The sequence below is a fragment of the Phoenix dactylifera genome, unplaced genomic scaffold (assembly GCF_009389715.1).
Source record: "Phoenix dactylifera cultivar Barhee BC4 unplaced genomic scaffold, palm_55x_up_171113_PBpolish2nd_filt_p 000089F, whole genome shotgun sequence".
Classification (NCBI taxonomy): domain Eukaryota; kingdom Viridiplantae; phylum Streptophyta; class Magnoliopsida; order Arecales; family Arecaceae; genus Phoenix; species Phoenix dactylifera.
Genome location: NW_024067678.1, coordinates 1,408,271 through 1,480,359, shown reverse-complemented (window position 1 = coordinate 1,480,359; position 72,089 = coordinate 1,408,271). Strand labels below are relative to the sequence as shown.

The window sequence follows — 72,089 nt, the reverse complement described above, 5'->3', positions numbered from 1 at the left end:
TTATGCTACTTCTAAAACTTTTTGATTAACTATGCTAAGTTGTATAGATGCACAGTGAAAGTTAAACTTAGCAAGGGTTTGATGTATAGACTTCGACTTGATTAAATATGCTTGCAACTAAAGGATGTGCGGATAAGAATTAAGCAAGCAATTTATCTAAGTAAGTAAGTGTGTTAGTTAGACAATAACTAGAGGCATTACAAACACAAAGGACATATAGTGGTTCGGTGCACCCCAGCACCTACATCCACTTTCCAAGACCTCTTGGGAATTTCACTATAATCCTACCGATTACAGCCGGTTGTTTTACAAGCTCACAACCCAACTTGTTGTTTTACGAGCGCACAACGAACTCGGTCGGTTTTCCCAGGCTCACCGACTAGAACCACTCCGATTGTTTTCCCGGGATCACAATCGAACCCTACTCGTTGGTTTTACCCTCGGCTCACGAACAAACCTAACACAGTTGGTTTTCCCTTTGGCTCACCAACAAACCTTACACAGTTGGTTTTCCCTTTGGCTCACCAACAAACCTTAACCCCTTGATTCAATCCCTTGATTGAATCAAGTTACAAGATATTAAAACAAAGTATAAAACAAAACAAAGCTTCTTAAACAAGCAAATATGACAATATAAACAAATAGAGTAAAGAGAAGCCCTCAAACGAGTTTTGAAGATGAAGGAGCTCGGCTTCTTCTTTACTTGACCCTCTTCTGATTTGGCACGAAGTAGAGGATCACCGAGGCAGCACACGGATGGAGAGGAAGCTTTGGGATTCACTTGGATGCTCTTCTTCTCTCTGTTTTACTTTGAATGGCCCTTTTGTGCTTATGGGAGATTTCCCTTGTAATCTCTTTGGAATCTCTTTCCTAAATGATCTCTCCCACTTCCATGCCTTCTCCCCTAGCTCTCCTCTTGTTTTTATAGCTTTTGATGGCGTGGAAACAAGAATCTAGCCGTTAGAGACAAAAATAGAGCCGTTGGACACAGTCTGCACTTCCTGACAATATTACCGTTGGGATCGGAGTCGACTCGCGCGATCAGGAGTCGACTCGCCTGTTGCAGGAGTCGACTCGTGCTTTACTGGAGACGACTCGGCCACTGTTCCACATTTGAATTATGGTGCATCCTCGACTGGGAGTCGACTCGTCTTAACCCGGAGTCGACTCGCCAACTTCTGGAGCTGACTTGGCAATTTCGGAGTCGGCTCATCCACTGAAGTTTGTGGATCCAATTTTGAATTTTGTCCTCTCGAGTCGACTCGACTGTCCTGGGAGTCGACTCGAATCTCAGAGCCCGAACTCCCGATCCTCTGTCTTTTGGCTCGTCCAGTCTTGGAGTCGACTCGAACTTCCTTGGAGTCGACTCGGCTCTCAGTTTGCGAAACTTGGTCTTCTGCCTTTTTGATGTGAAGCTGTCTTGGAGTCGACTCGAGCTGTCTGGGAGTCGACTCGAATCTCAGAGGCAGTAACTTGGTTTTCTGTCTGTTGATGGTCGCGGAGTCTCGGAGTCGACTCGTGCAATGCGGGAGTCGACTCGAATCTCAGAGTCCCAAAAATGCTCTCTGACTTTTTCTTTGTGTTCCGCTGAGAGTCGACTCTTGCTTTCTTTGGAGTCGACCTACCAACCATCGGAGTCGACTCGCGTTCCACTGGAGTCGACTCGAATCTCAGACCCGAAAACTGCTCTCTGTCTTTTCTGCCTATGACTCCTAGGAGTCGACTCATACTTCTCCGGAGTCGACTCATACTTCTCCGGAGTCGACTCGAATTCCACTGGAGTCGACTCGAAGACTGTTCTTTTGAATTTTTCTTTTGATTTTACTCCTCCAATTTGAATCCTTTGAACTTTAAACTTTGGGCCAATAAATTGTAGCTTTCTTTCAACTTGAGAGCTTTGGAGGCCTTCTTGTGTTCTTCCAACTTGCTATGTTCCTTGCAAAATAAATATCTTTCTCCTTGCAACATAAACATTAGTATCTATACTTCAAGGTTTTGTGATCATCAAAATCAATCTATGAATCAATCTTTGGGTCATCATAACCGGTCTCCTCGCAAACTTTGCAAGTTGTACTGAAGGGGAGGGAGGAGGAGGTGGCTCTACACGTGTCTCACCTTGTGGAGACACTGTAGATGGCTCCGTAGCTTCTCTTGTTGTTGCTTAAGCCATAGTACTTGAGCACAACAACTGCCAGCAGCTATATATTCAGCTTCAGCTGTTGACGGTGCCACTGAATTCTGCTTTTTGCTAAACCATGATACTAAGTTGTTTCCTAAGAATTGATATGTTCCACTAGTGCTCTTCCTATCTAATTTGCATCCAGCAAAATCAGCATCTGAGTATGCAAGCAAATCTAGACAGGAGTCTCTTGAGTACCATAATCCTATGTTTGTAGTTCCTCTTAAATATCTAAGGATTCTTTTAACAGCACTTAAATGTGACTCCTTAGGATCTGATTGGTATCTAGCACCTATTTCTATACTAAACACGATGTCTGGTCTACTAGCAGTAAGATAGAGCAAGGATCCAATTAATCCTCTATAAAGCTTAATATTAATACTCTTTCCTTTCTCATCTTTGTCTAGCTTACTAGTAGGATTCATTGGAGTGCCTACTTCCTTATGATTTTCATTCCCAAACTTCTTTAGTATTTCCTTTGTATACTTAGTTTGATGAATGAAGATACCTTCTTTAGTTTGTTTGATTTGTAATCCTAGAAAGAAACTTAATTCTCCCATCAAACTCATTTCGAATTCTCCGTGCATTAAATCAGCAAATTCTTTGCAAAGAGTATCATTTGTGGCACCAAAGATTATGCCATCTACATATATTTGTACCACTAATAGATTTTCGTCCTTTCTTTTGAGAAACAGTGTTTTATCTACATTTCCTCTACTAAAGTCATTTTTTAGTAGTTGCTTAATTGATCATACCAAGCCCTAGGTGCTTGTTTCAATCCATATAATGCCTTATGTAATCTAAACACATAATTTGGCAATTCATGACTCTCAAAACCAGGAGGTTGCTCTACATATACTTCTTCCTCTATAAAACCGTTTAAGAATACACTTTTTACATCCATTTGATACAATTTGAAATCCATGAAACATGCAAAAGCTAGAAGTAATCTAATAGCCTCTAATCTAGCTACAGGAGCAAATGTTTCATCAAAATCTATCCCTTCTTCTTGATTGTATCTCTTAGCTACAAGTCTAGCTTTATTTCTTATAACTAACCCATTTTCATCTAATTTATTTCTAAAGATCTATTTTATTCCAATTACAGAGTTATGCTTTGGTCTTTCAGTTAATGTCCATACATTACTTTTTTTGAATTGATTTAATTCTTCTTACATGGCATTTATCCAATTGGTATCTTTTTCAGCTTCTTCATAAGTCTTAGGTTCTAACTGTGAAACAAAAGCAAGATAATCATTTAAATTTCTAAGAGAGGATCGAGTTCTTACCCCTTGAGATGGATCACCAATGATTAAGTCTTTAGGGTGTCCATATGCATACCTCCATTCCTTTGGCAAGTTTTGAGATTGTGGTGGCACGCAATCATCTCCCTTATCTTGAATTGGCACGTCATCAATATTCAACTTTTCAAAGTTAATAATTCCTGTATCATCATCAAGAATATTTTCTTTCCTAGCAGATTTACTATCAGACTCATCAAATATGATATTAACTGACTCTTCGACTACAAGAGTTCTTTTATTGAATACTCTATATGCCCTGCTAGATGTGGAGTATCCTAAGAAGATACCTTCATCTGACTTGGCATCAAATTTACTTAGATCCTCCTTGCCATTGTTTAAAATGAAACATCTACATCCAAATACTCTAAGATATTTAGCAGTTGGTTTCTTATTCTTCCAAAGTTCATAAGGAGTTTTCTTGGTTATTGGTCGTATTAAAACCCGATTTAGAATATGGCAAGCAGTGCTTATAGCTTCAGCCCAAAAGTACTTTGGAAGATTTGACTCGCACAACATCGTGCGTGCCATTTCTGCCAATGTCCTGTTTTTCCTTTCAACAACCCCATTTTGTTGAGGCGTTCTAGGTGCTGAAAATTGATGTGAGATATCATTTTTATTACAAAATTCTTCAAAGTGTTGATTTTCAAATTCATTACCATGATCACTTCGAATTGCTACTAAGGTGAGCTTCTTTTCATTTATGATATTATTATAAAGTTTCAAGAATTCTGAAAATGCTTCATTCTTATGTGCCAAAAATGAAACTCATGTATATCTTGAAAAGTCATCTACAATAACTAGTCCATACTTCTTCCCTCCTAGACTCGCAGTTCTAGTAGGTCCAAATAAATCCATGTGTATGAGTTCAAAAGGCCTAGTTGTTGATACTATATTCTTTGATTTGAAAGATGATTTAGTTTGTTTTCCTAATGAGCATGGTCCACAGATTTTGTCCTTTTCAAAAATCAATTCTGGCACATCTTTTATTAATTCCTTCTTGACTAGTTTTGATATTAATTCCATACTAGCATGTCTTAGTCTATGATGCCAAAGCCAGCTTGTTTCATTTTTCTTTTCTTCATTAGTAATTAAACATAATCCATTTTTCTTGCCTAAATCATGAAGATCTACCATGTAAATATTTCTTTGCCTTTGTCCTACTAGTACAATGCTATTATCTTTAGGATTTGTGATTATGCATACTGATGCTTCAAATGTGACTTTAAACCCTTTATCACAAAATTGACTTATGCTAAGTAGGTTATGTTTCAAACCCTTAACTAATAAGACATTTTCTATGAAAGTAGATGGAGTAATGAAAATTTTACCCTTTCCAATGATATACCCTTTTCCATTGTCTCCATAGGTTACTACTCCACCCTTCTTAGATTCCAAGGTGACAAATTGATCTACGTCACCAGTCATGTGTCTTGAACAGCTGCTATCTAGATACCATCGTTTTTTCACTTTATTAGCTGCAAGACACCCCTGCAATAAAGATCAAGAAAGAGCTTTAGGTACCCAAACTATGTTGGGTCCTTTAGGGTTAGTACTTGATGTTCCTTTTGGAACCCAAACTTTCTTGAATTTGAGCTTATGATTATTACTCAATTTGTTTTGACTGGACTTTCTATAGTTACATTCATATGCTTTATGTCCTAATTTATTGCAGCAATGACAAGTAATATTTTCATTTTTAGCTTTTACAAAAATGTTCTTAAAGTATTTTTGTTTCCTATTTGTTTTATATCCTAATCCAGCCTTATTATATACAGCTTTTTGACTATCAAGAATCATATTTAATTTGGTAGAACTAAGTGTAAACTTATCTACTAAGGATTTATATTTTTCAGCATCTTCTTTTTACTTGACATTTTCAGTAATTAGATTCTTGGTTTCATTTGTGAGTTTCCTACTTAATGTTTCATAGTTATGAGATAGTTTTACCTTATCTTTGATAAGAGATTGATTTTCTTCTTTTAGAATTTTATTTTTATTGATTAGTTTTTTATGTTCTTCCATGAGTTCTAAAAATGCATCATGTAATTCATCAACAGTAAAATCACATTCAAGTTCAGAATCTACCTCATCGTTATTGGCCATATGACATATTTGGGCCGTCTCTTGATGATCTTCCTCTTCCAAACTTGACTCCTCACTTTCACTCCATTCAGCCATGAAGTTCTTCTTTTTCAGTTTTCTTGCCATCCACTTTAATTCCGGGCAATCTATCTTATAATGCCCGGGCTTGTTATACTCATAACAAATAGATGATTCTTTTTCCTTTTCTTTACCCTTTTCTTTGCTTGAGCTACCTTTGAAGAAGGGTTTCTTTTTATGAAATCTATTTTTACCTCTCATAAATTTTCTGAATTTTCTTCCAAGCATAGCCATTCCTTCTTCATCAAATTCATCATCATCATCTGAATCTTCCGACTCAGTTTGTTGTTTAGGGGTGGTAGACTTTAGGGCAATGGTCTTTCTTCTCTTGACCTCATCTTCTGAATTTTGCCTCATGGTCAACTCATAGGTCATGAGTGATCCTAGAAGTTCCTCTAATTGCAGTGTGTTGAGGTCCTTAGCTTCCTGAAATCCAGTTACCTTGGCCTCCCAAACTCTTGGTAGAGACCTGAGAATTTTTCGCACCAATTCAGAGTTAGTATAAGACTTTCCTAAACTCTTAAGCCCATTTATAATTTCAATAAAACGAGTAAACATATCAGTTATGGACTCAGTGGATTCCATTTTAAACAATTCATACTTATGTACTAATATGTTTATTTTTGACTCCTTAACTTGATTAGTCCCTTCATGAGTGACCTCAAGTTTGTCCCAAATTTCTTTTGCAGAGATGCATGTAGATATTCTATTAAATTCACTTACATCTAATGAACAGTAAAGTACATTAATTGCTTTTGCATTTAATTGTGCTAATCTTCTATCACTTTCATTCCAATCCATTTCTGGTTTGGGTATGATAGTGCCCTCTATATTAAGTGTGGGTGTGTGAGGTCCTCTAGTAATAATGTACCATAATTCATAGTCTAAAGCTTGAATGAATATCCTCATCCTAACTTTCCAGTATGTGTAATTTGTGCCATTAAATAGAGGAGGTCTATTTATGGATTGCCCCTCACTCATAGAACATCCCACTTGGGTTGTCATGATCTTTAACTCTTGATTGTGAGATCAATAAGTACTATTGGAGCACCTTGCTCTGATACCACTTGTTGCCCAAGGTGACAAGCCAAGAGGGGGGGGGTGAATTGGTTTCTCTTAATTTTAACTATCTTACTTATGTTAATTGATGAGTTAGTGGAATTAAAACAAATCACAATACAAACAACAAGAAGTATAGTGGTTCGGTGCTCTCCTAAGCACCTACGTCCACTCCCCAAGCGACCCCTTGGGAATTCACTATAATCCCGCGGATTACAGTTGGATTGTTTTCCGGACTCACAATCCAAAAACCTTTACACTTTGGTTTTCCGGGTTCACCAAAAACCTATGTTGTTTTTACGGGCTCACCAACGAACCTATGTTGGTTTTTCGGGCTCACCAACGAACCTTTACAATTGGTTTTACGGGTTCACCAATCAACCTACACCGTTGGTTTTGCGGGCTTACCAACTAACCTTTACAAGGAGTTTAATAAACGAAGTAAAAAGATTTAAGCTCCTATATGAGCAAATATAACAATATAATCTACAAAGAAGAGTTTAGAGAATAGTTATCGCTTGATGTGACTTCTCTCTTCTTTGTCAAGGATGCTTCACTCTTCAAGGGTGGATGGAGCTCTTAATAACTCTTGGAATCTGCTCAACCACTTTCTTTTGACTCTTGAATGAAGCACTTGGATGAAGAAGATTAGGGCACTTTGTCTTTCTTGTGTACTCTTTGATATTTTGTAAAAGCATGTTAATAGTTTTCTTCATCCATTGGACAAGCCCCAATGGTTAGAATTCAAAAACTAGCCGTTACTCACTATTGGAAGGACAAAAAGTACTTCTGCAGACTAGCCGTTATGCTTCTGCCCGTGCTTGGGTCGGCTCAACCTGTCCTTGGGTCGACCCAACTTTCACTTGGGTCGACTCAACCTTTTCTTGGGTCGACCCTCTCAGAACCACAGAAACTTGTAATTCAGCCTTCCTTCACTTGGGTCGACTCAACATTTTTTTGGGTCGACTCAAGGTTCAGTTGGGTCGACTCAACTTTCACTTGGGTCGGCCCTCTCAGGATTTTCAGAGAACCTATTCTGTCATGTATTCTGTCATTGCCTTTGGGTCGACCCTATCAGTGTTTGGGTCGACTCAAGCTTGGGTCGACTCAACTTCCTCTTGGGTCGCCCCTCTTAGTGTTTCCAGAGAACTGTTTTCTTGAGGCTTGAGAGGCTTGAGGTTTGGGTCGACTCATGCTTTCCTTGGGTCGACCCAACTACTGTTCATCCGTGCCATTTTTGCAGAAGTGTGCCAGATGCTTTCTTGATGTACCGGGGTCGACCAATCAACCTTGGGGTCGACTCAAACCACACTTTGCTGCAACTCAAGGTTAGATTCATCCATATAAACAATGGGATGCATCTTTATATAATTATACGAATATACTGAGAGTAACAGACTTATAAATGAAGTATCGAATTAACTTATAACATACTCTTGATTATTGCTTGTTAATCATCAAAATAATACTATCATCCTCACTTTGGCCACGGAAAGCTGGGAGGATGAGATCGCGGATGGTGCTGGGAGGCGCGTGAAATGGGAGGAAGAAGGGGATCTGGGACACGGAGGACGCTTCACGGACGGCTGGGACGCTTCACGGGAGGCTAGGATCGAATGAAGAAGAAGGTTGATGCGGAGTATCCAGACGCGGGAAGCTTGGACGCGGGTCCTGCTGAGGCCGCGGACTTGAACGGACGCATGAAGCTGGGGTTTGAATGATTGAAGGAATTTGGGATGCTCGGGAGAAGCAGAATGGGGCCCGAACAAGAGGCCGCTAATCCATTGCTATGAATGCGCTGGGACGCAGACGCGGAAGGAAATGAACGAATGCAGATCCGAAAGCATCGTGGACGGCTGGAATCGCGTAGGATCCTTTGACGCGGAGATGGAATGGCTGAAGAACTGGCAGCGGGATGGATTGCGTGAGAAGCGTGGGATCCTGAGCTCTGAGAGGTGATCGCAGGATGCTGGAGATGCACGTGGGAGAAGAAGCTCAGACGCCGTGGAGGTGACTCGTTGATCACGGGATGATCGCTGATGTGGCCACTTTCTTTCCTTTTGGAACTTCTCGGCTTGATAAATCTAAGCCCTCGGATGTCCCATTGCACGTTGCCTTAGGATGGCTGCCATATATCCCTCGAGTGGAAGTGTGCTTGATGAATGGTAGGTTCGATCAGACCATGACGAGGTTGGGCGTATGTGGTCTGAGTTATGCATTTGTCTAGGCCCAATTTATACTAAATGCGCATTGTAACTTTGATTTATGATCACTTGCACCCAATCAAAAATATAATATTAAATTAGTGATAATATCGTTATCTGTTGGCAATAATACTAATTTAAGTAGTATGTAGATCATACTTTTGTACTCTCATCATACCCCCCAACTAGCTTATTGCTAGTCTCTAGCAATCAACGAGCAAATAATAAAATGAGAGTGCAAAAGGGGTGGTTTAACCTATGACTTTTTATTAAAGCTAAAGACGTAAAACTAAAATATGTACCCACTTTCGTAGAAAATTACGATTGCACTTAGCATGTGCAACAAGCCGTTAAACCCCTAAGTTGCCCTAGTGGACGAGTGTTGTCTCGTGAGGGTTTGCAGAGATGTTACCCACAAACATCATGACATAAAAATGTGAAATAAATTCTAAGCTAATACACATGTAATTAATTAATATATATTTTCAAGCATGGAAACTATCAAAGCATGAAAAATATGAAAGTGTAGTGTGCATAAAATAGCATAACTTTCTTAAAGCACTAATACCTCCACCACAACATGGTACCACTTGAATTTTAGGTGCACTACTCAAGTTCACAAGTGTTTACTACAGTTTATTAGAGCCTGATTCATCAAATTTTCAGAATATCTCATGTTGTCTAAATTTGTCAAGAATGGTTCGCATATAAAGAAGGAGATATCAATCCCAACTAAACAACCTAGGTACACAAAGGTCCAATACAATGGAGTCAAACCAGCCATTACCACATGTCACTGAGTTCAGCCTGACCAACTCATTCATGCTTCTTTTTTTTTTTAATACATATGACGACTACAGCTGTCCAACCCCATTAGGCTCTAGTAAGGTCCATGTAGCGAGCTTTCAGTCAATGACCCTCGATCCAGTTGGCTCAAGACATTAGGTGAAACACCCCTCGAACTTAATTACTTAAACCAGACTACGCCACGAGGCTAGACTTATCATCATAAGGATTTTTTTTTTATAATAATTTTGCAAGAGAAGAGAAGGTAGACTGAACCATATTGATATTTTTATTATATACGTGACTGCATCGTGACTATAGGTCAACCAAGGTTGGATCGTAAGGTACTTAGGTGATCTAGTTAGGGTATTCAACCTCTATCTTTATGTGAAAACCAAATCGTGAACCTTATAGTACAGACAAGGATACTCGTATTTCTTTTACAGATACGGCTTAATAAAAATGCATTAAACAAATGTGAACTTCTAAGGTCTTCCTATAATCATTAAGTACATATGCGGGGATCTAATAATAGGTCTCTGATCAGTCATAGTATGCATGTGTTCCTTGCCTTAATAGTTGCACAAACTCAATATGAAAATACATGTGCATTTGCTTAGAAAAGAAAGTAATAGAATAAATCAAATGCAAAAACAAGTTTTTTTTTTTGGCAAAATATTTCCCTCCCACCAACTTAAACATTGCATTGTCCTCAACATAATAGATACAAGAAAACTATATATGAGAGACAGTAGAGAAAATAATATTGGAGAGAAGAGGAATACCTTGAGCTATTGATATCCAGAAAATAAGACCTGCAAAACTATAAAAAAATAATTCTAACTAATATACACATACCTTTGCCTTCATGCTCAGTCATAAGAAGGTTCCCCCAAGAAAAAGGAGTCCTCTTCATCTGCAAAATTCTTAAGAAAAGGTTTTAACCTGTGTCTATTTACCTTAAAAATTCTACCATCCCGTGGATTCTCAATCTCAACCGCCCCATGTGGAAAAACAGTTTTTATAATGTAAGGACCTGTCCATCTCGATCTCAACTTAGCAGAAAACAGATGTAAGCGGGAATCATATAAAAGAACTTTTTTCAAAGGTTCAAAAGATTTTTTTAAAATTGATTTATCATGTAAGATCTTCATTCGTTCTTTGCAAATTTTAGCATTGTCATAAGCATCTCTGCGAATCTCATTAAGCTCATTCAATTGTAATTTTCTAGCTAGACCGGCATCATGTAAATTAAAATTTAATTTTCTAATTGCCCAATACGATTTATGTTCTATTTCTACAGGCAGATGACATGCTTTTCCGCATACTAGCCGATAGGGAGACATGCCAAGAATGGTTTTGTATGCAGTACGATAAGCCCATAATGCATCTGATAGTTTCAAGGACCAATCCTTTCGTGATGGGTTCACCATTTTCTCTAAAATTCGTTTAATCTCCCGATTGGTTAACTCTACTTGGCCACTAGTCAGTGGATAATATGGGGTAGCAACTCTATGAAAGTGAATCCTAGGTTCTTCGGTGTTAAGCATGCTGATTTTTTTTTTAAAAACCATGGCTGAACCTGATCGGGTTGCCTACGTACCCCTTCATAAGAGGGATCAAGCCATACGTAGTTCTTTTTAAGTTTCAAAAATGCAGCGAAAAAATCGAATCAAACAATTTAATTCATGCATGCTTACAAGATCAAATCTAGAAATCAGCACCTTAAGAACACATAGGATTATGCCGGAATCGTTTAAACAATTATGCTAAAACTTTCATGCATGATTAACTATCAGATCTGAAACTTAAGAACTCTATTCCAATTAATCTCTGAATATCCATCGAATGGATTCTGGAGATATCTCCGTGAGGAGCCCCAAAAGAGGGTAAAATCTCGAGAAATCGGACCTAAATCTTGACACCATAATAAATGATTAATGTTAGATTAATACCTTTTATGATGGATGAAAGTTGTGGATCTGATTCTTGACTTCGCAGCCACGCACACGAATGGCCTCTACGAGAAGTACACGCGAAGTTTCTGAAGAGATCCAATCCTGCGGAAGTGCTAGCTTGCGTAGAATTTCTTGAGGCTGAAATTTGATCTTCCCAACGCTATCAACTTTTGAACCGCCTTCTTGGAAGAACTTGGAGGAAAGGTTTGGAGGGATTGAAGAGGACTTAGATCTGATCTAAAGACTCTTATCAGGGACCCCTAACACTAATGGTGTGATGGACTTAGAGGAGGAAGAAGTCGGCTAGATTGAATGCAGAATTTTTCCATGCATGAACAAGGGTTCCTCTCTTTTCTTTTCCCTTTTTTTTCTTTTTTTTCTCTCTTTTTTCCTTGAATTCGACCACCAGCTGATGGAGGTCCTTTTAATGTTGCTATCCCCTCTAACTTCATGCCAACCATCCCATATTTGTCGAGGATTTTGTGGGGTTTTGAATTTTGAATTCAAAATTCAAGTTCATGTGCCATTATATGATGAAGCTTGATCTAATCTAAACCATTCATCATGTTGCCACTTCCCTCTTTCAATTTCGAAATTCTCATGCCCCCAATCAGATTAGAGGGTCACGTGGTGATTTTGTGGTGATTAAATTCGAAATTCAACCTTAATTAGAAGTGAGATAAAGATAAGGATGACATATGCCATGAAGAGAGAATTTGATCTTATTCAATTCTTTTCATGAATTTATCTCTCCATTTCGACCCATCTAATGATGAAAGAGGTCTCTGATGTTGCCAAGTATCCCATGGCACCATTAAATAAATTAAATTAATTTTTAATCATATTAAAAATGAATTTATGGCACCATGCATGGATATGTGAAAAGTGGATTTCAAGATCCGAACAGTTTCAGATCAAACCCATTTAATTTAATTAAATCCTAACAATTAGAATGATCCAATTACCATGGATTGAACCTAATCCAATTAGGTCAATTCCTAATTAAGCACAAATTTAATCTAATTTAATTTGGTCAACCTAAGTCCTCTTGATTCAGACCTAATCCAATCAGATCAAAAATCCTGATTGAGCCCAGAATTGAATCTAATTCAATTTGGCTCATCCTTAGTCTAATTACTCAATTCAATTGAGTTCATTAGCAATCTAATTACTAATTAATCCTCCGATAATTACTTTAATTATTTTATAAGATAATTTTCCAATCAAATTGACCAAATTACCTCTGAATGATTCTTAATCATTCATCAGCCTTTTTGATCAATCAGGAATCTTCTATGCGTGTGACCTCATAGGTTCGAACCTAAGCTGGTAGTATAAGAACGACTTCTTACACTAATCGATGTGACCATCTAGCAATGGTACCCGACGTTCGGATAGGCCAAATATATGTGAAGCAAATATTCTGGAACCTTGAACTATGGTTACTGTATAATTCAATCCCTTTGACTCCTAATGCCAGGATGACTTAGAACTCACTGTCAACCCTATAATTAGTACATCCATTATGTGATTAACTTTAGATATCCCGTGACTCCTCGCTGGGAGTACCCTGGCCAAGGTTTTGCTAAATTAATCACAAGACATTATCTCCTGTTTTCAAGAGGGGTCAATTCCATCTCAACTCACAACTGACTATGCAAGTACTTGACTGCACCTAGTGACCTTCCGTTACTGAATTAGAAATTCAGGTAGTCCGGTATCAAAGTACAATGAGCTACTTGCTAGTCACAGGTTGTGATCTCAGGTCAGAGGGCCAAACTTATATCCATATCCACTCGGAACATCTCTTGACAGTAGAGCGTTTCGGAATTGGTCACGTTCAGTGAAATGTACTCCTACACTTCACCTGTGTGGCATACCAGTGTCTCTACACTCCTTGGTTAAGAGGACAACCAACGTATATGTCACACAACGACCTAATCTCGATAATACTGTCGTCCTAGTAAAAACATATCATTTGGTTGTGAACTAGTTTAAGGACTCGAAGATAAATCCTCCTTTATCATTAATAAGTCCTAAGGACTTCATCATATAAGAGTCCATTTGAAGATGTAAAATGATGAATAATGCCAAAAAATACTTTATTGATTTGTCAATTCATTTACAAAATTAAATCATCAACATGCTAACGTTTGACATTTATGATACAATTTCCAACACTCTATGGGTGACACCATACTTTTTCAATAAGATCTCGAAAGGCTCATTACAAAAGTGCTTTCCACCATCACTAATTATGACCTTAGGTATCCCAAATCGTGAAAAAATATTTTCTTTCAGAAATTTCAAAACAGGTTTGTGATCATTGGTTCTACAGGCGACAGCTTCTACCCATTTAGACACATACTCAACACCGACTAAAATGTACTCATATCCAAAAGACGGTGGGAATGGGCCCATGAAATCGATGCCCCATATGTCAAAAATTTCAATAGCAGTAATGGGCTGAAGAGGCATCATTTGCCTACGAGTTAGACCTCCAACACGTTGACATGGGTCACATGTCCTACAGAACTCGTGGGCATCTTTAAATAGTGTAGGCCAATAAAAACTACATTGGAACACCTTAGCTGCCGTTTTCTTAGAGGCAAAGTGTCCATCACAAGCATCAGTGTGACAGAAAAAAAAAGTACGCTTTGTATATCATGATCCGGTATGCATCGTCTAAAAATTTGGTCATTGCAATATTTAAATAAATAGGGTTCATCATAGTAATAATTTCTCACTTCGCGCAAAAAAAATTTTCTATCTGTCGACCCCCAATGTTCCGGAATCTGGTTTGTAACAAAAAAATTTACAATATCAGCGTACCATGGTATATTCGAAAGTGCAAACAACTGCTCTTCGGAGAACGTGTCCTCTTAAGATGCTTGTAATGCAATTTCATATTGTGCCTCCAATTTTTGTGAATATTGTAGCATTTTCTGTGGACAGCTTGCTGAGCTACTAGATTGCTATGATAATCATCCGAGATTTTGAACATGTCCTAAAAACATAAGTAAAATCATTATGTAGTATGATCAATGCAACTATTACAAGTACCTAAAAAAATATTATGCAATAAATAATTATAAGGACAGATTGTATGATAGCAGATGAGTAGCCTCGTCTACATGCCGCCACGTCGGTATGCCCTTAATTGGACACATTCTCCTAATATACACCCCCAACAGACTGGCTACCTTTGGGGCATTAATACCACATAAAGTATTCCACTCATCAAGTACTGGAACAGAAAGCTTTTCTCCACCATTCTGGGCAATGAGCTTATCAATTCCTTTCCCAACTATCTTACCCCGCACGCGCTTTGATGATAAACTTGCTAAAATACTGAAATACTTTAGGCCATAAGACAAACCTGCTAATGATAGACAAAGAGAACGCAAAAAAAAATACAAAACCACTGAAATGCCATCATTTTACCAAGAGTATCTTAGCAATAACAAGATTCAGAAAGATGAGTTTTCTCATCCACACTGTTGGCAATAATAGGTGGACTTGAAAGCTCGTGGGTTTGCTGGGTAGAAAAGGTGGGGAGCAGAGTAGGTTGGGCAGCCATCACAGGCACAAGTTCAGCATCTCCAGAAGAATTCAGTCCTTCATTATCAGATGGCAGATACTCTTCATCATCATCGCCATTGCTAATCTTGTTCGGTCCTTTATTACCATTCTGATTTGAACCAAACAATGCCTTGGACATACCCGGTATGCCAAGAGCCTCTAATCTCATTGAGTTCATTTCAATCCTTTTTTGCCTTTGCCTTTCGTATCCCGTCAGCTTCTGGGACAAGCACCCAGGCTTCACAAATTTTTTACCTACTTTGCGCATCTTTCATAATAAAAATTAGATAGATACATTACATTCAGCCATAAAGAAATATGGAGTAAAAAGTACATCACACTCTCCATAAAAAACAGAAGCATGTAAGATAAAAATGGATGATTTTCATTAACATATAAGACAGAAGCATGTAAGATAAAAATGGATGATTTTCATTAACATATAAAATAGAAGCATGTAAGATAAAAATGTTCAACTTTGCTATAGATAGATCATTAGAGAAATATATCATGGCTCTAAATCTACGAGTGTATCACTGTCACTATCAATGTCTTCTTCTTCATCGCTAGGCTCCTCCATTACTTCATCGACACTCCCCCCGGCTTGATCTCGCCCACGGAATTGCAAAATGACCTCCTTTTGAATAATTTCAGCATCAATATCATATCTACGCAAATCCATTGTAGTTGGCTCTTCAATGTAAATTGGTTCAACATCATTGGTTTCATCTTGTTGGAATGCATGATTGAGAACAATGGTTTCTTCAACATCATTGGGTTCTAAATCACTCATCTGTGGCACATCCCATATACCTCGATGCTTGAATCTTTGGACAACTTTCCAATTGCCACGTCTCTCTGCAGTGTCATTAATATAGAATACTTGCTGCACTTGACTCGGTAGTACAAAAGCATCATCTTTGTACCACCGACTTCTTGTATCAATGCTAGTGCAATGCGCATCAATGCAGAAAGTTTTTTTACTTCCAGTGTTGAACCATTCGTATTGGAACAAAATGACTTGTTGTCCGAACATATATGTTAATTCCCAAACTTTGCACAAGTAACCGTAGAAGTCAATCGGTTTTCCTTCGTGGTCCCTTCAACAACTAACCCACTATTTTGGCTTTTAAGGCGGTTGTCACGTTCGATGGTATGGAATCGGACACCGTTACAAAAGCACCCCGAATATATGTTGACTATCGGACGAGGACCGTTGGCCAATGACCATAATTCATCAGTAGCTTTCGGTGATCGCTGGTTTCGAAGTTGAGTCATCTATAACAAAAAAGTGACATAATATGTTACTTCACTTTCAAATGCAAGGATAACGGTCCTACATGTTAATTAATTTTGCTTACGCGATCTTTGAACCACTTGGGAAATTCTTTACGTTGTCTGTTTGTGATGTCAACTTCACTCTCACCTTGTATGTAGTTCTTGTGTTCCCTATTCGACATTCCGTAACGTATAAGTAACATATAAGTCTAAAACAACTAAATATACAATAGCTGAACCTTAATAAGCAAGTTAAAACCCCGTGCCACGATCACCACCGTCATCATTTCTTTCTTCTCTGTTAAACACTGTTTTGATTCCATCGAGGTACATTGAGCAAAATGTTATACTCTCTTTAGAAATATAAGCCTCAGCGATAGAACCTTCTGGGTGAGCTCGGTTGGCAACAAATCCTTTTAGAACTCCGAGTAACCTACGATAAATAATAGCTCAATGCTAATAGAAAAATTCTTACATGTACAATAATATATATGATTACTATTCCTACTATACGGTTGCAAACAATTACCTTTCAATTGGATACTTCCATCGATATTGCACTGGCCCTCCAAGAATAGCCTCGCGAGGCAAGTGAATAGCTAGATGAACCATGACATCAAAGAAGGCAGGAGAGAAAATCTTCTCAAGCTTGCAAAGAATAAGAACAATTTGGTCCTCTAATTTTTTCTAAATGTACTTCCACTAGAGGCATCATAAGTTTGCATGCCATCCTTCCAAAGCTCTTTCAACTCATCAATTAATGGCCTCAAGTAAACATCTATTTCTTTACCGGGAGCCGTTTTTCCGGAAATAAGCAATGACAGCATACAAAATTGCTCTTTCATATACTTCCAAGGTGGAAGATTATAAGGCATCACGATAATGGGCCACATACTGTACGATGTGCTCATATTTCCAAAAGGATTGAAACCATCGGTGGCTAGCCCTAACCTCACATTCCGCGGATCCTTGGAAAACTCAGGATGTTGCCGATCAAAGTTCTTCCATTCCTCCCCATCAGCCGGATGTCTTGATGTTTCGTCATCCACTCGCTTCTCCTTGTGCCATCTCATATCTACAGCTATTTTCGGGGACAAAAATAAGCGCTTCAATCTCGGTGTCAGGAAAAAGTACCGCAAAATTTTATGAGGGATCTTCTTACCGTTACCATCATTCAGCTTATATCTAGGCTCATCACATATAGGGCATTTCTCCAGGTTCGCATTCTCCTTCCAAAAAAGAGCACAATCATATTTGCATGCATGAATTAGCACATATCCCAAACCCAAATCTCGTAAAAATTTCTTGACTTCATAAAGGGTCCATGGAACAGACTTATCACACTCCGGTAGAATTTCCTTGTATACCTTCATGTTCATGTCAAAAGAGGAATTGCTCCGCTGGTTGTACACCTTAATATAAAGCATCTTAATAACGAATGATAATACTGTAAAAGTTTTGCAACCAGGATAAATGGGTCGTTGAGCATCATCGAACAACTTATCAAAATTCTGTACATCCTCCCTCCCCAAGTTATTAGGTAATTCGTCAATATCGTCATTCATAAAAGTGCCCATGTAAACATCTTCCAGCATATTAGACAATTCTTCCCTATCATCGATGCCATCCCCATCCATTCTATCCTCAACACCTCCACCATTGTCACAGTTAACATTATTTGAAACACAAGATTGATGCACGTGAACTGATTCTCCATGTTGCACCCAAGTCTTGTAAGAAGGCGAGATTCCTGTCAATATCAAAAGAATCTTGACAACTTGAATGCTTTGTTTTTTGTCATTCACACACTTGACACAAGGATACCAAATATCATTTGCTGAGCCTAAATTTGCCACCGCAAATTCAATAAAGGACTTCACCCCTTCTCTATACTCTTTACTCTTCATTCTATTTTTTATTGTCATCCAACTCTTGTCCATTTTGACTGACCTACAAAGTACTTCATCAAGTTAGATTGATTAGTTTATAGATTTATTTTTGTATCCTGCAAAAAAAGGTTGCAGCAGAAAACCAGGGGCGGCCCAATACATTTGGAGACCTAAGACAAATTCAGTGAATGAGACATTTTCTTTTTTTATTATTATAATAATAATAAATTTTAATAAGTACAAAATAGTTAAAAAAATGATATGAAAATAGATAGCTATCAAGTATACTATTTCAACAAAGATGCATGAATCTAACAAAGATAGACAAGAAGCCTCTTCAGTTTAATATAATTCTTGAATAGGAGCATGAAAAAATATTTAGTTTAAAAGAAATCCCATCTCCCATCTTCCATCTCCCATCTCCCCTTCGATACCACAGCACGGCAACCATTCAACCCAAATAGAAAGGGGAAGAAAAAATTAAAAAAATCTCCACCCTCTAAGAAGTCCATCTCCAATCCCCCTATCTTTCTTCCCGATGGCCCAGCTGGATCGGAGTAATGTGAGGGAAGGAAAACCAAGACCAAAACCAAAAAAGTGAAGTCCATCTCCAAGCCCCCTATCTTTCTCCCCTCTGTTTCTCTCCACCCAAAACAAAACCACCGTCCCCAAATCCCTCCTCGCTCTCTCTCCCTGCCGGCCCAAGAAAAGGACCTCGCCCCAAATCTCCTCCCCGGTGGCTGCGGCGGCGGCGAAGGAGGAGAAGCCCTCCGCAGTGGTTGTGGCGGCGGCGAAGGAGGAGAAGCCCCCCGCGGTGGCTGCGGCAGCGACGAAGGAGGAGAAGCCCTCGTCGGTTTCTTCTTCTCTCGCCTCGCCTCCAAATTTTCCGACAACCCCCGAGGACCCCCGGCCACCGCTCCCTCTCTCTCTCCCTCTCCCTCCCGGCCTCTGCTAAATAAATGGGTTTCTTCTTCTCCCGGCTTGCCTCCAAATTTTCCGACGACCCCCGGCCACCTCTCCCTCTCCCTTTCCCTCCCGGCCTCTGTTTCTCTCCCAGCTTATCAATTCCTCTCCCGGCTGGCCTCCAAATTTCCCGACGACCCTCGGCCACCTCTCCCTCTCCCTCTCCCTCTCCCTCCCGGCCTCTGCTAAATAAATGGGTTTCTTCTTCTCCCGGCTCGCCTCCAAATTTTCCGACAACCCCCAACGACCCCCGGCCACCTCTCCCTCTCCCTCTCCCTCTCCCTCCCGGCCTCTGCTAAATTAAAATCCAGAGAACGTACCTTGGGACGCCGATGCCGAAGGGATGAGCGAACAAGAGAACGGGCGAACGGGCGATGCCGACGTGCAGGTGAAGGCGACGTGCGAGTGAAGGCAAGGAGCTATAGAGGAATAGGGAATTAGGTTTTTTTTTATTTGGTTTCCCTGTATGCATACTTTTCGCGACTAAATTTTTTTAATCACTAGAGATGAACCTTTAGAGACCAAAATTTTGTCGCCAAAAATTTTACCTCCAGCCCGCGCGAAATACTGGACCCGCGCCAACTTGGTTTTGATTTTTCACGATCAAATATGCATTTAGTTGATGTAGAACAATCATTCAGTAACTAAAAAGGATGCGTGCAAATTTATTTCTAAGCGAATTTTCGATCCTGCCCGTAGGATGTCAAGAATTCTATATATTTTTAAGCGAATTTCCGTTCCCGCCACGTCCTCAAGCCGCATATCCTGTCGATCCGTATATTTATTTGATAAGGAGTCAAGCATCGAGCTCGAGCTTTTAAAATTATATTATAATAATAAAAATAAAAAAGAATTTAAGTATGAAGAAAAGTTGTGGAATTGAGATTTAGCCGAAGAGACGAGGATATGCATGCCTAAGTGAATTAAGGTGTCAAACGGCACCGTTTGAAAATAAGCATTTTTTTGTTTTTTTGAACTTAGAAATTAGCATCTTACAGGGGCTAGCACAACATCGTTCGGTTTTACGGGAACCTTCCACTACCAAAAGTTTGGTCACTAAAAAACTCAAACTTTCTGCCCAATTTTTTCATCGAAAAAAGGCGCCATTCGTAAAAGTTTTTCTGGACTAAATTTTTTTTAGTCGTTGGAGGTGAACTTTAAGGACCAAAATTTAGTCGCCAAAAGTTTTACCTCCAGCCCGCGCGAAATATTGGACTCGTGCCAACTTGGTTTTGATTTTTCGTGACCAAATATGGATTTAGTCAGTGTAGGATAATTATTCCGTAACTAACAAGGATGTTGGTTGCAGATAGCCTTAGTTTCAGCGACCAAACTTTAGTCGCCAAACATTTTACCTCCACCCCGCCAACTTGGTTTTGATTTACCGCAACCAAATATGTATTTAGTCGGTGTAGGATAATTATTCCGTAACTAACAAGGATATTGATCGCAAATAGCCTTATTTTCAGCGATCAAACGTTAGTCGCCAAAAGTTTTACCTCCACCCCGCCAACTTGGTTTTGTTTTTCCGCAACCAAATATACATTTCGTCGGTGTAGGACAATCATTTAGTAACTAACAAGGATGTTGGTCGCAAATAGCCTTATTTGCCGCGACCACGATTCATGTAGTCGCCGAAAGTGGTCGCTGAAAGTGAATTTTCTTGTAGTGTGTAAATGTCCTATTGTTTAAAGGTTTTATTTACATCTCATGCAAATAAATTTTGTTTAACTAATACATACATCTCATGCATACATTGTTTTAAACATATCTTAAACAAGTATAAACATTGTGATTACCACATGCATCTCATGTATATTTTCAGTTCTGAAACTTTAAACCTATTATGCTATTCTCTGAATTTCATATCATGCATTACTTGATTTAAAATATTGTAATCTAATTGAATTCTAAAATAATTTGCAAAATCATAGCAAATAAAAATCTGCATGCTGAAAATTTCAGCAACCTGAAATTTCAGCACGCAGAAAATCCAGCAAGCATAATTTCTTTAAAAATCAGATTAAAAATGTGGTAACCAATACTTAAGTCCTAATCATGCTCCCTATAACCATGGCTCTGATACCACTGCTGAGTTACGCCCTGTTCGATGCGACATTTGCAGCAGAATTCGAACGGAACGTCGTTCATCGTATGAATGCGCCTCGGATCGTAGAATTCAAAAAATTTTATGGATCCAAATCCAGAAGATCTTTGAACTCATTAGGGTGGAAAGATTAGGATCTGAGAAGGGTTGATTAAGATTTATAAAACTGAAACAAAAATCAGAAGTTTTAGATTTGAAGATCTCATCTTAAAAAATTCTGCAAGTGTAGAATACTGCAGCCTGATAATCTATTTTAGGTTCCTGTTTGAGCCGCACATGTGTCCGACCTCAATAGGTATCCACACGAGGATCTAATCATCTGAGATAAGGTCTTACCGGAGTGCTAGCTCCTTGCAAAGATCTCTCATGACTATCAAATAGATTGGAAGAAATCTGCAACATACTTTCTTGAAGAAGAACCCTTTCTTCTTTGATCTTACTCGCAACGGAGGAAAAGGAAGGAGGAACCTTTGCGAGTGGATCTTCCTTGCCTCGATGCCGTGGAAGAAGAGGATGTAGAGGACCCCCTTGCTGCCATGGAGAAGGAGGAAGAATGGGCTTGGGTGTGGAGGAAAGAACTCCTTTCCTTGGGCGAATTGATCTCTTCCTAGGTTCTTCTTCTTTCTTTCTTTCCAACACTTGGAAGAAGATGAACTTGATCTCCCTTGCTGCCGTGGGAAGAAGAGGGGAAGCCTCTTGCTACCGTGGGAAGGAAGAAGAAAAGAGAAACGGAGGCGTGCAGATTCATAATATCTCCCTTGCTACCCTTTTATAGATTTGGTTTAGGGCTTCTCCTAATCTTATTAGGGGTATGGGACTATAACCCACCCTTGGATTAATGCCAAGTGTCCAATTCTTGTGCTCATAGATGCGTGACATGTGTTCACTTAATCAATTGATTAATTTTCTAATCACATTAGGATTCCTAATCTCATTAGAAGAATTAATTGATTTGGGAGCATGCATTCTACGACGCCATGTGGACTTTAAGGTCCGCATAGTGTGAACATGACTTAAGTCATCCTACGACGACATGTGGTCTTTAAAATCCGCACAAATTTTGGTTTAATCAAATTGATCCAATCATGAACCCAAATCAATTTGGGTCGAACCCAATTTGATTTGGCTTATTAAATTAGCCCAATTGCAATCCAATTGCAATCAATTCCACTTAATTCTTCTTCCATTAACTCACTAACACTTAGTGGATTAATTTAATCACCAATCATATTGATAATTGACTTCAATTAAGATTCTAAATCATAATTAGGATAGTGTGACTAATTAAATCCTCTATGTGTGTGACCCTGTAGGTTCTATTCTGACTGGTAGTGAGATATATTGAGAGCTCCATCTTAATATCACTGAAACTTCTTTCAGTGGACTGAAATGATTTCAGTTCTACTCTCAGGGTTCACTGATCATCAAGTGAATGTCTTCGAGTCTCACAATCCACTAGTGACACCTAGCAGTATGTGGTGGCAACCCAGCAGAATGGAATGTTTGAACCTCTAGGTGTAGTTAGCGTATGATACAGCCCCTCTATCATGGATCCTGATGTGACGGAGGTTATGGATATCTCGTCAAACCCCATCATCCGTCATATGTCAAATTTATACGACTTCCAGTTCGAGATATGGAAACTCTTTTTCCAAAATATCTGGCTAGAAATTTATCGAATTCAGTCTCATAAATCACATAGGATCACTCCTAATCTATCAAAGTCAATAGATCCCATCTAGATGCAACCCTATTCCAAAATGAACCTGTTGCTGGTGGTCCAAACCGAGAACGATTGACACAGCGGTGTGGACGGGGTTCCGTCTGAGTTGTCTTGGTTGGTGTTGGTTACGCTCCACCTTCCACCGGGAAACCTGCGAGCAAGCCTCGCACCACCACTGGGGTAGTGGGGGCCCTCCGACGATCAAGTCAGAGGAGATTGGAGGAGGAGGAGAAATGATAATAGCAAGCAAGAGAGTGCTCTGGAAGATATTGCTTACCCCCCCTTCTCCCCCCAGCCGCATATATACCTGGCTGGGGGGTCTCTCAGGGGGGTTTGTCATCGTGGGGCGCGATGGAGTGGCCACTGACATGGCCGTTACAGGGCGTCGTGGAGCAGCGCTGGGTACGGCCATGACAGGGCGTAGTGGAGTTCCGCTTTGTACGGCTGATACAGGAGATCGTGGAACAGCATCGGATACAGCCATTGCAGGGAGTAATAGAGCAGGAGGCCTCGGCGTGCCTCTGGGAAGCAGCCTGTCGTTATCAAAAGATCTCCGACTCGGGGTCGGAGTGCTGGATCAGGGGGCAACCGACTCGAGGTCGGGCTGTGGAGCCGAAGATGTCCGACTCGGGGTCGGATTGCTGGATCAAAGGACAGCCGTAGTCTTCATGGGCGCGCGTGCCGGTCACGTGGAGCATGGCGGCTTAGTTCCCCCGTAACAGTAGCCCCCCACTTCCGAGCCTGGAACCAGAAGGGGAACGGGTGAAGGGAGTGATGCTTCAAGATTGCCGCCATCCCTCGGAGAGGCGCGCGCGCTTCGAGCTTCCCGCCTTCTTTATGGCGTATGGCGGTTGTTGCTGACCTGGCAGTCTGAGGATTTCGGCGGACATCCTTCCTTAATGGTGTCGATTCGCCTTTGGGGCGCGAGCGACCCTTCGGCGGCCAGACGTCCTCTGGCGTCATCGAGGCATCACCCGCCTTTCCGCCTATTTAACCGGGGCCCTCCCCCGTCCGTCTTCCTCTTCACAGACATTTTCGAGTTTCCCCTTTGCGCTGCCGTTGTTGCCGTCGGACTGTTCGCTTGCTTCTCCTTTGACGCTCTCGGAGTCGTTCTTCCTTCTCCTCCGGTGAGTTACCCCATTTTTCTACTTAGGGCTCTCCATACTTTCTCCTTTTGTACTAGTGTACCCCAGTCATCCCGGTCTTTCCCCCCTTCTTGTCCCCGTCCTGACCGTAGGTTTATTGGCCATTAGGAATGGGCGAAGTGAGAGCAGACCGCATTAAGTCGGAGCTGGTCGCCGAAGACTTAGACAAACTTGTGGCTCGGTACCACCTTCCCGAGGCCTGCAACGTTACGCTCCCGGGGCCTGAGGAGAGGATGTCCCATCCTCCTCCAGGGAAGATCGCCATCAATGAGGGCATTCTCCAGGCCGGGTTCCGCTTTCCCCCTTCGGACTTAGTCGTGCAGGTACTCCGGGGTTTAAGAGTTGCGCCAACGCAGCTGGTGCCGAACTCGTGGCGTGCCCTGACAGTCTTCCAGGTTCTCTGCCGCATGCACGAGATTCCCGCCACTCTGAATGTTTTTTGGGAGTTCTACAGCCTGAGTGGCCACCCCCAGGACAAAGGGTGGTGGTGCTTTGCGGCGCGGCGAGGGTGCGGCCTCGTCAAAGAGGCTCCTTCCTCCATTCACGGCTGGAAGGAGCGTTTCTTCTTCATCGATGTAGATCCCTCTTGGGAAATCAGGGCGACCTGGGAGACGCCGATGAAGTCCCCGATCGGCCTATCGAGACTGTCGAGGGAGGAATCCGATGGCTTGGCCGCCTTGAAGGGGTTGGTTGCCGAGGGCCAGCTTCCCCCGGTGGCCCGCCTTATTTCCGAGGATACCTTGGTGAATGTCGGTCTGAGCTCGGTCCCCACCGACCGTGAGCCCGCTACCATTTCTTTTTTGACTCTTTTCTCCTCTTTCGTCTCGTTCTTTCCTTCGGTTTCTCAGCCCTCGACCATCTCGTTCTTGTTGCAGAGATTGACGACGTCATGCGGTCGGACAAGGGACCGGCTGTTGGTAGGTCGTCCCTACTGGATGCGGTCCGGAGGAGGAAACGAGCTCCTCCGATCGGGGCCCCGCCGGCGAAGAAGTCCCGCAAGGAGGTGCCTCCGACGCCGACCGACGAGTCTGGGCCCACCGATCAGGGAGACGCCGTGGGCACGGACCGGCAGCTGACGCTGTATCAGCCCTCCGGTGGTGAGACTGCCGCTATTCCGGAGGTATCATCCGAGCCCGCTCAAGACGGACGGGTCGGACATGATCGGTCCCCGGCCCGGCCTTCGACTCAGCCGGCTCCTGATGATTCAAGGAGGGACGCGCCGAGGCCCCGGCCGAGCGGGGCCCTATCAATTCCTGGAGTGACCCCCGCCCCGAGCACAATCAGCAGGACTCTTCCCCAGGCGATGGATAAGGGTAAGGCTGCAGAACCACCATCCGGCTCCGGGGAGAAATCGGGGTCGGCCTTCACTACCGATGGCGCCCGAAGCCTCATCGAAACAGTGCTGCTGGAGAAGGACCGTCGGCGGGTCCGGGAGTTGGGGGTCTCTGACGTCGGGGCTGCCAGCTGCGTCTGTCTCATGTCGGTGAGTGTTCTTCTGGCCGCTTTTCACCATTTATTAGCTCTGTTGTTCTCCGCCTGACGCCCTCACTTTTCCTATCTCTTACCTCGCCCAGTACATGATCCGTCTAGAGGAGTGCTACAAGGAACAGGCGGGGCTTCTGGCGAAGGCCGAGGACCGACTGAAAGCAGTGGAAGAGGGAGGCCAGGCTGTGGCGGGCAGGACGACCGGGGACCTCGAGGCGAGGCTCCGGGAGGCCGAAGAGCGGGCACTCGGCTTCGCCGCCCTCGAGAAGCAACTGTTGGAAGCTCGGAAGCAACTCAAAGTCGCCTCGGGCCTCGAAAGCAGGGTTAAGAAGGTGGAGGAACGAGCTGAAAAGCAGTCCCGGAAGGTCGCGGACTATCGAGAGAGGTGGGAGAAGGCTCAGCGGTCTGCCGACAGCGCCCGCAACCGAACCCGGTCTCTTGAAGCCAAACTGGGCGAATTGGAGTCAGCCTTGGAGAGGTCCCGCGCGAACGACCAAGAGCTCCGTTCGCGCCTGGAGGAAGCTGAGGCCGCTCGCACTGCTGCCGAGGCGGAGCGTAAGGAGGCTCAGGCTAATCTGCTGAGGGTCTCCTCCGAGGCTGAAGACCGGATTGTGGCGAAGGTCTTGGAGGCTAAGGCTCAGATTACGGAGCGAGCAGAGGCGGCGCTGGCCGAGAAGAGTGCGGAGATCGGGCGCCAGGCGGTACAGGCTTATCGTCAGTCCGCCGAGTTCACCCGTGATATGTCGGAGGCGGTACGGGCCTATCGTCAGTCTGACGAGTTCGTCCGTGACGCGTCGGACGCGGGGTCCGAATCCTTCATCTTAGGCTTCGAGGAGGGCCTGGCAAGGGTGTCGGCTAAGTACCCCGAAGTTGACCTGAGTGGGATTTCCCTTCTCGACTCCTCTCCGGCGCCATCGCCTGCTGATTCTCCTACCGCCTCCCTACCCCCTGCGGACGAGCCCGACACTCCCGACCCGGGGGTTCCTCCAAGCTGACCTCTTGTACCTTTCGTTGTCCTCTTTTTTTGTATGTCGGCATTTTGCCAAATTGTATGGGTCTTGGCCCTGAAACAATGAAAATTAATACAAGTCGAATATTTCTTCATCTCGCTTTCGTCCTCCTCTTTTTTTTCTTTTTAACTCTTGGCGGCGTCTTGCCGACTCCTGACTCTCGAAGTTCTTCCGGCCCTAAGCCAGGCATCCGAGGGTTAGGCCTCAGGAAATTCTTCCGGCGCTAAGCCAGGCATCCGAGGGTTAGGCCTCAGGAAATTCTTCCGGCGCTAAGCCAGGCATCCGAGGGTTAGGCCTCAGGAAATTCTTCCGGCACTAAGCCAGGCATCCGAGGGTTAGGCCTCAGGAAATTCTTCCGGCACTAAGCCAGGCATCTGAGGGTTAGGCCTCAGGAAATTCTTCCGGCGCTAAGCCAGGCATCCGAGGGTTAGGCCTCAGGAAATTCTTCCGGCGCTAAGCCAGGCATCCGAGGGTTAGGCCTCAGGAAATTCTTCCGGCGCTAAGCCAGGCATCCGAGGGTTAGGCCTCAGGAAATTCTTCCGGCGCTAAGCCAGGCATCCGAGGGTTAGGCCTCAGAAAATTCTTCCGGTACTAAGCCAGGCATCCGAGGGTTGTCAGGCCTCAGGAAATTCCGCTCGTTGGTCGGCCAAGGCTGGCGCAAGCCGAGGCGACCGGTCGGGGCTTCAGGCTAGTCTGCTCCCGGGATGATCATCGGGTTAGCCTGGCATCCGAGGACCGAGCCTCGGGAGATTCCGCTCGTTGGTCGGCCAAGGCTGGCGCAAGCCGAGGCAACCGGTCGGGGCTTCAGGCTAGTCTGCTCCCGGGATGATCATCGGGTTAGCCTGGCATCCGAGGGCCGAGCCTCGGGAGATTTCGCTCGTTGGTCGGCCAAGGCTGGCGCAAGCCGAGGCGACCGGTCGGGGCTTCAGGCTAGTCTGCTCCCGGGTTGATCATCGGGTTAGCCTGGCATCCGAGGGTTGTCAGGCCTCAGGAAATTCCGCTCGTTGGTCGGCCAAGGCTGGCGCAAGCCGAGGCGACCGGTCGGGGCTTCAGGCTAGTCTGCTCCCGGGATGATCATCGGGTTAGCCTGGCATCCGAGGACCGAGCCTCGGGAGATTTCGCTCGTTGGTTGGCCAAGGCTGGCGCAAGCCGAGGCGACCGGTCGGAGCTTCAGGCTAGTCTGCTCCCGGGATGATCATCGGGTTAGCCTGGCATCCGAGGGCCGAGCCTCGGGAGATTCCGCTCGTTGGTCGGCCAAGGCTGGCGCAAGCCGAGGCGACCGGTCGGGGCTTCAGGCTAGTCTGCTCCCGGGTTGATCATCGGGTTAGCCTGGCATCCGAGGGTTGTCAGGCCTCAGGAAATTCCGCTCGTTGGTCGGCCAAGGCTGGCGCAAGCCGAGGCGACCGGTCGGGGCTTCAGGCTAGTCTGCTCCCGGGATGATCATCGGGTTAGCCTGGCATCCGAGGGTTGTCAGACCTCAAGAAATTCCGCTCGTTGGTCGGCCAAGGCTGGCGCAAGCCGAGGCGACCGGTCGGGGCTTCAGGCTAGTCTGCTCCCGGGATGATCATCGGGTTAGCCTGGCATCCGAGGGCCGTGCCTCGGGAGATTCCGCTCGTTGGTCGGCCAAGGCTGGCGCAAGCCGAGGCGACCGGTCGGGGCTTCAGGCTAGTCTGCTCCCGGGTTGATCATCGGGTTAGCCTGGCATCCGAGGGCCGAGCCTCGGGAAATTCCGCTCGCTGGTCGTGCGCCTGTCGCTTGCCGCCCGACGGGATTTCTCCGTGGCCAGCTGCGATCGTGTTTCTCCTCCTCTCCAAGCGTCACCTGGGGAACACCAGATGGGCATTAAATGCTAATTGAGGGGTTACCTGGGAAATCGGATCGCCAGTTGCTGCTTGCGAGGAGTGTCAGTTAAGCGGCCGCGATGCGCGCGTTCTTCGAGGCGGATGCGGCTTGGGCGCGGGCGGAGATACGTGGACCTAGGGGTACAGGGCACCCGGAGTGTCCTGCACAAAAAATGCGATTAAGGAGAATGACGCTTAGGAAATCGCGGGAAGATATGCCTTAAGAGCCGGATCGGCTCCGGATTCAATGCGCCCGCATTTATTGGAGCCACCCGTATCGGAACGACCGGGGGGCAGCAGTTTGGCTATAAATATAGGTGCAGGTGCGATGGAGCCTGCCAAGCCGGAGCTGTTCAAGTTGCCATGGATCGTGGACCTTCTCTCTGGCGCATGGCTGAGAGACTCCTGCCAAAGGAACGGGAGGCGCGCCCCTCGCGACTTCAGCCAACTAGCCGTTTCATCTGGGATCAGCAAGGAGGGTCTCCCCGGCGGAACTCCGCTCTAGGCGTTTCATCCGGGATCACATCTCCCCTCCTTGAAGTTCAGCCTCCCGATTGAGCTCTACACCAGACGCCTGATCCGGGACCGCGCCTCCATATGCTCTTCCCCCTCGTATTCCTTCTCTCCCCTAACACTGGAGAGGACCGGAATATCCCTTGGAGGTGGCGTTCCTCTGGAGGCAGCGGGAGCTTCGTCGGCGGCGGCTCCTCATCCTCTTCGTGGGGCGTGGATGGCGCCTCCGGTTGGAGGCAGTGTGGACTTCTCCTTCGTCCACTTCTTCTTCATCCGCGCCGGCTCTTCGTCTCTTTCGTGAGACGCCGATGGCGCCTCCGGTTGGAAGCACCCACTTCCGACGGGATTGCAACCGCTTCAGATGGAGGTTTCAGGATCCCAGATCTTCAGCTCCTCGGAGTCTCCACCTCTTCTTTACTTTCTTTACCTCCTAATTCCCCCCTGGGAATTCCTTGTAATCACACGAGCATGCCGTTGTAACCAGAAATTATTGAAATGCAAAGCGTTATACATTTTTGAACTGTCTTCCTGACATCGTCGTTCTACTGGTAATACATCCGCAGGTTAGCGGAATTCCAGCTCCTTAGAATTTCTCGACCATCTAGGGCCTCCAGCTGGTAGGAGCCAGGTCGGTTTACCCAGCGAACCTTATATGGGCCTTCCCAATTTGACGCCAGCTTTCCACCTTCCGCAGGTCGAGATGCTTTAGCTCGCCTTAGCACCAGATCTCCGATTCTGAAAAGCTTCGGTCGGACCTTGGAGTTGTAATATCGGGCCACCCTCCGCTGATACATCGCCATCCGAACCTGCGCCATTTCCCTCGCTTCTTCCAAGAGATCCAGGTTCCCTCGGAGTTGTTCCGAATTGGCCTCGGGTCGGTGCGCGGCCACCCAAGGTGAGGGGAGTCCGAGCTCCACGGGGACAACGGCTTCCGTGCCATAGGTTAGGCTGAAAGGCGTCTCCCCGGTAGGGGTCCGATGCGTGGTCCGATACGCCCAAAGGACATTCTCGAGTTCTTCGACCCAAGCTTGCCCCGTCCGACCGATTCGCGCTTTGATTCCTTGGAGGATTGTCCGATTTGTGACCTCGGCCTCGCCGTTGGTTTGGGGATGCGACACAGATGTGAACCGATGCTCGATCCCGAACTCCTCGCAGAAGTCACGGAAATGCTTGTTGTCGAACTGTCGCCCATTATCCGAGATGAGGACCCGAGGTACCCCAAATCGGACAATGATGTTCTTCTTCACGAACTTCCGGACTTGCACCTCCGTGATAGTGGCCAGCGGCTCTGCCTCCACCCACTTGGTGAAGTAGTCGATTGCAACAATCAAAAATTTCCGCTGAGCTGAAGCGACGGGGAATGGTCCGAGGATATCCATTCCCCACTGGGCGAAGGGCCAGGGTGCAGTGATTGGCGCCAGGGGGACAGAAGGGACTCTCTGGACGTTGGCGTGGCGCTGGCAGGCGTCGCATTTCCGCACATGATCCTTTGAGTCCTCCAACAAGGTAGGCCAATAATAGCCTTGCCTCATGATCTTATGCGCCAAGGACCTAGCCCCCAGGTGCGATCCGCAGATGCCTTCGTGGACTTCGCTGAGGGCGTAGGCCGCTTCCGCGGGGCGGAGGCACCTTAAGAGGGGGGCGGTGAACGAGGTCCGATACAGCCTCCCTTCATAGAGTACGTAGTGGGCGGACTTCATGACGAGTCGCCGAGCTTGATCTTCGTCCTCTGGGAGGATCCCTTCGGCGAGGTAGGCGACGAGCGGGTCCATCCAAGATGGCTCCGGATCAATCACCATCACCGCTCCGACCTCGCCGATGCTCGGGGCATCCAGGGTCTCCAGGTAGATTGCCCTCGACAAGTTGTGCGCGTCTGCGCCCACCAAGCGGGACAGCCTGTCGGCCCTGGCATTTTCGCTTCTCGGGACCTGCTGAATGTCAACACTGCCGAGGTCGGAAATGAGTGCTTGCACCTTCCAGACATAGCTCTGCATGGTCGGGCTCCGAGCCTCGAACTCCCCTCGGACCTGCCCGACCACCAGCTGGGAGTCGGTGAAGACCTTCAAACGCCGGATGCCGAGCTCCTTGGTGAGTTTGAGTCCTGTGACTAGGGCCTCGTATTCCGCCTCGTTGTTGGTCAATGGAAATCCGAACCTCAAGGCATACTCGGCTATCACTCCATCGGGACTGGTAAGGACCAACCCGGCTCCTCCACCTTCGGGGTTCGACGACCCATCAATGTGAAGCGTCCAGATTGGGAGGTCGAGGCTGGGTGTTTCCGGCGGCCTAGGTTCCGCCTCCTGCACAGTGCACTCAGCGAGGAAGTCCGCGAGCACCTGGGCCTTGATGGCGGGTCGGGGCTGGTAGCGGATGTCGAACTCACCAAGTTCTACTGCCCACTTCACCAGCCGTCCCGCATTCTCAGGATTGCTGAGGATCTGCCGCAGTGGTTGATCGGTCAAGAGGGTGACAGGATGAGCCTGGAAATAGGGGCGAAGCCTCCTGGCCGCAGTGAGCAGCGCGAAGGCGATCTTTTCCGCCTTCGCATACCGCGTCTCGGCATCCCGTAGGACCCGGCTGATGTAGTACACAGGCTTCTGGAGCTTTGCCTCTTCCCGAACCAGTACTGCGCTGACTGCGGTTGGGGAGACCGCCAGATAGAGGTAGAGCATCTCCCCCTCTTGCGGCTTGGACAGCAGGGGAGGAGACGCCAAGTACTCCTTGAGTTGGTCGAATGCCACTTGACATTCGGCCGTCCAAAGGAAGTCTTTCGGACGCTTCAACACCTTGAAGAACGGTTGGCAGCGTTCGGCCAATTTTGCCACAAATCGTCCGAGCGCGGCGACCCTTCCAGCGAGCTCCTGAACCTCCTTCACTTTGGTCGGAGGGGACATATCTTGGATGGCCTTGATTTTATCCGGGTTGGCCTCGATCCCCCGCTGGTTGACAATGAAACCGAGGAACCTCCCGGCCGAAGCGCCAAAGGCGCACTTCGCTGGGTTCAGCTTCATGCGAAACTTCCGCAGGGTGGCAAAAGTCTCCTCCAGATCCGCGATGTGCTGGTCGGCATGGCGGCTCTTCACCAGCATATCGTCCACGTACACCTCCATGTTCCGGCCGATTTGCCCTTTGAAGATTTTGTTGACGAGGCGCTGGTAAGTGGCGCCAGCATTCTTCAGACCAAAGGGCATTACCTTGTAACAGTACAGCCCCCGGTCTGTTATAAAGGCAGTTTTCTCCTCGTCCTGTGGAGCCATCATTATTTGGTTGTAGCCGGAGAAGGCGTCCATGAAAGACAGCAGCTGATAACCGGAAGTCGCGTCGACCAGTTGGTCTATCCGTGGAAGCGGAAAGCTATCCTTGGGGCACGCCTTGTTCAGGTCGGTGTAGTCGACGCACATCCTCCACTTCCCGCTCGCCTTCCGGACAAGTACGACGTTTGCCAGCCACTCGGGGTAGCTCACCTCCCTTATGAAGCCTGCATCCAAGAGTTTGTCTACCTCCTGGTCGACCACCCGGATCCGATCCGGGGCACAGTGTCTCTTCTTCTGCTTTACTGGTCGGTGGGTCGGGTCGACGTTGAGGGCGTGAGAAATGACCTCCGGGTCGATTCCGGGTACATCGGCCGCCGACCAGGCAAATACATCAGCATTGGCTCGGAGGAATTCCACTAACCTGAGCCGAGCTTCCGAGTCGAGGTTGGCACCGACCCGGACCGTACGGTCCGGGCGACCCTCTTCAAGGGGAACTTCGATCACACCCTCGGCCGGCTCCCCGTGCCGCAAAGCCACCTCGTCTCTGGCGTCAAGGGACTCGACGCTTAGGGCCTCCACGGGCTTCTTCCCTTTGAGAGTTGCTAGGAAACATTGCCGTGCGGTCGGTTGGTCACCTCGGACCTCTCCAATCCCGGCCGCCGTGGGGAACCGCATTAGCAAATGGTATGTAGAGACTACCGCGCGAAGGGCGTTCAGTCCGGGTCGTCCGAGGATAGCGTTGTAGGCCGAGGGAACACGGACGACCAAGAACCCGAGCCGCACCGTGGCTTCTGCGGGTGCAACGCCCGCAGTCACAGGCAGCTCAATGACACCTTCGGCCGAGATAGCGTCTCCAGTGAATCCTATGAGGGGGGTGGATGTTTTGTGCAACACTTGTCGGGACAAGCTCATCTTTTGGAAGGCCTCGTAAAACAAAATATCAGCTGAGCTTCCACTATCCACAAGAACACGCCTTACATCATAGTTCGCCATAGTGAGGGAGATCACCATGGCATCATCATGGGGGGTCTGAACCCCCTTTACATCCTCATCACAAAAGGTGATTACATTTCCGACCCGCTGCCTCTTCGCGTCGGCCACCCCTGATGCTTCCACTGAGCCCCCTGCGTTTCTCACGGGCCGAGAGCAGCCCCCAGTGATGGTGTGGATTACGCCCGCGACGGGTCGATTCTGCTCCCGAGGCTCCTGAGGGGCCGGGTCGGCCGGACGCGGGTCTGCGGGGGGACGTCGGTCGTTTACATATCGACCGAGACGCCCTCGGCGGATGAGAGCCTCGATCTCGTCCCGAAGCTGGAAGCAGTCTTCGGTATCGTGGCCGTGGTCTCGGTGGTACTCACAGTACGCCCGAGAGGGCCTCCTCCCAGGGATTTTCTTCATCTGCCTCGGGACCGGGAGGTTCTCCCGCCCCTTGACCTCCATAAGGATCTGGGCCCGGGGGGCCAGGAGTGGGGTGTACCGGTTGAAGCGTCGGTGCGGAGAACGAGGGCGTGGGACGCCGTGGTTCCTCGCCGGTGACGGGCTTCTGCGCCGATGTTGAGGCGTCGGGCTCCTCCTCTGGGGTGCCTCTTTTCGCCTTTTCTTCCCGAGCTTTAGAGGGGCCTCGGCGGCCGCCTTGTTCCGGTGGGCGGCTGCCTCCTCGGCGTCTGCATACTGGTTCGCCCGAGACAACAGCTCCTGGAAGCTCCGCGGCAGGCGTTTGTCCAGGGAGAAGGTGAGTCTGCCCTTCCGGAAGCCACGCTTCAGGGCTGAGAGAGCCACCTCCTGGCTCAGGTTCCGGACCTCCAATGTAGCCTTGTTGAAGCGGGTAAGGTAATCCCGCAGGCTTTCTCCCTCGTTTTGCCGGACATCAAAGAGGGAGTCGGAAACCAATCGCCGCCGGCTACTGACGGCGAAATGGCTGATGAAGAGGCGAGTGAACTGGTCAAAGGACTGGATAGAGTCAGCCTCCAGGCCGGCGAACCACGCCCTGGCTGGGCCACGGAGGGTCGCCGGGAAGGCCTTGCAGAGGAGGGGATCTGATGCTCCATGGAGGAGCATAAGAGTCCTGAAACTCTCCACGTGATCCCGTGGGTCCGCCGCCCCGTCATAGGGCTCGATCGCCGGCATTTTGAATCCCGGTGGATTTGGGGTCCGCAGGATCCTCGAGGCAAGCGCCGGTTGGGAGGAGATCTCCAAGTCGGCGAAGGGATCTTTAGAGTGGCCCTTCAGGACCTGGAGTTGTCGGTGGAGATCGTCCACCCGCCGGTCCAGGGAGCGCGACCGGTGGGTGGGAGACAAGGAGCACCGAGAGGGGGACCGACTGGGGCGCGGGTTCCTTGAGGACTGGGGGGTCTGGGAACGCGCCCGGGCCCGCCTCTTGTACCCCGCGCAGCTTCGATGGGACGGTCCCGGCAGAATGGACCGTGCTCGAGAATCTTCCTCGCGCCGGCGCTCCTCCCCATGGGAGAGGAAGGAGCGCGGGTTAAGGAGGACAGGTGAGCGCTCAGGGAGCAGCGGCTCCTGGGCCCGCTGCGGCGCCCGAGACATCACACCCTGCAGGTTCTGCACTGCCTCCGCGAGGGTGCGGACCTGCTGGGCTAACTGGTCGAACTGAGCGGCTTCGACCATCTGAATCGGGGGTGGAACGGTTGAGTGTTGCTGAGAATGTGTTGGAGACGCAGCGGCCTCCCGGCCGGAGGCGCGAGAGGCCCCGCGACCGGAGGCATTGGAAGCTCCACGACCACCTCGCCGTGCCATTACGATCGCTCTGAGATCAGGCCCTTCCTCTAGCGCCAACTGTTGCTGGTGGTCCAAACCGAGAACGATTGACACAGCGGTGTGGACGGGGTTCCGTCTGAGTTGTCTTGGTTGGTGTTGGTTACGCTCCACCTTCCACCGGGAAACCTGCGAGCAAGCCTCGCACCACCACTGGGGTAGTGGGGGCCCTCCGACGATCAAGTCAGAGGAGATTGGAGGAGGAGGAGAAATGATAATAGCAAGCAAGAGAGTGCTCTGGAAGATATTGCTTACCCCCCCCTTCTCCCCCCAGCCGCATATATACCTGGCTGGGGGGTCTCTCAGGGGGGTTTGTCATCGTGGGGCGCGATAGAGTGGCCACTGACATGGCCGTTACAGGGCGTCGTGGAGCAGCGCTGGGTACGGCCATGACAGGGCGTAGTGGAGTTCCGCTTTGTACGGCTGATACAGGAGATCGTGGAACAGCATCGGATACAGCCGTTGCAGGGAGTAGTGGAGCAGGAGGCCTCGGCGTGCCTCTGGGAAGCAGCCTGTCGTTATCAAAAGATCTCTGACTCGGGGTCGGAGTGCTGGATCAGGGGGCAACCGACTCGAGGTCGGGCTGTGGAGCCGAAGATGTCCGACTCGGGGTCGGATTGCTGGATCAAAGGACAGCCGTAGTCTTCATGGGCGCGCGTGCCGGTCACGTGGAGCATGGCGGCTTAGTTCCCCCGTAACAGAACCTACTGTAGCCAATCCGTACTACAAGGATCCGAATGGCTAGGGCCCAAGTTCACATGCTCGTCAAACTACAGTAACCTCACAGTGAATAGCTGAGGCATCGCAGGTCAAAGGACCAGTCATACAACTACAGCATAAGTAGTCACTAACGAGTGGATGGACATATATGTAACTACTATCTTTGGTCACGCTCAGTACCTTGTTCTCTAACAAGTACTTGCATAATCACTCTAGTGTCTCTACACCGTGGACTCGAGACTCGTCCATCTGACTAAGTGATCTGTGCACTAATCTCAGCGGATCGATCACCGTCCCTCGTGATGGATCCATCGATCAGGAGCATTAAGAAATTAATTCCTAATGACACATGCCTCAAATTCTCAACTTCTTGAGAATATGTGTCATCATCTATTAATTTCTTGGATGATTCATGGACACATACAAACATGAATGAAAAACAAATTGCCCAATCTTATTTATTAATAAGTGTCAAATTACAAATTTATGCCCCGGATTATAAATATGCGTCAGCCACGTTGGCTTCTAGGGCATACTTCTAACACGTAGGAGGCTGAAGAGCGCTGCGGGATACTCGGACACGGGATCCGAGAAGCTTGGATGCAACTGGAACAGGCGAAAGAGCTGCTGGGAGGAAGAAGAACAGTGAACATCAAAAAACATTTCCGTGACACTATTCATATGAAGAGTATTTTTACGTAACAGTATTCATATGAACAGTTTCATCTCAAACACTGTTCATATGAATAGTGTTTTCAGCCATGAACAGGGATAAATGTCATTATTAAGAATTAGTTTCATAGTTGTTGGGAATAGGCGAAATGAACATGAAAACAATTTGATTGGGTCATCATTTCTATTGTCACTTGAACAATTTTAGATTTGATCTGTAAATTAATCTGTACTCTCATCTCTTATCACCCCTACTTTTTTTTTTTACAGTTTAGAGTTTTTGTGGTGACTTCTAAAAATAACAATTTTGATATGATGGATGTCATTATGGTGCTTCATTTTTTCTTTGAAATCCAAGACATGCAGAACCTCTTGTGCTTTTGACGTAGCCAAGCACACCCTCAGAAAACAATAACATTAGTTGTATCTTTTCTTGTTAATTAATTGGTCGATCATCCCTTGTCATTTATTCTTGGGACTTTTAACAATCTTATTTTCTTTAACTTCTCCACTGTCTTAATCCAGTATGTAGAAATATTTTGCCTCTATGCATGTCTTACACCAAATCTCTTAGGTTCTTCTCAATTTATCGATAAAGGATTCTTGAGCATTTTCTTCTAGGTTTTTCCCAAGTCATCCATGCAACTTCAGCCATTATTAATGGGATTGGATGCTAAAAGGATCTTCCCTTTTGTGATGAAGTGAGAGTGGTGCAAAGAGAAGGGATCCATGGCTGAAATGTGCCTGATCGCAATTGGTTGAGATGAACTTCTGTCCATAACAATAGGGATGAATCATGATGATGCAGTGGAAAGATAGGGAGTGACCTAGGTTTTAGGTGGGTTTGACCCGGAAGGACCTTCAATTACAACAAGGAACCAAAATAAAGAAATACATCTTTTTAAGAGTTATATGCATGAAAACTTCAGAAAATTAGATACAAAAGAGTGCTAAAAATGTGCACAGATGTGCACTTAACAGCTATGTTATAGCAATCTAAGCTTCAAAAATGTATTTTTATTTCCACCACTAAAGCGAAGTATATAGTCATTATGGAAGGTTGCAAAGAAATGTTGTGGTTGAGAGGTTTTTTGTGGGAGTTGGACTTGGAGTTAGATGGGTATGTGGTCTATGGTAATAGTCAAAGTACTATTGATCTTAATAAGGTTGCAACCTATCATGCTAGAACCAAGCATATTGATGTTCACTATCATTGGATCAAAGTCTCTTGGAGAAACAATGGGTGAAAATTGTGAAGATCCCAATAGACCGCAATCTATGATATGATGATCAAGCCCCTTACAAAGGAGAAGCAAGAACTTTTTAGGGACTTGATGGGTATGGATACTTGGTGGGCATTGGCACTTGGGCATAGGATTCACTAACTAATGAGAACCTCGTCATGGGCCTAGAAGGAGAGATTGTTGGGCTTACTAGTTTTGGGTTAGCCCCATGTGTAGTGGCCCACACCATACTAATAGGTGTTGGCATGGACCTTACTAACAAGACGTATTTTTTTAAGTGGTAGTTTACACAATATGAGATAGAATACAAGTTAAAAGGAAGAAGGGGGAAGAGGTGCGCCTAAGGAATTTCTACACAAAACAAGGCTCTTATACAAGGTTCTTCTTGAATTGAAGTTCAAGAAACAAGTGACGTGTAATGCTTCCAGAAAGTTGGGGTTTTCTCTTCGAGGGTGTGTGCACTAATTTTTTAAGTTAGAAATTACTTGATATCTTTCTTGCAGAGGTTCTCTTGTATCCATACATTTTCTTGTTGTTGTGGACCTATTGTACACCTCATCTCATTGATTAGCGGATTCTTGTTTGGTGCCCCGTAGTTTTTTCTTTTCTTTTGAAGAATTTTCCACATAAATTGTTTGTGTTTATATTCTCTTGGTTGTTTGATTTTGCTACTTTCATAAAGTTGTTGGCTGTCCTTGTGCATTGAACTTATGAATATTATCTATAGCTTGCCTAAGAAGAGAATGGAGCACTTCTACCATCCTCCTATAATAACCTTTAGTCAAATGAAAGCATTTCCACCGAAAGCTAACCTCTTTTAGAAGCCTCCACTGCCATATTTAAATCCTTTTAGTCCTTCACTCCTAAACCTCCTTCGTCCTATGCCAAACACACCGAACTCTCTAGTTAGCCCGGCGGTGTCCCCCATTTAAAACATCTCTTCCCCTTCATAAAAATCTCCTCCCTCTATTCTCTTTCTGACTCAAACCAGCAGCAAGAAGGCTGACATAAAGTAAGCATTGCTGTTAAGGACCTCGCTTTCCATTCCACCCACCTAGTTTCTTCTCCACCCTTTCAACAAGCACCTCCCAGTCCTCTTTACAGGCCTTCGGTAAATGAAAAGGGAATCCCAAGTAATTTAGAGGAAACTGCTCTACTCAGCATCCAAATAAAAATGGCATGAGAATGTTATGGTACGAGAATAAGTAATCCACTTTCCCAGCACCCTCGGTTCTCCCTTGTAACAATTCTCAAACATGATGACCATAACCATGTCACCTTTGTCTTGTGGTAATGGTGTGCTGGAATCTTATCCAGTTTCATATAAGTTTTGGAAGAATAGAACTTGTTCGCTGAGCTATCACCGCTGGGCTACCAAAATGGCATGGAGCGTAGTCTACAGAGTCTAGGTTTGCTTGGCTAGCAAATGTTATTTGACGGTCCAAGTGATAAGCTCACTCAGGCAATTCCAAACCAGAGGAAGAAATGGGAGAGGACCACTTGCCCCTCCGGAATCTAAGGAGTCCAACGACGCATCCAATTCTGAGCCGATCGAGAAATTTCTCCGCTCCAAGCCAACCAAGTCCTATTTGCGGAGCACTTGTCAGATTTCTCCCAACTCTTTGCCAAAGCAAAAAAAGGATGGAGGGCTGTGACGGCTCATCTTACTCTTCTGCTTAGCTTCAGGATGGGTTAACTTCCAAAATAAAAAATGTGAGAATATTCCTACTCCACTTTGCGTTTTAAACCATTCCGGGATTGAATAGAATAGTTTGCTGGCATGAGGAGCCTCTGTAATGCATGGGCAGCACCATAGAGATACCTACTATCAGAAGATGGACGACCATCAAATAATATAATCCATGAGCATATACCATGTATCACATGGTGCACATTCTGTGATAACCGTCTATCTCTTGATGATGGTCATCGAGAACTACACAACATTTTTTGGTGCAGACTGCATGCTAGCTAGAGATTAAAAGGGGTTTTTTTTTGTATAACGGTAGCTCATACACGAGTGTAGTTTTCTGTTTTCTGATTTTGTTGACCACATCCATACTTATGTGTGAGTCGCTGTTGTATCAAAAAAAAAAAAAGAACCTAATACAATAGTTTGCTTGTACAGATTCTCTGTAGTGAGTGAGTAGCACCACAGAGATACCTACCATCAGAAGATGAATGACCATCAAATAATATGATCCACGAGCATATACCGTGTGAGGTGCACATTATGTAATGACTATCTATCTCTTGATGGTGGCCACTGAGAACTACACAATATTTTTGGTGCAGACTGCATGCTAGCTGGAGATTAAAAAGATTTTTTGTTTTGTATAACAGCAGCTCACACACAACGAGTGTAGTTTTCTATTTTTTGATTTTATTGACCGCATCCACACTTATTGTGTGTGCATCGCCGTTGTATCAAAAAAAAAAAAATAATCCTAAGGCAATAGTTTGCTTGTATAGATTTTCTGTAGTGAGCGGGCAGCACCACAGAGATACCTACCATCAAAAGATGGACAACCATCAAATAATATGATCCACGAGCATATATCGTGTGAGGTGCACATTATGTGATGACTGTCTATCTCTTGATGGTGGTCACTGAGAACTACACAATATTTTTGGTGCAGACTGCATGCTAGCTAGAGATTAAAAAGATTTTTTTTTTTTTTTTTGGTATAATGGCGGCTTACACACAACGATTATAGTTTTTTATTATCTGATTTTGTTGACTACTTCCATACTTGTTGTGTGTGAGTTGATGTTGTATCCAAAGAAAAAAAGAAAAAAATTGGACCTAACGCAGCCTAAAGCCTAAAGAATTCAAAAAAGGATTTAAACCCCAAATATATGAAGCCCGTCCCAACTAATGTCATGCTTGCGAAGAAAGGTCAGAGCTCGTTGGAAGGCAACCCAGCCCAACTACCAACCCAACCCGGCCCAACCCGTTGAAGAGATGAATGAAGATAAACAACTTCTCAGCTCTACAGTCTCGTGGGTCTCTCACCGCCACTGCTATTCTTTACTCATGGCTCTGCATCTGCCGGTCCCGTCCGCTGAGACGCCAGGCCTCCTCCACTTGCGGAGCTCCTCCAAACCTCCATCCAGACCGCAGCTTCCCCCTGCCGACGCCGTCCGTCCCTTCTCCCAAGTCCTCCGCCTCCGCCGTCACCTCGGCCCCCGCCTGGTGGTCTCCGTCGGCAAGGAAGAGACCGAGCTGCGCGTCTCCAGTGGCAAGGAGCAGCGGGACGCGAGCCCGGAGGATTTGGAATGCGTTCAGCAGATCCAAAGGGTCTTTTGGTCTCGCTCGTCTTCACTGAATTTGGCCATTTGTAAATTTGGGTCTCAATTTCTTTCTTCTTTTTTCTCTGGCAGGTTTTGGAGATTCTCACGAAGAAAAGAGACATGCTCTTCGGTGAGGTAAGATTATCTCTATTTTGCTTTGATGATTCTTTGATTTTACTATTCTGAATCTCCGGCATGAAGTCATTGTAAGTGAAAAATTGGGATTCTTTTGCCTTTTCACTATAGTCTGCCTATTGATATTCCATGGATGATGATGATGATGATGATGATGTGGGGAGTATGGTCGCTTTCAAAAGTGGAGCTGGCACACTGGACTACATGCCTAGGAACGTAGTGCCATGACCAAAATAAATAGGAAGAACAAATTCGAGATACAAACTGATCCAATCGGAGAGAAGACAAAATTTTCTATAATCTGCTCAACTTGAATCTCTCAGAATAAGATAACAAGAATAATATTAAGAATTTTCCGAAATGGGCTTTAAGACCATTACTTTTATTATGTTAATTAACTAACTGATCCTGAAAAAATTGCTCAACAAGGTATATCAGGCATAACAATTCCCCTCTTATGTGGACAAAGACACTGCATATGGAGGCATATTTGAGTTAAGGTAAAGATAACAAATAATTGGATGATTAAATAAATAATTGAACTAGAGGGGATTCAAACTCTTGACCTTCAGCAAAATTGAGTTTTGACACCATCTTAACTACCAGTTAATTCCAAAAAATTAAGTTGATAGGAAAAGTGTCAATAATATATCAACCTTAACACATTGAGGATGATGAAAGGTGTTACATAGATCCTCTTTTTATACTAAGGTCCATCCTTATGGAATCTGAGTTGAATTCCTCTTCTACTTAGAAAACTATAATTCCTCTAAAATAAGATATCGATTTCTATATCAACTTTTTCTTCTATTGCATCTAGAACTACAAATGAATTGGATCCATCTATGACTTGACCCAATCCTGGCTCAATTAAATTTGATCCTATTCATATTCGAAGACCTATAAATTGGGTTAGGTTTATAATTGAACCTGATCCAACCAACGGCCCATATATCATCTAGATCTAACCTGAGACAACAAGAAATTGGTCCAACACGACCAAGACTTGATCTGGCCCAACCTGAAAATCCAAATCATATAAAATCCCTTCTCCTTACCCTAAATATCTTTTCTAATTTTATCAAATGAACATTGATTTTAAAACTCTCCCTGTTCATCTCAACAATGACATTTCTTTTCACCTATTTTCCTTAATTATATTTAAAAATTCATTATTTGTTTTGGTGGATTCTTATTTATATTATTCTTAGGTATATCGATATATGTTTTTAAAAATTGTAATTTGTGACTTTGTACCTTAAGAATGATCAACTTTTTGATGAAATTAAAAGTATTTCTTGAATTAAACATTTATATTTAAATTATTTTTTAGTTTCATTTAAAAATTTTAGTAATTTTATATTTAATTATTAATTATTATATTTTTAGCTATAAAAGAATAGTTGAGTGCTTGACCTAGGCTACAGATATGATCCAACTAGACCTGCTTGACCAGCTAATGGATAGGTCTGGCTCCAAAATCAAGACCCAACATGAAAGTGGGTCGGGTTGGAGGCAAGCATACCCCAGTTTGACCCAAACTATTCACACTCATAGTTGCATTGCTCAATTTCTCCCACGTTAGAAGATAGACTGGTTAAAGTCATATCTAAAAAAAAATTAGTTTGTTGAGCCCGTTAAGAGGTCCAAATATCGCACAAACCTCAGCTGGATACGGCAAACCTATTGGGGTTGAAGCGTCATTATACTCATTGAGAGCTTGATTTTAATGCCTAACATGCTGAAAATAGACACCATATGAGAAAGTATGACCTCTGAAAATTGTAGTAAGTGATCGAGTTTTGGATGCCATGGATCTTCTTCCAAAATCCTATCCAAACCTACCACATCCTTGATGTAGCCAAAGTGAGCCACATGTCCGGTGTCCTTCTGAATCCCAAAGACTCAATATTTCATTAATCAAGCAAGATCACAAAGGGTTTGATTTGGGAATGCTCAACATACTATTTGCTCACTTGGTTGCAAGGGATGAACCTCCCATCAATATATATAGACCCTAGGGGCCCCTCTAGAGTGACTCTGGAGTAGTTGGACATCAATTATTTTAACTTTTCTAGAGCTGTTCATGGCCATCCGAATTTCCATGTAATTAAATCTAGAAAACATTCCATACTCTAACTAGAAAATTTATATGATTCTTCACTTACTCTACTTACATGACTCTTTGTTTGCCATAACTACACATTTTTTTTGGCAAAACAAAGTGGGAAGTCCCACAAAAACGAAATTCTTAAATACGAAACACCTAGCATATCAGCCAAGTTTCATGAGTTGTCTTCGTTAGGTCGCTCTCTGGCATGCTTATCTGCTGGATGATTTCCCTCTTTGAACAATGACTTGCATGGAAAAGCGATAAGTATTGCTTGAACTGCACAATATCCATAAGAAGTGGATGGCTTGGTGTCAGACAAGCGGTACTGTGGCATCCATTAATCCAACCTATGACTATTGATGAGTCACCTTCCAACCGGATCCTGGAGCACTGTAGCCTTTCAATAGCTGCTGTTATCCCTTCCCAAGCCGCTCTAAATTCCACTTCATGCATAATAGATGCATAAAATTATCTTGTAACGGCCAAAGAACATTACCACAGCCGTCCCAAATAATAAAACCTGCACCAGCCTTCCCATCCTTCCATGATGCATCAAAGTTCACCTTCACAACTCCACAGGGTAGGGGATCCAAGAAACCAAATGGATTGAAGTAGGTGAGCTCATTGAGCTGTCGGTACCCCAATGTCGTGGTTTACCCATTCCTGTGAACTGTTCATTGGCATGCAATACCTCAACAGCAAGTTGCCGAGTCAGAATGATTAGTTGTTCTGGCCTACTCCGTTTTCCTTGGAATTGTGGTTCATTTCTTTTTAACCACAGGATCAAGCCAGCATAACTCATCAGCATCCTCAACTCTATCTTCCTTCTATGATCCACTATGAATTCGACCAGGTTCTGCAGAGAGGTAAAATTAGGAATTGAGTCCTCAGTTCTGTCCAAACGATCTCAGCAAAGCTACACTGAACAAGGATATATTCAATGTCCTGGACAAAGGCATGGGTCATATTGACTGCTCTGTGATGGCAGAACACCCTTTCTGATTAATAGCTCCCTTCATGGAAGTCATCCCCACAGAAATTTCCACCAAAAACTTTTCACTCTAGGCATATCTATATGATTCCAAATCCAACTGATATTTGTAGTAAGGTGAGGCTGTAAGGTCCTCCTTATAATGTCGTAGACATCCTTTGCTTTCAGAGTGGATGAGCTTGTTGCTTTTAAACCAATCTATGATCATAATTGTGCTTGGGAATTAGGATAGACATTATCCTTTGAGCCAAGGTATCTAGAAATATATCATGTAGAAGATTCTGATTCCATGATCCACGAGTTGATTAACATTCCAAGCATCATAGCACAATGAAGAGTTGATGAATATTGGGAGTTGATTAATCGATTTAGGAAACAACCACAGGTCTTGTAAGACTCTGGCCCCGTTTGGTAGAGCTGTTGGCAGTAGAGCTTTTGAAAATAGAGCTTTTTGAACTAGAGCTTTTATAAAAAGCTATTTGATGTTTGGTAATTATATTTCTAAAATATTGTAAAATTTTAATATGTGTTTGGTAAATAAATTGAGAAAGTACTTTTGGTTTGACAAAATGACCATAAAGGCATTGCATAGTATTATACAATAGAGCATAATGAAATAGAATATGTATTAATACATAAATATATAATATAGTATAATATTACTGTAATATAGTATAATATTATTATAATATAGTAATATAATATTGTATACTGTGGCATAATAATGTAACATAATTGGATAGTATATAATATAACATATCATTGTATAATGATATAATGTAATATAATATTATATTTATAATATAATACAATAATAGAGGTATAAAATATTATAATTATCATTATATATTAAATTTTATTAATCTAATATTCTTAGGAATTAATTTTTGGGTTTTTTGTTTCTTTTGTTGGGACTCCTGCAGATTTCTATAATATAAAGGGACATTTTCTATAATTATAATATTTTATTATAGATATTTTGATCCAAAAAGAAAAAAATTTATAAATCAAAACAGCTTTCTGACGTATGCTAAAAGTGCTTTTCCGAAGAAGCTCCATTTTAGAGCTTCAAGAAGCTATTTTAGCTTTCTGACAAACTAAAATAACTTTTCAATTTTTTTACCAAAACACCTCTATTCTATCCAAAAGTACTTTTGGAGGGTCAGATAGTGCTTTCTGGCCCACCAAAAGCTCTGCCAAATGGATCCTCTGACACCTTCTCCATTACCAACCTGCCATGTGAACTCTCCTATTATCCATTTGACAGCGACACATATTGCTTGCCAAATTGTGATGAATTCCCCTTTAGCTTATAAATATTTCAATATGCAAATTTATACTTTGCTATCAAAACTCTAGTCGATACTGATTTATCATTTAGGACCAATCGGCCCGCTGCTCTGCCCATCGTGCCTCTTCTAATATCGATTGTTGCAATCCCAGACTTCCTTTGCTCTTGGTAGTGCATACAGTATCCTAAGCAATTAAATGAATTTTCCTTTGATCCACTTCATAACCCCATAGGAAGGCCTTGAAAATCATCCTCATCTTGGACAGTATGAACAGAGGTGCAACACATTTGGACACGAGGAATATGGGGGTTCAAGATAATACCAAGTAGAGGAGTGTCACCCTACCAGGCATCTTGAATTTTGGTTTCATTATCTGTACCCGATCCATCATCTCTGTTTATTCTGAAAATTCTGTTCTTTTGCCTTCCCAATATTGTTGATTTATGAAAGAAGGATGCATTAGAATCACCTTCCTTCAACCATCTCACACGAGATTTTTGACACCATAACATTTCTTACATTCTAACAATTTTTGTCATATTCTCTCAGCTTCTCTAGCAACAAAGCATCGCAATGTGGAGTAAGACCCTGGCAATTGACATCCTCTTCTTGTAATGGCTTTATCTGTTGCTCCAAAATTTGAGCCTTATTGAATAAATTCCCAACTAACTCCTTGTTCCATTTTAATAAAGCATGTTTTACATTATTTAACATTTTTTGTCTCTCTGATTCCTAGTGATACTCTCTCTACGTTTTCATGCTGTTTGAACAATCTCTAGGATCCTCTCAGAAGAAAGTCTAAACTTCTCAAATCTGAATGAAAAAGGCATTCGAGCTCTTTTGACCTGGGTATTTACTGGTAATGAATTGTAATCTAAGCCTATTCGAGTGAGATGGATGACCTTTGATTTTGGGAGTAATCTAATCCATTTTGTGGAAGCCATGGCCCTATCTGATCTCTCGCAAACTCTTGCTTTCCCCTGCCAATAATTGCACCATGTGAACGAACATCTAGTGTAGCCAAGATCAACCAAGCCACTATCCCTGATAAAGTTTTGAAATTCTACGTTATCCCTATTTTCTTTGAGTGCCTTGCCTCCTCTCTTCTCTGAGCTGGAAACAATACATCAAAATCCCTTTCGATTATTGTTGGCAATGTGATTGGTGCATGAAAATGTACCTTGTAATACTATCGCTTTAGGCTAAATTGTTAACACTTAAGCATGATTTAGGCATTTTTATGATATTTTCTAATCTGAGCTTTACTTCACAAAGTGTCCAAGTTTTAATTGATTTTGGTGATTTTATTGTAGGAATGGAGTTAAGGAGATTGAATGTTCCATTGCAGTCCGAATGAAATGAAACTTGTTGGAGATGAAGTAGACATGTTGAGATTTCATATGCATCAAGAATCAGGTCAATTGGAGCTCTGGAGAGAAAGTTATGAGGTTGCAAAGTTAGGTTTTCCTAAACTGCCAGCCTAGGCCCTGACAAATTGGACCTTTGTATAGTATTTTGATGATGTCGGGAGCTACAGAAGTCCAATTGAGCTGATTCAAATTTTGTTGGAAACTAGACGTCTAGGGCTTTCCAATGACTATAAGAACTTGAAATTTGGAAATCGGATGCGATCTGGGGATCCTCCCAAACATTATGTTGATGTTGATGCTCGAGGATAAAGTCGGAAAAACGCATGCAAGTGTCTAAGCTGTGTTTTCTAGGGTTTTTAGTTCCTAAACCATATATATACTTGGGGGAGCTCGCCGTTCTGAGAAAGAAAAGGCGGCATTACAAAGAAATCATAAAGAGGAGCCATAAATTCATGGAGAGCTAATTCTTTGGTGAAGCTAGGGATGAACTCGCTTGGATGATGGTAGTTTCAGTTATATTTGATCTATATAATAGATTCTCATGTTGATACAATTCTTGTTTATCATTTCTCATCAATAGATCTTTTCTTGTGTTGGGATAATCTTGAACTGATTTCTTTCATAGATTTAGCCATGCCTTTTTCTATAGAATTGTTGAGGTGCTTAATTATGTCCAGATTTGATTGTTTATCTAGTTAGTGTGATTCTCTGCTGAAATATTGTCATTGGGTATATTTTTGTCTTTGAATCTGTGTCTAATAGGATAACAATCCTTGATTTTAAAAGAGGAGAATGATTTTCTAGAATTAGTACTAAATATTTTGATTGCAATGCTATATCTTTCGATTAGAGAATCTAGTGCTATGATCTCTAATTGAGTTATCCAATGGATCAAATATGAATGGAATTACCTGATTCAAATGAGGGATTTCCGATGCTTTGCTTCCAGTAATTCTGATCACATCTTTTCACTACTATAATCTAATTGTCAATTTACTTTTAAATATTCACATCACGTTTTACTGTTTTGATATTTCTCCTTAGTTTTGTAGTTTCTTTTAGTGTTTCTGTCTTCTTCCTGTGGAATCGACACCCCAATCCATACTGCGATAGCCGCGTTATTCCTTGGGCGTAATCACAATCCTATGGACAATGCGTTCAACATCATGTCTCAAACCATGTGGTGCTGTCTTCCATGAGTACTAGAATATATGACACTAAGGATCCAAGGTGGAGAGTCTGGGGAGCATGCGACACCAAATTCAGCTTGTGTATCAATGCTATAAAAATCAAAATAGTCACAATCCTTTTGCCAGAGAATAATTATTCCTCCTGACAATCCTTCCACCAGGATAGACAAACACTTCTACTATTTGCCAACGCTTTCTTGCACTTTACCAAGTGCATGATGACCCGAACTTCTAGTTCTAAATACAACATACATCAGGATCATTCTTACTAATCAAGCACTTTAGATTTTTCTGAAAGGTGGGCTTTCTTGTGCTTCTGTAATTCCACGATAGCAGAATCATGGTTTTGCTGGGTTTGAGTATGTACCTTAACGACTTCTGTTACGGGGGTTCCCCGAATTTAGTCCCACATCGGCTAATCAGCGGGAAGGTCTATGCCATATAATGGGGAGCTCAATCACCCTTCCCTTAGAAGGCGCCTTTTGTGGGGCAAAACCGTGAGGCGCCGTGAGGAGGGCTCCGGGTACGCTCGACCCCCAAATCGGACCCAAAGCGGACAATACCTTCTGAGGGACACTCTCTCTTCCCCTGCTCGGCTGGTGTGTGGGCTCTGCTGGTGACGGGGTGCAAATCCCGCATCAGATGGCGCTAGAGGAAGGGCCTGAACCTCCGCCTATCCAGCAAGGAGCCGACCCGGGCACAGGACCTCCCCGCTGGGGGGGCTGTGTTACGGGGGGTTCCCCGAATTTAGTCCCACATCGGCTAATCAGCGGGAAGGTCTGTGCCATATAATGGGGGGCTCAATCACCCTTCCCTTAGGAGGCGCCTTTTGTGGGGCAAAACCGTGAGGCGCCGTGAGGAGGGCTCCGGGTACGCTCGACCCCCAAATCGGACCCAAAGCGGACAATACCTTCTGAGGGACACTCTCTCTTCCCCTGCTCGGCTGGTGTGTGGGCTCTGCTGGTGACGGGGTGCAAATCCCGCATCAACTTCGATTGCCCTTCCTTCTTTGTTTCTAGTGCATTTGTCTTCCTCTTTCCATGCCTCGGGTTCATGGCGACCTGTAGTGTCACCTTCAAGCGTTTTAGAAGATAAGTGGAAAGACGAGTCTCCCTTACTTTTGGACAACATCATCCCTCGGCACAAAACAACCATAGCGTTGTGGGCATTCTTCGATTTGGGGCTAAGATTGCTGGGTGCATGAGGATTCATTGATGGAGGGGAACTTCTCTATCATTTGAGTTAGGGTCATAACCATAAAAGGCGGTTAATGCTAGTTGTTTAGTCTTCACCGTTGCTCGGTCTCTCTGAGCACCCTCCTCAAGGATAAGAACTTTAGTATCCGATTGTGGAGGGGAACTTGAAGCGACCGCATCATTACTTCTTTGTGGAGATTTCTTCCACTACTCCTTTTTCCCATCCGTAGCCGCGTGGCAAGCATTAGTGATCTCCATTAGTTGACAAAATTCCTTCATTCGCTCCTTCAAATCCTCCCCAAGAGCCACAAATGGTGATTCCCCACGAATGGAAATCTCTTCATTGTGGATAGTAGGGTGGACGCTTGCCTTACATTGATTGGCCCATTCCTTAACCGCCAGCCAATTATGAGTCCTATTTGTTTGGTTTGCCGCTTTTGGGATAGATGAGCTTGGACTGGTTCGAAAGTTAGAGCCATCTGATTGCAAAGAGCCGTTAGGATGAACTGGCTCCTTTCTTGTTCCTTGACCAATCAGAACACTGGTGGCCACCATCCATGGTCCATACAACCTCTTACCCTCTTGTCGAACCAGATCGACCTCCTCTCCACAATGTGTTGGTAGCAATCCTCAAGATGCCCAGTCCTATCTTAAAGGAAATAGAGTAATGGGATATATTCATATTGAAACTGTTGCCAAGACCTCCTTCCTTTCACAATAATGTCCACCCTAGGACGTAGAGGTTTAGAAATATCAATCGATATGGAGGCTTTTGTATAGCCACCACAAACCACCTTTTTCATTTAGTTATCAATGAATAATGGCATTCCTGCGATCGTCGTTATTTTCAGAACCATCTTCCAATCCCACTGCTCCAATGATCGGGAGACATCTAGTTTGCAGCATGCCTAATATCTAAAGCAAACCGAAAGTTTGGCCTCCACCATTCTAGCGCCAAGACTTGGCTGGCCACTATTCACGGGCCATTCGATGACACCCAATCCCAGTCCTATGCTAGTGCAAACTAGAACAGAATGTGGCTGCCAGAGAGGGATGATCTTGAATTCATTTGAAATCTTCCATCTTATCTTCAAGTTTTGTTGAGTGAAATCTAATGATAAACCAGTACCAAGAAACTTTCCAATCAGTGACTTCAACCGCCATATGCATGCACCTTCATACTGGTCATATGAAGATACCAAAGCCTCCAAGAATCTCTGCTACAAGCATGCGATCTCTTCCTCTGAAACTGTTTGACTCTCCATTTGTACCGACACCTACCCTAGGTTACCTAGGCCCAGGTCCTCTCTTGTTTCGGAAACGTGGCATCAAATTCCTTTCCACTGAAGCTACCATCATCTTGGTTGGTTGTTGCATCCTTCAATGAATTTGAATCCTCCATTGCTGGTGAATCACGATCCATCGCCAGCCATTTGCCTTTTGTGCCGTTAGGCTCCTCCATTGGGGGGAGGGGCGGAGTGGGTGCTTCAGTGTGTTCACAATGCTTCCATAACTACACTTTAAGGACTCTTATGAAAATATCTAGCTATGTGTATTACATGATAATGACAAAATAAACTAGACACATGTCAACCAACCATGTTAGCACAATAATTTGAGCAGATGCCTTCGGGTCATATCTTAGCATTCTTTCTATAATGATCTATAAGAAAAATTGTTTGAGTACACTTAATTAAAAAAAATGTATACTTGCCTTTCCGGTTAATGAAATATTTCTTAAGGACCAAAAATATCCAGGAAAGAAGCTAGAATATTTCCTAGACCTTGCATTGCCTTTTTTGCAGGATTTGGTGTTTTAATTTAGGCCAGGATAAAGCCTTTGAGTTCAGCTTTAGGTCTCCAACCTTGAGGCTACATCATGAATCCTTACTAGTCAATAGGTTGAGGGGAACTGGTATCTTTTAGTTAAACATCAGGATATCAGAAAAGCTGATTTAGACATGTTAGCTCACTTTTTTAACTTCATTTTAGTAGATTATTATATTTCTGGATGCTTGATACATGCTTAGGAAACTACATGACTAGCAAGAAAGTTAACACTCAATTTGTTAAATCATTGATTCACGTAATCTACTCCAAAATAATTCGTCATGCTACTCCTATGAAGTGGTCATCTTGACTTCTTTGACCATTTTCTCTGTCAACTGTGCTGCCAATTAATTCTCTTTGCCTGGGTGTTTTACAGACAGATTCATATGCTCAGTGTTCCTTCTTTCACATTGTCAGATTAGGTTAACTATCATGATTGAGGATCCCAGAGACGCTGAACGTAAAAGATTGCTTGGCATTGAGGACCCTGATGGACTCACGAGGGATGATCTGGTTGCTGCTTTGGAAGACGTATGTGCTTCAGTTCTGTAAGATGCGTAACTTCAGATCCTGTAACTAGTAAATGAATTTGTATACATTCAATAATGGCCTTATTCTAGGGGCATTGATATGTATCTACTAATTGATTATTGAAGTGTATAGTTCTTTTGTTCAATATCATTATTTATCCCTTGTCTATTTGTTATCTTTTCATGTGCTGAACTGTTGCATGTGCATGGATTGTCATGTATAATTTGACATGATTTTACAAGAAGTTTTTTATAGAGTTCTAGCAATGTTTGTTAGTTATAGCATTGTGTGTTATTGAAACTGTCCAATTTTTTGATGTTTGATGTATAAGCTAAGGATCTCTAAATCTCCTGATATTTAGTGAGTAAGCAGTTTAGAGGTAGTAGATCACATCCGATGTTCAGATCATAGATATGAAACCTCCATCATTCAATCTAGACTTGATCAGATCCGAGCGGAGAGCCACTCTACTAAATCCTAGTCCACCTATATATATGTGTGTGTGCGTGCATGCGTGCGTGTGTATGTGTATGTGTAAAAATCAGTTCTCTACCTTAGAATGGTTTCCTAACTTCTTTCGAGAAGGAGAAAGAAGTCTAGTTAGATATTATCCACTTGCAAATTAAGGATGAACTTCCATAACTAATAGGTGAAGCATAGGATCTTGTAGGTGCCGCATTTGATTCCATCTGTATGGCCAAAGTTGCCCTTTTCTTAAGAGTCCCTTCTAATAAGAAAAGTGCTTTAGCAAAAACCCTCTCCGTGGGTCTTGTGGGTCATTTTAAATCTTCTATGCCACCTAATCTGGTTTTTGCAGCTGGATATAAGCACGTGGGGAACTAGAAAAATATATAGCTCTCTCAGAAGCATAGGCAATGTCTTAAACAAGGAATGTGGAACTTGTCCCAAATTGCTTGGTTCGGGTGTACCAAATTGTGCCGGTGGCGGACCACGGTAAACGACAGGTGGGAAAGGGGGAGAAGAAAAGAGAGAAAAGGAGAGAGAGGTGAGGAGAAAGGGAGAGGGAGAGGGAGGGAGGACTGTCGGAGGCCTCCGAAGGGCACCGGAGGGGCTCTGAAGGGAGGAGCCCGTGCTCCGTCCCTTCGGAGCCCCTCCGACGGCCCTCCCTCCCTCTCCCCTCCTTCCCTTCTCTCTCTTTTTCTCTCTCCCGTTCTCCCTCTCCTTTCTTGCCCTCCTTGCTTTGTCAGTATGAGCCTGGCATAGAACGGCACGGGGCATACCGAACTATGCTGTCGGCCGACCGATACCGACACGGCAAACCTTGGTCTTACAAGCTAAGCTTCTTGTCTTTTATGCTAAGGAATAGACTTTCTAACTAGTATTCTGGCAGAGGAGGTCATTGACAATGAGGTCAAGTTTAATCATGGAAAACATCATTGCCTGTCTTCTTTTTAGATGTAGAACAATATTAACATGTTATAGCCTCCCGACAAGGTAATAAACCTTCTTCATTGAGGGAATCCTTTAGCTGTGAAGATGTACTTTTCTCTAGATTTATATCAAACCAACAATATAACCTTATATTGAATGATGGGCTGGCCTTTGCAGCCCTTCACAGGAAATTTGGTGATATAAGGCTTGAGTGCGGCTTTCTTGCCATTACTCCTATACCTGGGATTTCTTAAGGTTCTGTTATGGTCCCAGCGAACTCTCAACAGAGTTGATGATATGATGAGATGGCCATTATAGTCATACAAGGTTGTGGCTTTTGGAGAGAGGCTAACATATGCTTGATGTTGCATTGCAATATACACTGACAATGAAATAAAGAATTTTGCCAATCCATTGTGATCAAATTCATAATCTAATATTAACAACCACTTCAAGGATAAATTCACATATGGCATCACATATTTGCAGTACTAATAATGCTGATGTTTTTGTAGGTGAATGAAGGGAGAATTCCAGAGAATCGTGCTGCTCTCCGTTTGCTTGCTAAGGAGATGATGGAATGGCCAGATCTTGAGGTAATACTTGTATTTCTTATCTCGTAACAGTCTTTTGAAATTGCTAATCATTGATATGCAGAACTGTCAATGACTATGAGGTTTCTTTTAGCATGGAAAGATCCTTACAATTCCCTTTTAATTAAGTATGGAAAAGATTGTACATTTGAAGGTAATAGCAAATTGTGCTGGTCTATTGGGTTAAATAAAAGGGTATACCCCTACACTATACCTTTGACCTGCCATGGTCTTTGAACTATTGGATTCAACCTACTTCATGGTGTTGTGCAAATTCACTGAGATGATTGATTTTGTCTTACAATATTAATTGATAGCAGGTCCATGTTATTTTAGTATGGACTTCTACAGTTACTAACAAGATTTGTCATACCGATTGGTACCATACAGTACTGGTATCGAACCGGTACACTGTACCATATTGTACTAACACTCGGTATTCTAAATCTTATTGTATTGTATCGCATACCGATACTATAATAGGATGTACTACTATGGGATCCGGTACTTAGATGGCGAACCTTGGTTACTAAGCTCTTTTCTGTGGCAAGAAATATCTCATGGTATGTTTTCTTTTAAGGGAACCAACTACTTAATCTGTTAAGCCCAATGGTTCATTGCTAAAGCAAACTGAAACCACACCCTGGGTCATTGTTTCCGTTGGGTGGAGGTGCTTACTGCATGGATCTTGCTTGGGTAGCGGTTGACAAACTACGTGTGCCCTCTATGGGACCAAATTAGCAGAATAAAGTGTTTATGTTAAAATTGGAAACAAAACTACTACTCTTTCATCCTTATAATTTTCTACATATATATATTATGTTACCTTCAATTTTCACTTTAGTTCATCCATGTCTGAGCCATTAATTTACTTGTATGGTGCGAAATAACTTCAACCTGCTTGGGTGCTGCTTATCAAGTTGCTTTTTTCCTATCTAACAGGATTGGTTGGAGCCTTTTCAATTCTCATTTCTTTCTTCTTTTGTTTTGTTCGATAGGTCGAAGCACCGAAGAAAAGAAGTCCTACTAAATCTCCATATGCAAAAGCCACAGACACAGGTGTTGACCCAAAAGTAGCTGCCAAGAGGCTCAACATAGATTGGGATTCAGCTGCTGATATTGAACCTGGAGATGAGAATGATGAGATAGAAGTTCCCCCTGCTGTTGTAAGTACCAATACTCCATGTTCTTTCTGCTTTTAAGAGATTTACGTGCAGAGGTAAGAGTCTCGATTTTTAGTGCACCCACAATGGGTTGTACCGATTTCTGCAATCAATTTGTTTGCTTTACTCTGTTGCTATGAGCATGCAACCACTGTGATATGGCTGACTCAATTTGTTTTGTCCTCCCTACATCTTTCCTAGTCTTGGTTCACGTTTTCAGATATATAACATTGCTTAACTGCATGCAGGGATATAGTGCTCTTTACCTGGTAACAGCATTGCCACTTCTCATTGGACTGTCAGTTGTACTGATCCTATTCTACAATTCTCTCCAGTAGCAGTTTAACAAACTTATATACCATTCTGTACTTTTCTTTTGAATTTGATATTCATTTGTAATTTTTGATGATACAGCCAACCTTGTATGTTGTCGAGCCGTATAATTCGTTATCATTTTATTTGTTGTGTGGCCTTGTAATTATAAATATATTGGCCCACGTGCACAAGATCGCATTTTCGCTACTCAAGTTAATCTGTTCAAAATGCAATAGTTTTTCTCGAAGTTGTATAGATGATGCTTAGTTGCTATAAGAAGAACTCTTCTATTTTGATCAGTCTGTCCTCGAAAAGTTGTTGATGCTTGCTAAAATCTCTCCCTTGAACAACTTAGGCTAGTTTTGTTGGTGATGGAGATCATGTTAAGTTGCATGATAGCTATTATTAGTTGCTCACTTTGAGATGGGATCCAGCCCACATCCTAGTGACAGATATTACGACAGATTAATGGCCTCTACTTTTCTTCTTTTCATGATTCACTGAAGAGTTCTGCATGTGTTGGAAAGATCACTCGTTATTTCTTGCAGAAAATATGGTAGCTCATCCACAGGTAAAGCAGTGTAAACAGATGGTCCCTAGACGTGCGGCAGCTCGAATGGCTTTGCACATGTTAGTCAAATTTGGGTATAAAAAATTAATGCTATTATTGCTTCTAATCATCTCTATAGGTCTAGCATAAATGTCAACAGCAAAGAACCAATGGGGTTTTATACAATTGCGTGACACCGGGACAACTAATATGCCTTATATTATACAAGAATGCTTTAGTAACTCAAAAAATCACTCAGCTGGTATGTTGTACTCATTGCTCCCTTTGAATTTGCATTGTGAATGGGGCCACATTATTAAGCAAAATGAATGGTGGAAGATTTTGAGTAACTTTGTTGAGTGATTTTTCGAGTTACCATAGCATTGCTCTATAATATATGACTAGAAAAATGCTTTAATAACTCAAGCAGGAAACTAAAACAGTCACTCAGCTTGTATGTTGTATTCTGTACTAAAGAATGCAGCCCTGGTGCTATGCATGAATCATCATAGAGTGGAGGCATGAGTTATCCTTTTTATTTGTCCTTGGTCAACGTCTTGACAGCCAGAAAAGAACATGCACAACACTATACATGCTGATCGTGCTCGCCATCTTCTCCCAAAGTCAATATCTTCCTCTTCAAATACATCGAACTATTTATGGCTTCTCTTGCTCAATGCCTCTCGACATTCCATGCCTGCCTACGAGCAAAAGCATGCGATGGAAGGTTCTGAAGCCTACAAGGAAGAAGTGAACAGAGATATTGCGGTGGAGGAAGATGTTTGCTGTGAGGAAACCTCATTGTCCTGCCAGCTTTATGACTCCCATTTCCCACCGAACAAGGAGAAGCAAATTTCTGTGGATCCTGCATCAGTCAAGCAACCGGCAAAGGTGGGAGATCGCTTGTCACGGTCACCACCGACTCTGCCGCCACTCGGAAAACCCAAGTTCTTCAGTTTCAGCCTTCCAAGTTCAGCGCTCGCATCACTAGAGTCCGGTTCAGCTACGACGAAAAGCTCCAAGAACTGGAAAATTCCGGCACAGCACCAGCACTCCGCGGCACTATCCCGCTTGACTCTGCAGCAGGGAATGCCCCTTCGCAGGAGCAAGTCTTGCGGTGAGGGGAGATCTTGCGCGCCATCCGATGAGTTCGACATTCCATCCAGAAGACCCAGCATGAAGCTGCATGAAAATGGCATTCGTGTCCTCTATGACTGCACCGACGACGCCGGCAACTGTAAGGATTCTGAAGAGCCTGATCCTCGAGTAGAGGAAAACTTCAAATGTGGGGCCTTGTGCTTGTTCTTGCCAGGTTTCTCCAGGAAGAAACGAGTGCAAGCAAGCCAAGATGAGCAAGGAGACCAGGGAAGCGTCGTCTCAAGAGCAGTTTCTCTTGAAAAATTCGAGTGCGGGTCGTGGTCTTCTGCTGCCATTTTGGATGCTGATGAGGAGGAGGATGGAGCTGGTGAGTCCTACTTCGACTTGCCTCTCGAGCTGATAAGGAGCAGCGCTGACGATGCCGATTCGCCGGTGAAGACAGCTTTTGTTTTCGATAGGGATCGGAAGGGGGTCCTGAAAAAGAGCACGTCAAATTTGTCCCCAGGGAAGTCGCATGAAGCATCGAATCGTCACGTTTGATTTTCCACATCAACCCCTACCTCGTATCCAACATCTCCATCCTCTGCTTGCGTCACGCCACGTTTGCGGAAGGCAAGAGAGGAATTCAATGCATTTTTAGAAGCACAGAGCACGTAAAATTTTGTGCGTCTTTGATCTCAGAGCATCTGAGAATAACAGAATGTATCATCGTGCAGGTTTAATGTACAAGTGAATGCATCTCATTTGCAACCCTGAGTGTTTTTTTTTTTTTTTTGAATACCAGTTCCTGAAATCTACTTTAATCGTTGATATAATTCGTGGAAACTTAATAATTGCTTGGGCATTGGGGTGTTTTCGAAGGCCAAAGGGCTCTGTTTTTTTTTTTTTTTTTTTTCTTTAGCAAAAAAAAAAAGGGCTCTGTTTACTGCCGTGTCTGCTAGCGAGCTACCAAAAGGGTGTCATTGAGGTTGTGCAGAAGGTGGCTTTGTTGGTGTTGGCAAACTCCTCGCAGGTCCCCTGTATCCGCTGGTTATTGGGCGGATGCGTCTCCTACAAACTCGTGGACGCATAGATCTATTTTTCGTGATTTATCTATTTTGGTGTCTGGTGATTTTGGTGATTGTAATCAATGGGATTCTTTTTCCTTTTACTTTGGCAACATAATAGGAACTGTTTCCCTTAATTTATGGGAGCCCTTCCTTCTCCCTCTTCTATAAGAGAAAAGAGAGCTATAGCCCTGCAATAAATAATAAAAAGGTGTGAGGGATTTCTACTGTGGATGTAAGCTTACTACAGCCTAACCACGTTATCTCTTGATCTCTACTTTTTCTCTCTTCCTCCTCCTCCTTTCCATTACAATCTTCTTTAGTTACCTTCATGGTATCAGAGCTTTGATATCACACCCATCCAGTATCATGGTCGATTCCAGCAGCAACACCAGATCGGTTTTGTAATAACTCCAAATTTTTTTTTTTTTTTTATATATAAAAAGGGATAGAATAGTCCTTTAAAATTGATATAAGGGGTAAAATTGGAAGGAATCAAAAGTTAATGGCATAACCGTAGATATGTTGAAGTGTTAGGGGCAAAATGGAAATTTAATAATATTAAAAAAAGGGTGAATAGTATCTTGATGTGATTTAATTGGAGGGTTTGAGCTGGCTTTTGGAATGAAACCGAGAGAAAGAGGGAGGGGGGTTCTCAGGCGTGAAACAGAGGAAAGGAAAGGAAGAAAGGAAAAGGAAAGGAAAGGAAGAAAGGAAGAGGAAGGAGATCCCGGTTGCGCTGCCAGCTGAAGGGAAAAGTGTAGATCTCCTTCCCCTCTATGCAAGGACCTCGATTTCCAAAAAGAAAAAGGTAAATATCCATCCCTATCTAGTCTTTTGATGACATTAGGCTATACAAAGGGTGGATATAGTCTAGAGGGGTCGGATAAGGGTTGTAGAGGTGGTTAAAAGAAGAAGAATCGGATTTTGACAAATTTTTCCGGCACTACGGAAAAACTGTGTCAAAGTCCCAACTTCGGCGAATTATTTAGGGGGACAAACGGCCTCCGATGATGATGCATGTTATCTCTTTGGAATCCTCTATGAGTGTAGAATGTTAGGTAAAAATTTCATCAAATTTGGAGTCTTGAAAGTGGATCAAAACCGGGATGAAGTAACCCACTGTCAGTTCGAGTTACTGTTCATCCGGGTGGAAAATAGGGGATTTCATGCTATAATAGGGTATTAAGCCTAGATCAAGCTAAAAGGGACCTTGTACTCATGCAAGGGAGTCCCTAATACATATAAATGATGAGTTAATTAATAGAAAAAGAAAAAGAGAAAAAAAAAGAAAAGATTTAGGGAACGGGGGAGTTGAATTAATTAAAGTCCCCTATATTATAATTGGCACGTAGATTATAGCCCTTGATACAAAACTAAATGTATTGTAAATGCATGTCACAGTTGGGCAAGAAGCTAGGGAACAAGAGGAAGAAGTTCCCCACTGCCTGCTGTAGATTTTTGGAGGCGTATCAGGGCTGTGCCAGATTGACAGGTGAGTGGGAGTCATGTACTTTGCACCATGAGCATCCTTAATTCATTTTCATGAATGTCGCCTGGTGTGAATTGATTCCACCTGAGCCTATTGATTAATTGTTGTTGTATATTCCTCTATATTTTGATTCTCCATGCTTGATTATTCTGTACATGCATTTGAGGAAACATTGAGAGGAATTACGAGGGGTTGATGAGTAATCAAATTGATTCTGAATTGTGAAATGATTTCTTTTGTAAATTGATTTCATTTCCTCTATTTCAAAGATTTGTAGAGCCTTTTTAATGGTATATTGAGTTGTATTGCACTTCCTTGACCCTCACTCCTAACCCTGATGTTAGTTTATGATTGGGTCATGATCAAGTGAGTGGTAGTCTTGATTATACTCATTTTTAGTAGAGTATTGGGAGGGTGCATTATGGCATTTATGCATGGCTTGGCAGTATTTGCAGGACACCTATAGTCGATGGGGGTTGAACATCGGCCTTTGTGCACATAGTAGCCTTCTGGGTGGGCGGAGCCCAGTCCCTTCCTAGGGGGGACACGGCCCTAGGCGTAGGATCGGCCGGTCCTACGACTTATATTCTGCTTGCCGCCGGGCATAGTAAGACCCCGCGAGGTGCAGTATGGCTTTCCGCGGATGTAGAATTCCCGCGAGGTGCCGTTTAGTATGTAGATGTGAGATGGATTTCTGTTCTGGATACTGGCCAGCATTTACATGATCAGTGTGGTATCTTATCCTGCATATGCATATGACAGTGGGGAGTTGTTGCTGGTTCGCCTGGGGCGTAAAACCCACCTCCCGATAGCTGTCTAGCATTTACATTATCGATATGGTGTCTTATCCTGCATATGCATGTGACAGTGGAGAGTTGTTGCTGGTTCGCCTGGGGCGTAAAACCCACCTCCCGATAGCTGTCTAGCATTTACATTATCGATATGGTGTCTTATCCTGCATATGCATGTGACAGTGGGGAGTTGTTGCTGGTTCGCCTGGGGCGTAAAACCCACCTCCCGACAGCTGTCTAGTGATGATTTACATATTGGTGTGGTGTCATATTCGATATATGCATATGGCAGTAGGGAGTTGTTGCTGGTTCGCCTGGGGCGTAAAACCCACCTCCCGATAGCTGTCTAGTGATGATTTCAGCATATTGACACCTGATTTGTATGTTCCAGCATTATGATCTGTTGAGCATATTCATGAGTAGCATATATGTTTACTTGATTATTCCATATATGCTTCAGATGAGTTGATATTGATTGTGGTGATATTGATGATTTACTCCATATTCTCTATGTTGAGATCATGTTCATCTTGTTATTGATCTTGAGATTTCATCTCGAGCCATGATTATATCTTGTCTCATGTGCATAGTACTCTCTACTCCACTCACTGAGTATTTATATACTCACTCCCCAGTTTGGTGTTTTTGATTGCAGGGCAGGTATTGTATAGAGAGGAGCAGGATTAGTGGTTGCCTGCTAGCTGTGCCGCTCCATAGTATAGTATAATGTAGATAGAGGTTTATACCTTTTGGTGTATTATAAACCTTGTATTGTATATAGTGCATAGTTACAGTCATAGATCCTGTTGTGGATATGGGTTTGACCATGGATGGATTAGGAAGCAGGTATATATATATGTGTGCAGATGAGTTATATGCCTGAGATGATGTATTGCTATATATTGTCTAGGTTTATTATGTGACAGATTATGTGATTGCTGCTCTGACAGGTAGTGTGTTGTATGTATTGAGATAATCCTGACAGGTCACTATAGGAAAAGTGATCATTTTGTGCATGCATCATGCCAAATTTTTTCAAGATTTATTGATGATTGATAGGTAGCAGGGTTCTACGCGGTGGCTGGTGGCCTTATGCCTACCCGCACCCTAGGACCGTCGCGGCGGCCCGCCGGGAATGGGGCGGGGGTCGTGACAAAGCTTGGTATCAGAGCAAAGGTTAAGAAGAGTCCTGTCAGAGTAATAGGATGAGTCAGGATTAAGTATAGGATTATACTATGGAGCATAGGATTTTTCTGTATGTTATTTTATGAGTCATTTACAACTCAGTAAAATATATCATGACTCAGTGTGTAACGACCATCCTCTCTTTTTGACTTTTTTAGAGAGATATAAAGAATACCTCCAAGGAGAGGACCTGCTCGTCCTGGAAGGAAGGAGGATGGAGCCAGATATAGCATTGGATGCGGGTTCTGCACATGTCGAGCCCCAAAGAGAAAAACCTCCTCCTGCTGATAGACGGAGGGTTGATGATCAAGGAGATGTAGGAAGTAGAGATGCATTGATAGAACAGTTACTGGCGGAGAATCAGGCTCTGAGGGAGCAGATTGCTCGGGGGAAATCTCCTGCCCCGTCAGTAGTATCCATCCCACCTCCTGTACCTGTGCCAAGAAGTTTGGCCAGGCAGGCTCTAGATGATGAGGGGATTACTGTACAGGAATTTCTTAGGCTCAGAACCCCGGAGTTTAAGGGGGAAGAAGGTGAAGATCCTCAGAGATTTCTGGAGGAGACTGAAAAGATGATACGGAGACTGCCCTGTTCTGATGCAAGAGCTATAGAACTTGTAGGGCTTACAATGAAGGAAGATGCCTGGGGCTGGTACCAGAGGCACGTGGAGGACAGATTGTACAGTAGGAATCCTCCAACCTGGGAAGAGTTCAGGCAAGCAGTGATGGATGAGTTCTTGTCTCCAGCTGAGAGGAAGAATCGGGCTCTTCAGTTTGAGAGGCTGAAGCAGATGCCCGGAATGAGCGTATCTGAGTACGCTCGTGAGTTCACGAGATTGGGGAAGTATGCTCCTTACATCATCCCCACTGAAGCTGCCAGGATAGAAAGATTCAGGCGGGGTCTGATTTCCCCGCTTTATAATGCAGTACTGGCAGTAGAGGTCCCCACCTTGTCTAGGCTGATTGATAAAGCAAAACAGTGGGAGACCAGAAACAAAGAGGAAAGAGCTGAAAGAGAACAGAAGAAAATGAGTATGGGGAAAGGGCAAAGCAGTAGAAATAGATCTGAGGGAGTAGATCTCTCGGAGGGCCCGACGGAGCAGTCTGTACGCTCAACTCCACCTGCCCCACGTAAGAGGAAATGGAGGAAAAGAGGTCAATCACAAGAAACTTTTCTACCATCAGTACCTCGTCCTCCAGTCACTATAGCCAGAACTGAATCTGGGTTCCAATCATGGCCAGTGTGTGGCATATGTGGGAAGCAGCACCCTGGCAGATGCAGAATGGGCCAGGGAGTGTGCTACAGATGTGGACAGCCGGGTCATTTTGCCAGAGAATGCCTGCAGGGTGCCACCCAGCAGTTTGTGCCTTTGGCATCCTACCCTTCTGTGCAGATGGACAGGCCTAGTAGTAGGGGGCCTGTAGGCAGAGGCAGAGGTCAGACACCAGCATCACAGCAGAGTGTTGGACCATCTCAGCCATCAGCTCCAGTAGGTAGAGGGCAAGGAAGGGTGTTCACGGTAAATCCACAAGAGGCACAGGCATTACATGTAGCTGTGACAGGTATGCTCCTCATTGATAAGATTAAAGTTAGAGTATTATTTAATTCTGGAGCTACCCATTCATTTGTGTCCCTTTATTTTGCTAAAAAGTTAGCTAAGGATAAGATATTAATGCATATTTCCTTAGCTATTAATACATTTGTAGGGGATAGTATAGAAGCGAAGTATGTGTATCCTACCTATGTGGTAGAGATAGAAGGTAAAACACTCCCAATTTATTTGATTTCCAATACCACACCGAGCAGAATATGAAAAGTAAATACACTCACCCCTTTGAGTAAACAGGTAATTTACTCTTTTAAATTCGAGGACGAATTTTATATAAGGAGGGGAGGATGTAATAACCCCAAATTTTTTTTTTTTTTATATATATAAAAAGGGATAGAATAGTCCTTTAAAATTGATATAAGGGGTAAAATTGGAAGGAATCAAAAGTTAATGGCATAACCGTAGATATGTTGAAGTGTTAGGGGCAAAATGGGAATTTAATAATATTAAAAAAAGGGTGAATAGTATCTTGATGTGATTTAATTGGAGGGTTTGAGCTGGCTTTTGGAATGAAACCGAGAGAAAGAGGGAGGGGGGTTCTCAGGCGTGAAACAGAGGAAAGGAAAGGAAGAAAGGAAGAGGAAAGGAAAGGAAGAAAGGAAGAGGAAGGAGATCCCGGTTGCGCTGCCAGCTGAAGGAAAAAGTGTAGATCTCCTTCCCCTCTATGCAAGGACCTCGATTTCCAAAAAGAAAAAGGTAAATATCCATCCCTATCTAGTCTTTTGATGACATTAGGCTATACAAAGGGTGGATATAGTCTAGAGGGGTCGGATAAGGGTTGTAGAGGTGGTTAAAAGAAGAAGAATCGGATTTTGACAAATTTTTCCGGCACTACGGAAAAACTGTGTCAAAGTCCCAACTTCGGCGAATTATTTAGGGGGTCAAACGGCCTCCGATGATGATGCATGTTATCTCTTTGGAATCCTCTATGAGTGTAGAATGTTAGGTAAAAATTTCATCAAATTTGGAGTCTTGAAAGTGGATCAAAACCGGGATGAAGTAACCCACTGTCAGTTCGGGTTACTGTTCATCCGGGTGGAAAATAGGGGATTTCATGCTATAATAGGGTATTAAGCCTAGATCAAGCTAAAAGGGACCTTGTACTCATGCAAGGGAGTCCCTAATACATATAAATGATGAGTTAATTAATAGAAAAAGAAAAAGAGAAAAAAAAAGAAAAGATTTAGGGAACGGGGGAGTTGAATTAATTAAAGTTCCCTATATTATAATTGGCACGTAGATTATAGCCCTTGATACAAAACTAAATGTATTGTAAATGCATGTCACAGTTGGGCAAGAAGCTAGGGAACAAGAGGAAGAAGTTCCCCACTGCCTGCTGTAGATTTTTGGAGGCGTATCAGGGCTGTGCCAGATTGACAGGTGAGTGGGAGTCATGTACTTTGCACCATGAGCATCCTTAATTCATTTTCATGAATGTCGCCAGGTGTGAATTGATTCCACCTGAGCCTATTGATTAATTGTTGTTGTATATTCCTCTATATTTTGATTCTCCATGCTTGATTATTCTGTACATGCATTTGAGGAAACATTGAGAGGAATTACGAGGGGTTGATGAGTAATCAAATTGATTCTGAATTGTGAAATGATTTCTTTTGTAAATTGATTTCATTTCCTCTATTTCAAAGATTTGTAGAGCCTTTTTAATGGTATATTGAGTTGTATTGCACTTCCTTGACCCTCACTCCTAACCCTGATGTTAGTTTATGATTGGGTCATGATCAAGTGAGTGGTAGTCTTGATTATACTCATTTTTAGTAGAGTATTGGGAGGGTGCATTATGGCATTTATGCATGGCTTGGCAGTATTTGCAGGACACCTATAGTCGATGGGGGTTGAACATCGGCCTTTGTGCACATAGTAGCCTTCTGGGTGGGCGGAGCCCAGTCCCTTCCTAGGGGGGGATACGGCCCTAGGCGTAGGATCGGCCGGTCCTACGACTTATATTCTGCTTGCCGCCGGGCATAGTAAGACCCCGCGAGGTGCAGTATGGCTTTCCGCGGATGTAGAATTCCCGCGAGGTGCCGTTTAGTATGTAGATGTGAGATGGATTTCTGTTCTGGATACTGGCCAGCATTTACATGATCAGTGTGGTATCTTATCCTGCATATGCATGTGACAGTGGGGAGTTGTTGCTGGTTCGCCTGGGGCGTAAAACCCACCTCCCGATAGCTGTCTAGCATTTACATTATCGATATGGTGTCTTATCCTGCATATGCATGTGATAGTGGGGAGTTGTTGCTGGTTCGCCGGGGGCGTAAAACCCACCTCCCGATAGCTGTCTAGCATTTACATTATCGATATGGTGTCTTATCCTGCATATGCATGTGACAGTGGGGAGTTGTTGCTGGTTCGCCTGGGGCGTAAAACCCACCTTCCGACAGCTGTCTAGTGATGATTTACATATTGGTGTGGTGTCATATTCGATATATGCATATGGCAGTAGGGAGTTGTTGCTGGTTCGCCTGGGGCGTAAAACCCACCTCCCGATAGCTGTCTAGTGATGATTTCAGTATATTGACACCTGATTTGTATGTTCCAGCATTATGATCTGTTGAGCATATTCATGAGTAGCATATATGTTTACTTGATTATTCCATATATGCTTCAGATGAGTTGATATTGATTGTGGTGATATTGATGATTTACTCCATATTCTCTATGTTGAGATCATGTTCATCTTGTTATTGATCTTGAGATTTCATCTCGAGCCATGATTATATCTTGTCTCATGTGCATAGTACTCTCTACTCCACTCACTGAGTATTTATATACTCACTCCCCAGTTTGGTGTTTTTGATTGCAGGGCAGGTATTGTATAGAGAGGAGCAGGATTAGTGGTTGCCTGCTAGCTGTGCCGCTCCATAGTATAGTATAATGTAGATAGAGGTTTATACCTTTTGGTGTATTATAAACCTTGTATTGTATATAGTGCATAGTTACAGTCATAGATCCTGTTGTGGATATGGGTTTGACCATGGATGGATTAGGAAGCAGGTATATATATATGTGTGCAGATGAGTTATATGCCTGAGATGATGTATTGCTATATATTGTCTAGGTTTATTATGTGACAGATTATGTGATTGCTGCTCTGACAGGTAGTGTGTTGTATGTATTGAGATAATCCTGACAGGTCACTATAGGAAAAGTGATCATTTTGTGCATGCATCATGCCAAATTTTTTCAAGATTTATTGATGATTGATAGGTAGCAGGGTTCTACGCGGTGGCTGGTGGCCTTATGCCTACCCGCACCCTAGGACCGTCGCGGCAGCCCGCCGGGAATGGGGCGGGGGTCTTGACAGGTTTCTAGCGATGTCACCACGAGTTCTGATTCGGCTTATGTTCTCCATCCTTCTGACAATCTCGGTATTTCTCTTGTCACTCAGAGTCTCATCGGAGACAACTATGCTACATGGTGCCGGGCCATGCGCATAGCTATCATGGCCAAAAACAAGTTTGGTTTCGTCAATGGAACCATCAGGAAGCCTGATTCATCCGATGCTAAAGCCTCATAGTGGGAGCAATGCAACCGAATGGTATACTCCTGGATCCTGAATTCGGTGCATCCTGACATCGCCAATAGCGTGATGTATGCTGAGAAAGCCAGCAAGGTATGGAGTGACCTCAACGACCGTTTCTTCCAACAAAATGCTCCTCGTATATTCCAACTCTCTCGGGCTATCGCTACTCATCAACAAGGTACTTCTCCCATTGCTACTTATTTTACAGGCCTAAAGGCATTATGGGATAAACTATCTTCTTATAGCACTATTCCATCTTGCACCTGCAGTTCCTCGAAGAAACTCACAACTATTCAACAGCAAGAAATGGTGATGCAATTTCTTATGAGCTTAAATGAAAGCAACAATGCCATATGTAGTCAGATCCTCTTGATGGATCCTCTTCCCACTGTTAGTCGTGCATATTTCCTGTTACTTCAGGAGCAACGACACGGCAATTTGCATTTGGTTACTTCTTCTACTGATGATGCTGCACTTTTTGTTTGTCGTCCTCCTATTTACCTTGTATTGTGATCATTGCAAGAGGACCAATCATATGATTGATCGATGTTTTCTTCTCCATGGATTTCCCACTAAAAACAATGGGCATCGACAGCAAGGGAGGAACAAATTGTCTTCTTCCAATCAGTGTAGCCAACAAGCTTCTGCCTCTTTGGTCATACCACTAAAGGCCACGCTCATGGGGAGCCCTTCACTCCATATCAGTATCAGCAGTTGATGGCCCTTCTCTCTACCATGGCTCCTACTACTTCATCTAGCCCAGCAGCCAATGTTTCTTGTAATATCTCTTGTCTTTTTGCTTTGATTTCTTCATATTGGATTATTGATATAGGGGCTACACACCACATGGCTTGCTCCAAGTCCTTTGTCACACTAACACCACAATCTACTATTGCTTCTTCTGTCACTTTACCAAATGGTCAGACTGCAAATATCTCTTTTACATGAACTGTTATTTTGCCTAATGGGCTTCGCCTGGATGATGTTCTTTATATCCCTTCCTTTAATCTAAATTTACTTTCTATTTCTCATCTCACACGTGCTTTTCCTTGCCTTGCAATTTTTCATCTTGATCATTGTCATATTCAAGACCTTCAATCGAAGAGGACGATTGGAGTGGGTAGACTACATGGAGGACTTTATGTCCTAGATTTACCACTTGCACATCTTGCTTCTCCCACACCGCCCAGCACCTTCGACTGTTGGCATTGGCGTCTCGGACACCCTTCTCTTCAGTGCCTACAGCATTTATCTAAATATTTTTATGATATTTCTTTTTTCTAAGAATTGTATTTGCGACATTTGTCCTTTAGCCAAACAAACCAGAATACCTTTTCCTTCAAGTTCTATTTCTACTACTTATATTTTTAGTTTACTTCATTATGATATTTGGGGTGGTTATCAAACCGCTTCCCTCTCAGGTGCACATTATTTTTTAACCATTATTGATGATTTTTCTCGTGCTACATGGGTATTTTTAATGCGTCAAAAATCTGAAACTCAATCTCTTCTCCGCCACTTTCTTTCTTTTGTTAAAACAAAATTTCATACTTGTATTCAAACCCTTCGCACTGACAATGGCCAGGAATTTCTTGCCAATGACCTTCAACAATTTTTGAAGGAATATGGGCTTGTCCACCAATGCACTTGTGTTCACACCAGCCAACAAAATTGTGTTGTAGAACTCAAGCATCACCTCGTACTTGAGGTGGGACGGGTACTTCGTTTTCAAGCCCATCTACCTCTTTCTTTCTGGGGCAATTGCATCCTTACTACTCCATATCTGATAAACAAAATTCCTACTCCTCTATTATCTGGAAAAAGCCCCCATGAGATTCTTTTTGGCTCGCCCCCCTCCTACAGTCATTTGCGTGTCTTCAGGTGTCTCTGTTATGATCGAAATTCCCAAATCTCTCATAAGTTTGATACCCGACATGGCATCTTTGTTGGTTATCCTCTTGGGCAAAAGGGATATTGTATTTATGACTTAGAGTCAAAAAGCATATATGTCAGTCGTGATGTGGTTTTTCACGAACACATTTTTCCTTTCAGACTCTTGCATCTGAGCATTCCTCTGTCATGCCACGTCCCATTCTTGATGTTCCTGATTCGCCAGTGCCTTCAACATCCACTATTACTGATTCTATTTCAGACCCTATCATAACTCAAGATAATTCTTTCCCTCTGGCTGAACCCACATCCACCCCATCCCAGGATGAAACCACAGCACCTCCCCCTCTCCCAACTCGCCAGTCTACTCGCCTATCCAAAACCCCTGTTTACCTCCAGAATTTTGAATACTCCATTGCTGGGAATCCAAACTCCTTCTCCTCTTTCTCTATTGCTCACCCACTTTCTCATTATCTCTCTTATTCTCGACTCTCACCTCCTCACCGTGCCTTTGTGGCTGCTCTCACATCCTCTATCACACCCACTATCTTCACTTAGGCCAACAAACACTCACATTGGCGGGCTGCCATGGATATTGAACTTAAAGCATTGGCTGACAATAACACTTGGTGTTTAACCATCCTTCCTCCAGGCAAGCATGCCATCGGATGCAAATGGGTTTACAAGACCAAAGATAAGCCAGATGGTTCTGTCGAATGCTATAAAGCGCAACTTGTTGCCAAAGGTTATACTCAATTGGATGGTCTGGACTATCATGAAACATTCGCACCTATTGCCAAACTCACCACTGTTCGCTGTCTTTTGGCTCTTGCTTCCATTAAGCAATGGCTACTATACCAATTGGATGTAAACAATACCTTCCTTCATGGTGATTTAGAGGAAGCGGTCTACATGCAACTACTGCCTTATCTCTCCACCACTCAGCCCACTTTGGTTTGTAAGTTAAACAAATCACTCTATAGCTTAAAACAGGCTTCTCGAAATTGGTTTTCCAAACTCTCGGCTGCATTATCTGCTTTTGGTTTTCTTCATTCTAAAGCTAACTATTCTCTTTTCAGCAAATTTTCTAAGAATGGTTGTGTCCATATTTTGGTTTATGTGGATGATATTGTTGTCACCGGTGACGATGAACAAGCCATTACTCTTCTAAAGCAATTTCTCAACACTCGCTTTCACATGAAGGACTTGGGCACTCTAAAATATTTTCTCGGCATTGAAGTTGCCATCTCCACCAAAGGCATATTTCTCAATCAGCGAAAATATATACTTGACCTACTGGATGATGTAGGCATGCTTGGCACTCGTCTCGTCGACCTTTCGATGGAGCAGAACTTGAAGATTTCCGACATTGATGGCACGCCTATGTCAGATCCATCTCTTTATTGTCATCTTGTTGGCCGACTCATCTACCTGACAATTACTCGACCAGACATTACTTATTTAGTTCACATACTTAGTCAGTTTATGCATCGTCTGCTTCAGCCACAATGTTGTTCTCCGGCTTCTCCAATATCTCAAAGGATCTCCTGGCAAGGGTATTTTCTTTCCATTTACTGGCTCTCTTCATATCCCTGGCTATTGTGACTCTGATTTGGCTAGTTGTCCAATTACTAGACGATCTACTAGTGGCTATATTACCATGCTTGGTTTCTCACCACTTTCATGGAAAACAAAGAAACAAACAATTGTTGCCAGATCCTCCTGTGAAGCTGAATACTGCTCCATGGCTCTTCTTTGTTGTGAGCTCACTTAGATTAAGTCCCTTCTTACAAATCTTCGAATTCCTCATCATGAGCCTATCACTATTCATTATGATAATCAATTTACGTTGCATATCGCTTCCAACCCAGTTTTTTATGATAGAATGAAACACATCGAATTGGACTGTCATTTTGTCCCTGAAAAGCTCCATGCTGGTCTCATCAAACCATCTTATTTACTTACTAAAAGTCAACTGGCGGATGTATTTACTAAAGCGCTTGGCCACGACAGATTCTTAGATATCATCTGCAAGTTGGGCATGTATGACATATTTTTCTCTATCTAACAACCTGCTCCAACTTGAAGGGGGGTATTGGACAATATCCCTAATTGGGCGGATGCGTCTCTTGCAAACTCGTGAACGCATGGATCTATTTTTGGTGATTTACCTATTTTGGTGTCTGGTGATTTTGGTGATTGTAATCAATGGGATTCTTTTTTCTTTTACTTTGGCAACATAATAGGAATTGTTTCTCTTGATTTATGGAAGTCGTTCCTCCTCCCTCTTCTATAAGAGAAAGAAGAGCTATAGCCCTATAATAAATAATAAAAAGGTGTGAGGGATTTCTACTGTGGATGTAGGCTTACTACAGTCGAACCACGTTATCTCTTGGTCTCTACTCTTTCTCTCTTCCTCCTCCTTCTTTCCATTACAATCTTCTATAGTTGCCTAGATTCTATCACTGGTGCTGCTAATCGAAGTGGTATATTCTTAACCTTATCTAGGTTGAAGGCCAGCCGCCCAACACACCAATCATTAGAATAGAATAGAACGAATTAAGCTTGAGGAAAATTGCAAACAACAAGCTCTCCAATAGGAACGGAACTTTAGTTAGGTCTGGTTAAGGCCTAATTGATACACAATAGAATTTCCGAACTATTTAACTCTAATTTCACCAAACTTGACTTAGAATCTGACCAACCGGGTCTGACGCATCGTAACTTGGTAATTTCTAACCAAGTATTTACTTGGGTAATGCTAGGTCAAGTTAGTTGGACTAGGACCAATTTGAGTTGTATTTGGTTAAGAGTGCCTATATCACATCATGACTGATGCTTGGAGTCCCCAGATTTGATGTAAAATGACATGCAACAACATCATATACCATTCTAATCGCAACTCGATATTTGATGGTGTAAACTAGATGCTTAATGGAACATCCGTATAGTAACTTCGGAGTCAATGCTAAGTGAAAGGGGATATCATCAATTTCAGCACATACATTGGAGGGGATGAGTCGGTGAGGGAGTTACTGTTTTGAGCCATAAAAGAGCTGCACAAGTTTGTTCAATATGTTGTACCATATTGTTGCTACCATAGTAATTATGGCAATGGCTATTGAGTCATCGACAAGTTCAACATTGTTAGCACAACTTTGCAAAAAAGGGGAGAATTGGAAGGCTAGTGCTTGTCATAATTTAACTAGGATCCTATTTCTAGATTTAGCCTAGTTATTCAATTGTTCCTAAGAGATTAGAAGTATTGCTTGTGCCTAAAAAGTTGGCGCAAGATTCTCGATTAGTCATGAGTGAGTGAAGTAAAGCATGGATGTGGAAAGTAGGAGTCTCCTCCAATTAGAACTACATATTCTTGTCTCCTATTGATAGATGTTAGATGGTGGTTCCTAGAAATTACAAATAATTGTATAAAATAATAAGTTTAAAATTTAATAACAAGATAAATTTCCAAATAAATAGAAAAAAAGATGTGACTGGAATGAGGCGTGAATACAATGCCCTAAGAATGAATATCACCCTCTCTTGTAGGTTCATGCCAAGATCATCCCAAAATATAATAAAATTGGCTTAGCCCAAAGCATTCTATCACGAGCACGACAATGTGCAGG

General features: G+C 43.6%; 1 protein-coding gene and 1 pseudogene across 1 annotated transcript; both read left to right on the top strand.

The window, feature by feature from the left end:
- The first annotated feature begins 40,800 nt into the window (after positions 1-40,800).
- On the top strand, positions 40,801-55,510 carry LOC103713539 (protein CHLOROPLAST ENHANCING STRESS TOLERANCE, chloroplastic). Its single transcript, XM_008800503.4, has 6 exons — positions 40,801-41,151; positions 41,235-41,279; positions 51,679-51,792; positions 53,700-53,780; positions 54,776-54,943; positions 55,189-55,510. The coding sequence occupies exons 1-6, from the start codon at positions 40,816-40,818 to the stop codon at positions 55,276-55,278; spliced, it is 834 nt and encodes a 277-aa protein (XP_008798725.1). The 5' UTR covers positions 40,801-40,815; the 3' UTR covers positions 55,279-55,510.
- Positions 55,511-55,621: 111 nt separating this feature from the next.
- On the top strand, positions 55,622-57,755 carry LOC103713544 (annotated as a pseudogene).
- Positions 57,756-72,089: the final 14,334 nt, after the last annotated feature.

Bases quoted from the DNA above. Each gene is read 5' to 3' on its own strand.
- LOC103713539 (XM_008800503.4), top strand. From the start codon at position 40,816: ATGAATGAAGATAAACAACTTCTCAGCTCTACAGTCTCGTGGGTCTCT. The intron at 41,152-41,234 runs GTCTTTTGGTCT...TTTCTCTGGCAG, and splicing joins GCGTTCAGCAGATCCAAAGG to GTTTTGGAGATTCTCACGAA. The intron at 51,793-53,699 runs GTATGTGCTTCA...ATGTTTTTGTAG, and splicing joins TGGTTGCTGCTTTGGAAGAC to GTGAATGAAGGGAGAATTCC.